The sequence below is a fragment of the Nicotiana sylvestris genome, chromosome 9 (assembly GCF_000393655.2).
Source record: "Nicotiana sylvestris chromosome 9, ASM39365v2, whole genome shotgun sequence".
Lineage (NCBI taxonomy): Eukaryota > Viridiplantae > Streptophyta > Magnoliopsida > Solanales > Solanaceae > Nicotiana > Nicotiana sylvestris.
The window spans coordinates 158,999,394-159,071,482 of NC_091065.1; the positions used below are offsets into that span (position 1 = coordinate 158,999,394).

The 72,089-nt window shown below is 39.6% G+C and overlaps 2 protein-coding genes across 2 annotated transcripts; both read right to left on the reverse strand.

Moving 5' to 3' along the window:
• Window positions 1-3,210: 3,210 nt before the first annotated feature.
• LOC138878489 (uncharacterized) lies at window positions 3,211-46,370 on the reverse strand. The gene is made up of 5 exons (XM_070158172.1): window positions 46,169-46,370; window positions 44,756-45,400; window positions 42,478-44,323; window positions 41,894-42,251; window positions 3,211-3,426 (listed from the first exon to the last, which is right to left on the reverse strand). The coding sequence occupies exons 1-5, from the start codon at window positions 46,368-46,370 to the stop codon at window positions 3,211-3,213; spliced, it is 3,267 nt and encodes a 1,088-aa protein (XP_070014273.1).
• A 23,413-nt stretch (window positions 46,371-69,783) lies between these two features.
• Window positions 69,784-70,479, reverse strand: LOC138878490 (secreted RxLR effector protein 161-like). Its single transcript, XM_070158173.1, has one exon. The coding sequence runs from the start codon at window positions 70,477-70,479 to the stop codon at window positions 69,784-69,786; it is 696 nt and encodes a 231-aa protein (XP_070014274.1).
• Window positions 70,480-72,089: the final 1,610 nt, after the last annotated feature.

The window sequence follows — 72,089 nt, forward strand, 5'->3', positions numbered from 1 at the left end:
ATATTTCGTTGCTTCAGTTTCCACTGCCATCATGGAACTATTTTCTGCATCTAATTCCCTTTCGGATTCATTTGAGTAGTCTCCCCAAGTAGCAAGATCCTTCTTAACGATATTTTCTGCATCACTTTTTCGATTGAATCTTTTCTCTGGAAGCACGTTCCTTTTTCCTACTTTGTTAGGATTTTGCTTGTACTACTGCTTTTTCGCGAGTGGGCAGTCTTTGATGAAATGCCCTGACTTTCCACATCTGTGATAGAGATCGTTGTTCCTTGTTTTACTTGAACTGCTCCACTTTGGTATTCCACCATTTCTTCGAACCATTTTTTGAAATCTCTTAGTAAGATAGGCCATATCACTATCTTCATCACTTGAATCACTGCTTTCAGCCTTAAGCACCAGGTCCTTTTCCTTCTTAGGATCTCTTCTTTTACTGTCTTTCTTTCTTTTCATCTCGTATGTTTTTAGATTACCAATCAACTCATCCATGGTTAGAGTCTGTAGATCTTTAGCTTCAGTGATGACATTTACCTTACTTTCCCAAGACCCAGGTAGAACACTGAATATTTTCCTTATAAGATTGTTTCTGGGAATGACATACCCAAGTAAGTGAAGCTCATTTATGATGGAGGTGAATCTGGTGTGCATATCTTGTATGGACTCATCATCCTTCATCCTGAAGAGCTCATATTCAGTGGTGAGCATGTCGATCTTGGATTGTTTGACCTGAATGGTTCCTTCATGTGCGGTTGTAAAGCTTCCCCTATTTCTTTGGTAGTATCAGAAGCTGATACTCTATTTTAGTCATTAGTTCCTATGCCACACATCATGATTTTCTAGCACGATAGTTCTTTTCTATAGCTTTTCTATCAATGTCGCTGTACTCTCTTCTCCCTTTGGGCACCAATGGTCCTGTTTCTTCAAGTTTCTTCATGGGAACATGTGGACCATCACAAATGATGTCCCACAACTCTAAATCTTCGTCCATCATGAAATCATGCATCCAGGTTTTCCACCATCCGTAGTATTGACCATTGAATCTGGGAGGTCTATAGGTTGATTGTCCTTCGTCAAAGTTTGGTGGAGCAGCCATTGAGGATCCTTCCTAGGTGTTAGACTGATAGGAGGAACCTGCTCTGATACCAATTGTTAGCTTATATGAGTCCACCAAACTATAAAGTACTAGGTCCTCTATGATACTGATACATAGAATGTAGTAAAGACTAAATGTAAAGAAGGCAAGAGATTTTCTACGTGGAAAAATCCCACACAATGGGATGAAAAAACCACGACCTACTCTTGTAGGCTTTTAACTCTACTAACTTATAATCTACCTATTACAAGTCAATTTGCAAACACCCTATTGCAAAGACATCAAACTAACTTATGATGCAACCACCACAAGCCACTCTCTAACTCTCCTAGTTACAAAGGATTTAACTTATGACTATTCATAGTCACAACATAAACTCTAAAGTTTACGAATTTGGTTTGTTCCTAAGACAATGCTTCTAAGAAAGAAAACTAGGAATTACAATGTTGAACAATTAACAAGATTACAACTCAAATATGAATGTACATAAAGCTCGTTTAGAATCTGATCCTTAGTGGATTTGTCTTCTTGTTCTTGAAACACCAGTGACTTCAATGCCGGATGAATGCTTTTTCTTCTTGAAAGAATATCATTGAATGCACAAGTGATGGTGTGTCTTGCACTAGGTTGTTTTATAACAAAAGATATCACAATGGATAGTGATGTCAACTATTGGTGTACTTCTTCCCAGTGAGAAGTGACTGCTGCACTGACTGCACAGCCACTTCTGTGCAGTTGCATTCCGGCAAGATAGTGGACTTTATACTTCTGTCAGGACACACCAACGGACCAGGTCCTGGTTGTGTTCCTCTTCTGTAATAGTTTCCAGATAGTTAATTTCTTCTGCTACGTTCCAGCGGTGCACTTGACCTGTATTTCTATCATAGAACCCCAAGAAGCAAGTCCCTGTTGTGTGTCTCTTTATATTGATTGCGTACAGTCACTGACTTGTGCATTTGTTGGAGAACCCTAAGGGACCAGGGCATCGGGTCCCTGTTGTGTTCCTTCCTATGGTCGTTTATCCATTCGCTGATTTTAAGACATTGAACAATTCACATGAGATGTGTATCCTGTGGGACAAGGTTCTCTATCTGGTTCTTCACAACAAGTTTGTTATATCATCAAAACATAAGAAGCATAAAGCTAAGACATTTAAAACCCATCAATTTTCCTCTTTTTGATGATGACAAACATAGGCATGGAAAGTATTTGTTTAGATCAGAATTAACCAGATGAGATGCCAGTTCCCCCTTAATCTTAGATCTCTCTCCTTGTGATTTTTAGTTCCCCCTTTTTTTGATCACATGCATATTACCCCCTCAACCTCCCGCTTCTTTTCCCCCTTTTGGCATCATTAAAAAGAACAAGTATGTCGAAGAGCATAAACAGGTAATAAGATATGTGCACACAACATAACAGAAAAGAGAAGTCGGAGGAGCACATTATTATACATGCAAAGAAAGGGGAGCTGTTTTATCAATGTTTACATTGGACTGAGCAAGACATGAGTAGTAATGGTTAAGTTCAACATGACATCACAAAAACTAGTATACAAAAGTAAAACAGCAGCCATAAGATGTTGGAGCAAAAATAGCTTGACACTAGGGAGGATCCTAGGGAACACTAAGTGAAGGAGACTTGGAGGAAGAGACAACAATGGTTTTGAGAACCAGGTCCAATCTAGCATTTTGCATCCAGTTGTTCTTCAAGTAGTTGAGCCCAAAGTCTCTCGTTTTGCTTTCTCAGTCGGGCAACCCCCTCATCTACAGAATCAGGTACCTTAGCTGTTTGGCTAAGCTGAGTTTCCAGTATGGCATTTCTAGCCCTCAGCATTCTTATTTCCTTAGAGGCTACATTTTGAGCATTTATCAACTGAGAAATGGTCGAGATGCTTCCACCAACTTTTTCTCAACAGTTTGATTCCGTTTAGACTTGTTGTTGTACTTCATGGATGACCCGTTCTGTTTCTCAATAGTTTCCTTAATTGTTATATACTGTTGCATTAAGGAACCAGGTTCCCTAGAAACATCTTTGTCTATCTTATTTACTGGCACACTCTTGATAAAATCCTTTGGATCCATTTTCCTCTTTTTCCTTGTCTTGACACTCCTCTTACTTTTCTATAATGAGGATTCAAAATTCTCTTGCTGTAGTGACCTGGTGATGGGTGATTTGGAGGAAGACACTAAGAGCTTGGAATGAACAGGAGGTGCATGAGTGAGTTTGCATGGAAGTGAATCAGGTTCATTAGAAGGTTTTTCTGAGAATATCTCATGAGCCAAGGACTCGAGGAGTGCTGTGGTTCTTCCATCTCCTAGAAATGTAATGTCTTCCCCCTAATACTCAGAAGAGAGATATGCTCCTTCATTCATTAGGCTCTTAGCAGATATAGCCATGATGTTATGAGATGCTTCCTGTGAGCACGTGATTTTTGCCTTACGAAAACTACTCCAAAATAAATCAAAAAATAAAATAAATTTCTTTTACTGTGTAATTTTCGAATTTGCGTGGTGTTAAATATTTGTGTTATGTCCGTAAATGTTAACTTTGTCATAATAAAATGAAAATTAAAATAAAATACATGTTGCATGCATATAGGATTTAATTATGTATTTGAAAGATAATTTAAATAAAATCACCAAAATATGCATTTCGTTCTATTTTTATATTCCACTGTGTGATTAATGTTTTATCTACGCGTTAATGGTTATTAAAAGATAATTAATATTATTGTAATGATAATTTTGTTTTTATAATTTTTGATTAGGATTTTATTAATTAATAATAAAATTAGAAAATAAAAAATATACAAGTTGTAAAATAAAAATTGGACCTGGATTAAAATCCAGGCCCAAATCAAATTACCCCCCCAGCTTAAACCAAACGACATCGTTTGGTTAAGTGAATAAATCCTGACCTTTCATCCTACTAGATCTAACGGTCAGCATCAACCCACCCCGTCCCTATATAAGCCCATAATCCTTACCCCGCCCCCCTAACTAAACCCCCCTCTCCACTGTTCATCATCATCTTCCTCAGACCCACCCCTAACCCTAGCCGCCCTAGAATCCCACCGCCTGAAACCCGGCGGCATCAACGCCGCCGGTCACCAAAATAACACCCTAGAACCCCCTGAACATCCTCTACACAAATCTGACCTTAGTTTCCTTCGAATCAGACCCCAACTCTTCGAATACTAAATCGAAGGTGGGTCTGAAAACTCAAACCTTTCCAATGGCTTCCAAAATAACACCATAGTACCCCCTAGCATGCCTCGTTATGGATCTGAAGTTTGTTTGGCTCGAATCAGTTCCGAGCTTCTCGAATCTTCTTTTGAAGATTCGGACCAAACAAGAACAAACTCAGATCTGTTCTAAACTGACACCAAATGACCCCTAGGCTACCCTCACCCGTGTTTTGTATTTGGTCCCCCCCGAATCTGACCAAAAATGGTTAAGTCCCAAATCGAACCTTCAAAAACCCTAGAAATACCAGACTTTTGGATTTTTGCCCAAATTAGATAAAGATTGAGGTTTAATCGACCTTAGTCGAAGTATTTTCAGTGGAAAATACTTCGACTAAGGTCTGTTTGATTTCAAACAAAGTCCGAATCCAAGTTGAGTCCGAGTCGGAATAAAATTGAAGGATTCAAAGGTATTTTTTCTGTTTCTTATGTGTATTCTACATGTATTCTATGTTTGTTTCATTAGTCTGTTTAATTTTTCATGATTTTCTAGTCAATTCTGTTATACTGTCTCATACTCGTCTATTTGATCAGAATTATACTATTGTTTCTGTTGTTTATGAATGTTCATAATATGTGTAATCGACTCGATTAAGTTCGTCGATTAGTTGTTTTGTAAATTCTTATTGCCATTAATGCTGTTTGTAATACCCTGTTTATCTGTTTGGAATTGTTTATTGTCATTGAACTCAGTCAATTAGTTCTTCCCAATTAATTGATTCTCGTTTAATAATTCAGAAAGTTTGTCAATAGTGTGTATATATTGTTTTCTGAACAGGGCATTGTCAGTATATTGACAATGCTCCTGTGTATGTTTGATCTTGATTCAATGTTTAAGTCCAGTCTGAATTGTTATAATGATTTCATTGATATGTTGTTATGATGTTAGTTCTGAATTCAGTGTAATTTTACAAATGTTGATTAGATGTAATTGTGTTAGAAGGTTACATTCTTAGTTAGGATTCAGTCCAAAACTTTAGGATTGGTTATAGCTGCTTAAACAGATTTTAAAATCTGTATTGTTAGATTCTGAATTTAAGGCAGTAATAACAGTAATTACAGTAGGAAATCTGGGACATTTTCTGGGATAAAACAGTAAGGGTAATGTGACATAATAGTGGGCTGAAAGTGGTTTGTTAATGGTTTTAATTTAATAGGATAGTGGGAAACAAAGGGTAATGGGCTGCTGAAAAACAAGATAATAGCACTCAATAGGATTTAAAGTATTCAAAAGTAGTTTTAATGGAAACTTTTTGATTTTAAAAGGACAAAAGGGTCCAAGAAGCACTAAAAGAGTATAGGACCAGCCCTGTATAAATACAGGGAGCTGGACTGATTTAAGGGACAGACTTGAGTAGATTTTAAAGAGAGAAAAAGAGAGTGTGAAATTGGGGAAACAAACAGATTTTTAAGATCAGATTTTAGAGAGAGAGTTTGAAAAGAAAGACAAGTTGAGATCTAATTTTTGAAGGCATTAGAGAGAAATCTGAAAATAGAGAGAGATACATTGAGAAAAATCAGAAATAGAAATCTGAAAAAAGAGGATGAGAACATAAAAGAAACAAAAAAAATGAGAATACACACCTATACGCACAATCTGAAACAGATATAGAAACAGGAAAGAAAATCAGAAACATACTTTTCTTTGGATCTGTCCGGGTCTGTTTGTTTGATATTACTTGGATTAAATCTGAAAGTTTTCCCAAAAATCCTGTTACTGTGCATCTGGGCTCCTCGGATCCTATTATTGTTCAAATCTGCTGAACGCTGATATATTCTGCTGACTTTGTTGTTGCTATTACTGCTGAAATTTACTCCTTCTACCTCCATTTCCAGGTACATACCTTTTAAACTCATGTTGTGAAAAGCTTCAACACGGCAAATAAATGAAGTTTTGGAGTTATAATTCTGCTTTCTATTCATCTAAGTCCTGTAGTTTAAATTTCAGTTTTATTTCGTGTTGGTTAACTAGTAGTGAATTCAATACGATGGCTATAAGTTAATTGTCTTGTTTTGAAATTCGTATAAAAGTTTGTAATAATGTTGTCCATTTCGAAATCTCATTAGTATAGTTATATTTGAATTGTCAAAATAGAGAACATGGCAGAAAGTTAGCCATTATTTAAACTTTATGGTATTGTTAGTTAGGTATAGCATAATATGGAAATATCAAGGAAAAATACGTTATCAGTTTATTTTATTAGTTAAGTTAGTTGTTGTCTAAAGCTAGATGATATTGGTTGCAATTTACTCTATATTTTGGCATAACAATGGTTATGTTTATAATCAATAGTTGAAAGATGCATTAGTAAAATCCGCTATGTTCACAATGTCAAAATATGGCAAATAATGTTGTATGCAATATCATTTTATTAAGTTAACAGGTAGATTTGTTCTCTTTATTAATAACAAATGGCTTAGGAATTTATACAATGCGAAAGTTGGTGTTTAGCAATAATTCACATAGATTGAGAACAAAAAATTAGTTTGATTAAGTATATCTTGAATTCAATCAATAGCAATCAATCAAAATAATTAGGCCTATTAGATTAGGAACAAGCAATGTGGAAAGAGATTAGATTTATAATGTGTAACAAGTTTAAGACTGTAAAAATAACATTTGTTGCAAATAAAATAACGAGAATTCTTCGAAAATATCATTTCCTTTCAAGAATTGATTTTTTTAAAGATTCATGAGCTATTCACCTTTTGAGTATACATATGTTGTATTTTTTTTAAAAAAAGTGTTAATCATATGTTTATTCCTTTCTTTGGATTTGAATAGCTTGGAGGAATATAATTCATACGCGAAAAAAATATAATTCGCAATAAACATTTAATAAATTGTGAATTCTTTTCAAGAATTTAAGGGTACCTTAAATGGAGATTTATCATGATAAAATGTATAGATATAATAAACAATTTGTGGAAAATCCATAATACCATTACAAATATTTTGCGCGATTAGGGATGCGTTCGCGTAACCTGATTATATTTTTAAAAGCAAATTCGGATTATGCGTTCGCGCAACTTCGAGCGAATATTTAATAAAAGGGATTTCTCCAAGGATGTTAAAATAATTTCATATAACCCGAGATGTGCAGTTCACTGTTTAATCATACAAGGGCGACGGTGTTTTTAATGTTATTTCTAACTTCGAACACATGATTTTTTTTAATAAAAATATAAAAAATATTATCAACTTTTTGTGTACACGTATGCGTGACACGATTCTCTACAATTATAAAAGGTATATAATACGAATATACGTACGCGTAATTCGTTTATATAATTGTAAACAATAAATAAAATCGGTAACAAAATCATGCAATAAAAATGTATTTAGTAAAAATCAAGATAATTAAGCCAAGAATAAAAACAGTTGAGCGACCGTGCTAGAACCACAGAATTCGGAAATGCCTAACACCTTCTTCCGGATTATCAGAATTCCTTACTCAGGATTTCTGGTTCGTAGAATAATAAACAGAGTCATATTCTCCTCGATTCAGGGATTAAAACTGGTGACTTGGGACGCCTTAAAATTCCCAGGTGGCGACTCTGAAACAAATAAACAAATTCCGTTTCGACTGTCCTTCAATTGGAGAAAACTCCCCACGCGCCCCGCGGGCGCGGTAAAATGGAGGTGCGATAGCTCTGGCGACTCTGCTGGGGACTTCAAGATGTAAACTGTAACCCAGAACCATTGGTTCAGGGTTTAAAGAATTCGAGCTTAAAATATCTGTGTTAACTGGCTTTATTACTATATGATTTTCAACTGTTTATATGATTAACATGCTAAATGTTTTTTTTACCGCTTTAATATTATTTGAATTGTGAATATATACAACTGCTACGAAACCCCCTCTTTCTGAGTCTTCTAAATTTATGGTGCACACGTGCGCGTGGCCCACCTTTCTGTTAAAGTCATACCAAATAAGACGAAGTTGGGACAAGTAATTAGGCCGGGTAGACTTTCGTGCTCCCGGTACGTTGCCCCCGCGTTGGCTTAAACTGTCCGTTTGGGTAAGCCAGGTTTAGAACAATCAACCTTAGGTTTTACACTTAGAATAACTCAACCATGTACCGGATCCCTAGTAGGAACGTCTATTTGCATCATATACATTTGGCCTTGGAGACTCAACACAGGGGTTGGGTCTGTCTAGGACAGGTGAACCCGAAACAAAAAGACCATCCTGATGCATCCTACTTGCTACTTGTGCATTCATTTGCCTCGAACATTCTTGTTGACCAGCTTAAACGAAATCATGGTGAGAAGAGAGGAATAAAATGGGTTGTTTTTTTTAAATCTTGAAATAAAGATATTTAATAAATAAAATAATTTTTTTTAGTGTAAATTTTCAAAAATATAAAATTTTGAAAATAGTTTTTTTGTTTTATTTTTCAAAATGAGTCTTAACTCTATTAAATTAAACTTCAGATACAAAATGAGCACCACACAAAGCCCCTCCTCCACGAGTACAGAAGAATTTCTCTTTCAGCTTCAAATATGGTGGTATGATTTAGGCAAAGACGGTCAAAAATGGGTCGTCAAGCATTTGGGAAACCTCACGGATATTATGAAGGTTAAACCCCGTGATGATCTGATTACGACATTAGTAACTTTTTGGGACCCTGCTCACAATGTCTTTCGTTTCTCTGACTTCGAGCTTACTCCTACATTGGAGGAAATAGCTGGATATGCTGGTTTTGACGGAAGTCTAAAAAATCAAAGCCTGATATTCACAAAGGCTCCTTCGGTACTTCGATTCTTCGGTCTTCTGAACATCAGCAGTCAAATCAGGAAAAGCAATGTCATCAATGGATGTTGTTCCTTCAACTTTTTGTATTCAAGGTTCGGAAAGTCAGATGGGTTCGAAATTCATGAGAAAGGCCTTACTAACAAGCAAAACAAAGACACTTGGCAGATTCACCGTCGCTTTGCCTTCATGGTGGCTTTTCTAGGAGTCATGGTCTTCCCAAACAAAGAGCGAACAATTGATATTCGCACCGCGAAAGTTGTGCAAATCCTCACCACCAAAGAAAATCACACCCTTATCCCCATCATTCTATCAGATATTTATCGGGCTTTGACTTTATGTAAATCAGGAGCAAAAGTCTTCGAAGGATGCAAAATTTTGTTGCAAATGTGGGTGATGGAACATCTCCAACAACAGCCCAAGATCATACAGTATGGGTCAAACAATGATAATTGCATCGAGAGCTATGAGGAAAGAACAAAAAATTATCAGGCTCCAGAAGGGATAGAAGCATGGGTATCTCATCTAAAGGCTTTAACGGCAAATCAGATTGAATGGACTTTGGGATGGCTCCCGATGAGGGAAGTAATACACATGTCAACCTCAAATAGTTATCTACTACTATTGGGATTGAGAAGCATTCAGCCGTATGCGCCACTAAGAGTCCTAAGGCAACTAGGGAGATATCAAGTAGTTCCTGATGATGAAGATTTGAGTATGCAAGTAATCGAATTACACCCAGAAGCCACTATTCCCGAGGCTCTACTTCAGCAGATGTGGAATGGATGTCGATACTTGAAAAGTGATACTCAAGTCCCAGACACTACAAAGGGTGAGATAAATCCTGGATATGCAAGGTGGTTTGAAAAACGGTCTCGCGTGGATGATGTACCAGAGCCTGAGCTAAGAAGGCCAACAAAAAGACCCCATGTTCAAAACTTCAATGATAAAATCCAAGAGCGGTTGATCTGGGGAGAAAAGGAAAAAGGGTACAAAGCAACTATCCATGCCCTAAAAGAAAATCTGAGAAGCCTCAGTTTGGAGAAAGATTTGCAAGCACAAGAAGCCGAAGGCGAGAAGAAGAGTCTAGCTTGTGAGAATGAAAATCTTCATGCTCGATTCCAAAAAATGAAAAGAGTTTCTGAAACGCCAAAGAGGAGCTGGAAGGATCAAAAAACCATCGCCAATCTCTTTGAAAGAATGCAAGATTATGATTCCATTCTTGCGGAAAACGAAAGGGCATTGAGCAAAGCAAAAGAAAGGATCCAACAATTAAACGAAGAAGCCAGATCTAACAAGGAACGCCAAGATAGGCAATCCGAAAAAGACAAGGCACAATTCAAGAAGGAAAAAGACTATTGGATGCGATCAGAAGACCAGCTTCGTGCACAACTAGAAGAGGCAAGAAGATGCAACAGAGAACATCAACAAGCAGACCTCGACAGGGAAAGATCGCAAGCAAGATTAGAGCAGGCCAGACTCCGAGCTCTGTTAGAATCAGCTCTAGATCGTGAAAACCGTGTCAGAGATATAGCCACCACTCGTCAGCAGCAATTGCAAGACCAAGACCAACGTCTCCAAGGTTTCAGGGCACAAATCCACGACCTGGCAGTCTTCACATCTCAAAGTTATGTAAACTGCCAAGGAATGGATTATGAAAGGTTTACAGAGCATGCGCCCACTTTTGCTCGTCATCTAGCAATGGAGTTGGAAAGGATGTATCGTACGCTGGGAGGTCATCCAGGTCAAGCCCCACATTGAGCAGATAATCCAATATTTGACAACAAAAGTGGAAAGTGGGGCATGTTGTGAGATGTTAAGAATTGTATCTTTTATTTTGATTTAAGTGTGTGTGTGTTTCAAACCATTTTCTTAAAAGTTTTCAAATGTAATTCCATCTTTGTATAATGAATAAAAGTGATTGCCTTTAGCCCGAACTACGCAAGGTCTGATTCATGTAAGGGCATGATACGTAGGCAATCTCTATAAGATTCGACCACCACGATAAAAGACATATATAATAAATAAAAGTGAATAACAATAAAAATTTCAAGAAAGCTGGGATGACACAAGCAGCCGAGCAAATGCATAATAGAAAGGGATTATTTGTCTAGGAGCATTGCATCTCAACGTGTGATTATATATGTGTTAAACTCTCAAAACTAACAAGTTTGTTCATTTCCAGAATTCAAGCAGTTAGTTTCTCTAAAGAGTATACTGGCATATTATCACTATCACACAAGATCAAAAGGACCAATACCCGAAAGTATGTCTATCCCAGATGTTGACACAGGTATGGAGCTAGAGGAGATGGATGTCGGGAAAATGAAAGAAGAGATGTTTAAACTCAAGCAGCAAATGGCTGAGATGTACCAAGCCTGGTCTACAGGACAGTTACCCCCATCTTACCCAAATAACCCTGCTCCATCAATGACCCAAACTCAGGATAATATTACCACTGAATTATCCCCAAACTTCCCCATTTACCAGCATTACCGAGGCACCACCTCTCAGACACCACAGTCTCCACCTCCGAAACCAGTTCCATACTTTCCTCCACCTATGACTCCTGTTTTCGTAGCACCTCCCCCTGCTACATTTCACAAATCTCCTAGTGAGCCTACATTCCAGGCCCAGGACAACCAATATTACCCCCGGAGCCTACCCTCAAAGCCTCCGAAATTAATTCAACTGCTCCTCATTTTGATCTCCCAACCGAAATTGACAAGCCAGCCAAAAATGCTGAGCAAGAAGAGATGTTCAGGAAGGTCAAGAGTCTAGAACAATCGTTCAGAGACATGCGACGATTAGGTGGGCAAGTCAGTGTAGCATACAAAGATTTGTGCTTATTCCCCAATGTACAATTACCAGTTGGCTTCAAGATGCCAAAATTTGACCTATACAATGGGCACGACGACCCAGTAGCCCACTTAAGGGGTTTCTGTAGCAAGATGCGAGGAGCTGGGGGAAATGATGAATTATTGATGGCTTACTTCAGTCAAAGTTTAAGCGGATCAGCTTTGGAGTGGTATACACGCCAGGACCATGGGAGATGGTACACCTGGGATGACCTGGCACAGGCATTTGCATACCATTTCCAATACAATCTGGAAATCATCCCAGATCGATTATCTTTGACAAAATTTGAGAAGAAACACAATGAAAGTTTCAGAGAGTATGGTTTTCGGTGGAGAGAACAGGCAGCAAGAGTGGATCCTCCTATGAAGGAGAGCGAAATGGTAGACTACTTCCTCCAAGCCTTGGAGCCAACTTACTATGCCCATCTGGTTTCAGCGGTTGGAAAATCATTCAACGAAGTGGTGAAGATGGGAGGTATGGTGGAAGAAGGTCTCAAAACAAATAAAATTATGAGCTATTCAGCAATTAAGGCAACTACTCAAGCTATTCAAGGCGGGGTAGGAGGAATCGGAAGAAAGAAGAGGGAGGAAGCAGCGGTAGTTGATTCAGGAATTTGGTCGGGACCCAGAGGTTCACCGCTTTACTATAATCAACAACGACCTCGCCAATCAGCTTACCACCATGATTCATCCCAACACTACTATCACCCTTCGGAGCCTCATTTCTCCATTAACCATGCTCAAGCATACAATCATCCACCTGTTCACGCCAATTGGCGTGCTCCTGTCATACCAAGTACTTACCCACGAGCCTATCCCGGACCAGGTTTCAGGCCGAGGCCAGCGTTCAGGGGGAAAGAGAACAGAAAAAGAAAACTTACACTCCATTGGGAGAGTCTTACACTAGTCTGTTCCACAGGCTGAGACAACTAGACATGCTGAGACCAATACAATCCAAGCTACCCAATCCTCCTCCAAAGAATCTGGATTACACCATTAGCTGTGAATATTGCTCTGGTGCACCAGGCCATGATACGGAGAAATGCTGGCATTTAAAAAATGCAATACAAGAGCTGATTGATACTAATAAAATCGAGGTTCAAACCCCCGAAGCCCCAAATATCAATAGAAATCCAATGCCAGCCCATCAAGAGGCTAATATGATAGAAATCATACAAGCTGATGGGGAGACAAAGAAGCCGTCACAAACTGTCATGATGATCAAGTCTCATGAAGCCAAATCAGATAAGCAGTTAACAGAGGAGAAGCCGGTACCTAAGCAGAACAGAAATGGTGATGGACCATCTATGATAATCGAGGAGGGATCATCGAGCAAAGTTGCCGCAAAACAAGAAAGGCCGAAAGTGATAGTACCAGGGGTTGCTAACAAACCCATTGTATTCGTGGAAGGAGCCCGTACAGATCGGGTTATTATCGCACCTGTAATCCAGCTGCCGGTCATCAACAACAAAGCCATCCCATGGAACTACGAACGGGTGACTGTAATGTACAAAGGAAAAGAAGTCAAGGAAGAAGTGTGTGAGGTGCAAGGCTTGACTCGTTCGGGAAGATGTTTTACGCCCGAAGAGTTAAGAAAAACTAAAAACAATCCAACACCAATAAAGAGAGTTGTGACGGAAGAAGAGGCGGAAGAGTTTTTAAGAAAAATGAAACTCCATGATTATTCTGTTGTGGATCAATTAAAGAAGACGCCCGCTCAAATTTCATTGTTGTCATTACTGATTCATTCAGAGGAGCACCATCTGGCTTTGATGAAAATCCTGAATGAGGCTCATGTTCCTGAAAAGATCTCCGTAAATCATTTAGGAAGAATAGCCAACAGAATCTTTGAGACAAACAGAATTACATTTGCTGATGATGAATTACCTGTGGAAGGTACTGAGCACAACAGAGCTCTTTACCTCACCGTGAAATGTGAAAACTCCGTAGTAACCCGGGTATTGGTTGACAATGGGTCAAGTGCAAATATCTGCCCTCTCTCCACTTTAAGCAAATTAAAAATTAAAGAGGAGAGGATCCAGAAGAATAGTATCTGCGTACGGGGATTTGACGGTGGAAGCAGAGATTCATTTGGCGACATAGTGTTGGAACTAACAATAGGGCCAGTTGAATTCACAATGGAATTTCAAGTGTTGGACATAACTGTCTCTTACAACTTGTTGTTGGGCCGACCATGGATCCATGCTGCTAAAGCAGTCCCGTCAACACTACATCAGGTTGTCAAGTTTGAATGGGATCATCAAGAAATAGTTGTGCATGGGGAAGAAAGTTTAAATGCTCGCAGCAGTACCATTGTACCAGTCGAGGGAACAGAAAATGACCAGGGACCATGGGTATACCAAGTGTCCGACACAGTGTCGGTGGAGAAAATTCCAGAGGGGAAATACCTTCCGAATCCAAAGATATCCTCTGCATCAGTCATGGTAGCTTATGAAATGTTAAAGAATGGTTTTATACCCGGCAAAGGTCTGGGCTTATCTTTGCAAGGAATTATACAACCAGTATCTCTCCCCGAGAACTGGGGAACATTCGGTTTGGGGTTCATACCCACCGTAAATGACGTGATAAAAGCCAGGAAGTTGAAACACCAAGCATGGGTTCTTCCAAAACCAGTCCCACGTCTGTCAAAATCTTTTGTCAAGATCGGCGTTAAAAACCGCCCGATAACAACAATTCCTAAATCCCGGGTCAATCCTGAGGAGGAATTAATTGAAAGATTCGAGAAATTGTTTAATGATGTGAATATGTTGGAAAGCGGAGAAGGGTGTAGCAACGCAGAAGTTCAATTCGTTGGGCCAGAAACAAAGCTTAATAATTGGAAAGCCACTCCTCTCCCCATTCGAAAGGAGTCTTGGTAGTTTATTTTGATTTTCTTTCAAGTTTGTTTGGGTTACTTCAGGGTTGTAATCCCAAAGCTTATCTTACAGTTTGTTTGAAGTGTGCAAACCTTGTTATCTTTCATCATCCAATAAAAAGCAGTTTCCTTTTTATTATCATTCCTGATAGTTTTCTTTTCTTTTCTTTTTCTTCTTTCCTGTACAGTTCTTTTTACGCTGGCTCTAGTGATATGGCATGCATGAGGAATCCTCAGCCCAGTCTTAAAAATCAATCTGGTTCCGAAATATTAATTCAAGAAATATATTGTGATTATGAATCAGAATATGATGAAGATGAGGTTTTTGAAGAGATTAGTAAAGAGTTAATTCACTTTGAGGAAAAAATCAAACCTAACTTGAGTGATACCGAGGACATCAATATAGGGGACACGAGTAATATCCGAGAAACTAAAATAAGTGTCCATCTGGAACCAAAGATCCGAGAGGAGTTAATTAAAGCACTCATAGAATTCAAAGATGTTTTTGCATGGTCGTATGACGACATGCCGGGCCTGAGCACTGATTTAGTGGTTCACAAATTGCCCACCGATCCAACGGTGCCTCCTGTCAAGCAAAGGCTGAGAAAATTCAAGCCTGATATAAGTGTGAGAATTAAGGAAGAAATCACCAAACAATTGGAAGCAAAGGTCATTCGAGTCACTCGATATCCTGTTTGGTTGGCTAATGTCGTTCCTGTGCCAAAGAAAGACGGCAAAATTAGAGTATGCGTCGACTATCGCAATCTCAACAAAGCAAGTCCAAAGGATAATTTCCCATTACCCAATATCCATATTTTGATCGACAATTGTGCCAAGCATGATATAGGGTCTTTCGTGGATTGTTATGCCGGGTATCATCAAATTCTAATGGATGAAGAAGATGCAGAAAAGACGGCATTCATCACACCATGGGGAACTTATTGCTACCGGGTAATGCCATTCGGTTTAAAGAACGCCGGAGCAACCTATATGAGAGCAATGACCACAGTGTTTCATGATATGATACACAAGGAGATTGAGGTATACGTGGACGATGTGATCATAAAATCAAAGCATCAGGCCGACCACGTTGGGGATTTGAGGAAGTTCTTCTTAAGACTTCGCAGGTACAACCTCAAGCTTAACCCTGCCAAATGCGCATTTGGAGTTCCATCTGGAAAGTTGCTAGGATTCATAGTCAGTCGACGAGGCATCGAGCTAGACCCATCAAAAATCAAAGCCATCCAAGAATTGCCACCTCCCAGGAACAAAACTGAAGTAATGAGTTTGTTGGGAAGGTTAAATTATATCAGCAGGTTTATTGCTCAGCTCACAACAACTTGTGAGCCAATTTTCAAATTGTTGAAAAAGGATGCTGCGGTCAAATGGACCGATGAGTGTCAAGAAGCGTTCGATAAAATAAAAGGGTACTTGTCGAACCCACCCGTGTTGGTCCCGCCAGAGCCAGGAAGACCTTTGATTCTTTACTTAACGGTTTTGGAAAATTCATTTGGTTGCGTATTGGGGCAACATGACCTCACTGGCAGAAAAGAACAGGCCATCTACTACCTTAGCAAGAAGTTCACAGCTTATGAGGTTAAGTATACTCATCTGGAAAAGACATGTTGCGCCCTAACATGGGTAGCTCAAAAATTGAAACACTATTTGTCATCCTACACTACTTACCTCATTTCTCGGTTGGATCCATTGAAATACATTTTTCAAAAGCCTATGCCAACGGGAAGACTTGCAAAGTGGCAGATATTGCTCACAGAATTTGACATCATCTATGTGACTCGAACTGCAATGAAGGCTCAAGCACTGGCCGATCATTTAGCCGAAAACCCAGTCGATGAAGAATATGAGCCGTTGAAAACCTATTTTCCTGATGAAGAAACAATGCATATCGATGAGGTGGAGCGAATTGAAAAACCTGGCTGGAAACTTTTCTTTGATGGAGCCGCTAACATGAAAGGAGTCGGGATAGGAGCTGTAATCATTTCTGAAACAGGGCATCACTATCCTGTTACGGCTCAATTGCGATTTTATTGCACCAATAATATGGCTGAATATGAAGCTTGCATTTTGGGGTTAAGGCTAGCCGCAGACATGGGTATCCGAGAAATCTTAGTCATGGGAGATTCGGATCTTTTGGTACATCAAATTCAAGGAGAATGGGAAACCCGAGACTTGAAGCTCATACCATACCGACAATGTCTACATGATCTTTGTCAGCGGTTTCAATCAGTGGAATTCCGGCATATTCCGAGGATCCGTAATGAGGTTGCCGATGCATTGGCTACTTTGGCATCAATGTTGCACCATCCAGACAAAGCTTATGTGGATCCACTACATATTCGAGTCCACGACCAGCACGCTTATTGCAATATGGTCGAAGAAGAATTTGATGGTGAACCATGGTTCCACGACATCAAGGAGTATATCAGGATGGGGATATATCCCGCACAAGCCACAGGAGATCAAAAGAGGACCATTAGGCGATTGGCAAATGGATTCTTCTTAAGCGGAGGAGTTTTGTATAAAAGAACACCAGATCTTGGATTATTAAGATGCATAGATGCCAGACAAGCTACAACTGTCATGTCTGAAGTACATTCAGGAGTTTGCGGACCCCACATGAGTGGATATGTGTTGGCAAAGAAAATCCTCCGAGCTGGTTACTATTGGCTTACCATGGAGCGAGATTGTATCAGTTTTGTGCGCAAGTGTCATCAATGCCAAATACACGGAGATTTGATTCATTCTCCACCATCCGAATTGCACACAATGTCGGCACCATGGCCCTTCGTTGCTTGGGGCATGGATGTGATTGGACCAATTGAGCCGGCAGCATCCAATGGGCACAGGTTCATTCTGGTAGCTATTGATTATTTTACCAAATGGGTTGAGGCCAAGACATTCAAATCAGTGACCAAGAAAGCTGTGGTCGATTTTGTCCACTCAAATATCATATGTCGATTCGGAATCCCAAAGGTGATCATCACAGATAACGGTGCTAATCTTAACAGCAACTTAATGAAGGAAGTATGTCAACAGTTTAAGGATTACACATCGCAACTCTACCCCATATCGGCCCAAGGCGAATGGAGCAGTAGAGGCAGCCAACAAAAACATAAAGAAGATACTTCGGAAAATGGTAGAAGGTTCAAAACAATGGCATGAAAAATTACCATTTGCATTATTGGGATATCGCACTACTGTGCGCACTTCAGTAGGAGCAACTCCTTATTTGTTGGTATATGGCACTGAAGCAGTAATTCCTGCAGAAGTTGAGATTCCTTCCCTTCGGATCATCGCTGAAGCAAAGATTGATGATGATGAATGGGTCAAAACCCGTCTGGAACAGTTAAACTTGATTGATGAAAAACGATTGGCCGCAGTATGTCATGGTCAATTATATCAAAGAAGAATAGCAAGAGCATACAATAAAAAAGTGCGTCCACGGAAGTTCGAAGTGGGTCAACATGTGCTGAAACGTATTCTTCCACATCAGGTTGAGGCAAAAGGCAAATTTGCCCCGAATTGGCAAGGACCATTCATTGTGACCAGAGTATTATCAAATGGTGCACTATGCTTAACAGATATTGAAGGCAAATGCATAGACATGGCGATCAATTCTGACGCGGTAAAGAGATATTACGCATAACTTTTTGAATGTTTGTATTTAGCATTATTTCAAAGATTGGAATGACAAAGGCAATTTATTCTGCTATCCAAACACTATACCCTTTGTTTCCCCTTTGAGCCATACTTGTTTCTTTCCTACCCTCTCTTGGAATCAAAAAAAAAAAATCACTATTATTTAGTGAACTACGTTTGACCTGATTCCTCAAAGAAGGATATGTAGGCGCCTCACGGCTCGGTCATAGGGTTCACAATATACATAATGTGCACAAAAAGAAACATCAAGCGACCTCAATCACGAAAACTGGGGCAAGAATTGTATTGGAAATAAGAAAAGATTCCAAGAGTTGTAATTTTAAACCCATACCAAAACTGTTTAGCTTTTGATACCTTTCCATTTCCAACCACATACCAAAAAGACCTTTCGATCAATATTAGAAAAATACTGAGTCAAACAACTGAAGATGGTTCATAACACTCTGGTACAAACAAGAAAAGAAAGTAAAAATGAGAGAGTCTTATAAGTGAAAACCCACACGGGCACCATAAGGTGATGGAAGTTGAGAGAAAGTAAAATGAGAGAGTCTTATTGATGAAAACCTTCGCAGGCACCATAAGGCGAAAAAGAAGTAAGAAATGAACAAATGAGGAGGGTTTATCGGTGAAAACTCTTTGAGATACTGCAAGTCCAACCGGTCTGCAAAATGAAAAATAAAGGACTCAGAATTACGGAAATTTTGGGGAAAACCAAAAAATGAGGTAATTGAAAGGAGATTGATAAAAAGACTGGGTTGATTAATCCAAAATGCATACCCTGATCATTGGCGCCAGTGACTCCAATCAGATAAGTTTATTCCTTTTCCAAACAGTCATCCAAATTCGGATTTTTCTTTTCATTCTATAATTGTCGAAATCAGCATGTTTCGTCACTAATAATCTTACTTTTCTAAAGCTTTGAGATAAGTTTTATTCCAAACAAATAAGAAGGAATGTCAAGGTATACTACCAAGATTCAAGGTTACATGATACATAATACGGCCATGAAAGGCGGGAGATAAAATAATAGGATATAGGTGTAAGAAAAGTGAAATCAAAAGTAGATCAGCAATGTCAGGAGGGACATATGATTACAGCTAAAAGGGTTTGAAGGAAAACATACAGAGGGGAATCCGATAGTCAAGGATCAATCACAAAGACAAAACAGTCTTTTTCAACCATTCCAAGGCAATAAAACAAGACGAAGAAGAAGCCCCACCATCGACAGGAATACCCCAGTTAACCACCCTGCTTTAAACTAACGAAGTTTTCTTTGATTTAAAACAGGGGCAAAAACAACATTGGTGTCAGGAAACACTTGGTAGAGGATAGGAGAATTAAAGAAGTCAGGCGTCCACCTGGAGAATGAGGATGAATAATTAAAGAAGTCAGGCGTCCACCTGGAGAATGAGGATAAGAATTAAAGAAGTCAGGCGTCCACCTGGAGAATGAGGATGAGAAAAGAAGAAGTCAGGCGTCCACCTGGAGAATGAGGATGAAGAATTAAAGAAGTCAGGCGTCCACCTGGAGAATGAGGATAAGAATTAAAGAAGTCAGGCGTCCACCTGGAGAATGAGGATGAAGAATTGAAGAAGTCAGGCGTCCACCTGGAGAATGAGGATGAGAAAAGAAGAAGTCAGGCGTCCACCTGGAGAATGAGGATGAAGAGTTAAAGAAATCAGGCGTCCACCTGGAGAATGAGGATGAGAATTAAAGAAGTCAGGCGTCCACCTGGAGAATGAGGATGAGAAAAGAAGAAGTCAGGCGTCCACCTGGAGAATGAGGATGAAGAAAAGAAGAAGTCAGACGTCCACCTAGAGAATGAGGATGAAGAATTAAAGAAGTCAGGCGTCCACCTGGAGAATGAGGATAAGAATTAAAGAAGTCAGGCGTCCACCTGGAGAATGAGGATGAAGAATTAAAGAAGTCAGGCGTCCACCTGGAGAATGAGGATGAAGAATTGAAGAAATCAGGCGTCCACCTGGAGAATGAGGATGAGAATTAAAGAAGTCAGGCGTCTGTGAGCACGTGCTTTTTGCCTTACGAAAACTACTCCAAAATAAATCAAAAATAAAATAAATTTCTTTTACTGTGTAATTTTTGAATTTGCGTGGTTTTAAATACTTGTGTTATGTCCGTAAGTGTTTACTTTGTCATAATAAAATGAAAAAATAAAATAAAATACATGTTGCATGCATATAGGATTTAATTATGCATTTAAAAGATAATTTAAATAAAATCACAAAAAATATGCAATAGTTCTATTTTAAATATTCCACTGTGTGATTGATGTCTTGTCTATGTGTTAAATAATTGTTATTGATTAATTAATATATTTTTGTGAAGTTAAAATTGTTGTATAATTAAAACTAGAAATTTAAATTAGAAAAATGAAATAGTTGAAAAAGAAATAAAAAAAATAATAATCGGACCTGGATTTAAATCCAGGCCCAAACAAAATTACCCCCTTTAGCCCAAGTCCGGTCCAGTCCAAAGCCAAGACCAAACGACGACGTTTGGTCGCATTTATCAGCGACCGTTGGATTAAGTCCATCCAACGGCCAAGATTTCATCACCCTAACCCGAGACCCTTACCCGATCTAATACCCGGTTCAACCCGTCCCCTAACTTAAACCAAACGAAATCGTTTGGTTAAGTGAATAGATCTCAGCCGTCCATCCTGCCTAATCCAACGGACAATATCAATCCACCCCACCCCTATATAAGTCCCAAGCCCCTACCCCGGCACCAAACTAAACACCCCCCCTCCTCTCAATGTTCATCATCGTCCCCAAACCCCCAATCCTAACCCTAGCCGCCCTAGAATCCCACCGCCTGAAACCCGGCGGCAACAACGCCGCCGGTCACCACCTTAACACCCCAAACTCCTCACAACTTCCTCTTCACGGATCTGGCATTGGTTTCCTTTGAATCAGGCCCCAACTATTCGAATCTTAAATCGAAGGTTGGCCTGAAAACCTTATCTTCTCCGATGGCCTCCAAAATAACACCACAACTTCCCCTAGATACCCTCATCACGGATCTGTTAGTTGCATGGCTCGAATCCTACTGGAACCGCTCGAATCTTCTTTTGAAGATTCGGACCAAACAAGAACAAACTCAGATCTGTTCTAAATTCACACCAAATGACCCCTAGGCTACCCCCACCCGTGTGTCATTGTTGGTTCCCCTCGAACCTACCCAAAAGTGTTCGAATTTAAAATCCAAGATCTGAAACCCTAAATTTCTAATCCTGGCAAAGATTGAGGTTTAATCGACCTTAGTCAAAGTATTTTCAGTAGAAAATACTTCGACTAAGGTCTGTTTGATTTCAAACAAAGTTCAAATCCAAGTTGAGTTGAGTCCGGTTGAATTTGAAGGCTCAGAGGTAATTTTCTGTTGCTTATGTATGTTCTACGTGTATTCTATATTCGTTTCATTAGTTTGTTTAATTTTTCATAATTTTCTAGTCAATTTTGTTAAACTGTCCCCTACCCGTCTACTTGATTCCAAATGTGAATTGTTTCTGTTAATTGTGATTATGTACAATGTGTGTAATCGACTCGATTAAGTTCGTCGATTAGTTGTATTGTGAATCTTGCTTCTGAAATGATGTTTGTAATACCCTGTTTATCTGTTTAGAATTGATTATCATCATTGAAATCAGTTAATTAGTTCTTCCCAATTTATTGATTCTTGTTTAATAAATCAGAAAGTTTGTTAATGGTGTGTATATGTTGCTTTCTGAATCCGTGAGTTTTAGGGCATTGTCAGTATATTGACAATGCTCCTGTGTTTGTTTGATTTTTGTTCAAAGTTAAAGCTCAGTTTACTAAACTCAGTGTAATATGTTGTTATGATGATTGGTTCTGAATTCAGTATGTTTCTACAAATGTTGATTGGATGTAATTGTGTTAGGAGGTTATATTCTTAGTCAGGATTCAGTCCAAACTTTAGGATTGGTTGTAGCTGTCGTAAATTAGATTAATAATCAGGCTTATACAGATTTTAAAATCTGTATTGTTAAGATGCTAAATTTAAAGCAGTAATACCAGTAGAAAACAGTAAATCTGGACATTTCTAGGATAAAACAGTAAGGGTAATGTGATAAAATAGTGGACTGAAAGTGGGATGTTAATGGTTATAATTTAAGATACTAATGGGCAACATAGGATAATGGGCTGCTGAAAAACAGGATAATAGCACTCAATAGGATTTAAAGTATTCAAAAGTAGTTTTAATGGAAACTTTCTGATTTTTTAAAGGAGAAAAGGGTCCATCCAGCACTAAACTGTATAGAACCAGCCCTGTATAAATACAGGGAGCTGGACAGATAGATAGAGGGCAGATTTTAGGAGATTGGAAGAGGAAATTGAGAGAGAAAAAATCTGATTTTAAGGCATTAGGGAATACACTCAGAGATAAACACAGAGAGATATACAGAAGGAAAAAATAAAATTTGAGAGAGGAAAATCAAGCAGAAACAGAAATCTGACAAGGAAGATAGAAAGAAAGGAAAACAGAAACATTAAAACAGAATTCTACATCGGAAGTTAGTATTGAAGCTGATTCTGTGTTTTGAAATTGAAAGCTTTTTCAGTCTGCTTTGTTCTAAGTCTCAAAATCAGAAATATTATTCTTTGTATTAAATCTGTCCGGATTTGTTCGATCTCATTCTTCAGTTAAAAATCTGAAATTTCTTAAAAGTACTGTCACTGTGCATCTGGGTTCCTCGGATCTTATTATTGCTCAAATCTGTGGGAATACTGGTATTCTGCTGATTTTGTTACTGCTGCAACTGTTGAAATTTACTTCTCCTACCTTCATTTCCAGGTACATATCTCTTAAATTCTATGTTGGAAAGAGATTCAACATGACAAATGAATGAATTTCAAATTGAAATGCTGCCTTCTATCATTTAAGTTTAAACATTTAAATTTCAGCTTTGGTTTTATGTTGGATAACCAGTAGTGAGTTCGACTTGACGGCTACAAGTTAATTGTCTTTTTTTTAAATTCATATAAAAACTTTGTAATAATGTTATCCATGTTGAAATTTCATTAGTTTAGTTATCTTTGAGTTGTGTAAATACGAAGCATGGCAGAAAGTTGGCTTTTATTTACACTTTATGGTATTGTTAGATAGGTATAGCATAATATGGAATTATCAAAGAAAATATGCTATTAGTTTATTTTGTTAGTTAATTAGTTGTTGTTTAAAGCTAGATGATGATTGGTTGCAATTTGCTATCTTTTGGCATAACATTGGTTGTGTTCATAATTTATAGTTGAAAGACGCGTTAGTATAATCCGTTATGTTCACGATGTCAAATATGGTAAGTAATATGGTATGCAATATCATTTCATTAAGTCAACTAGACTTGTTCTCTTTCTTAATAATAAAGGGCTTAGGAACTTATACAATGTGAAAGTTAATAGTTAGTAATAATTCACATAGATTGAGAATTAAATTGGTTTGATTATATCTATATCTATCCTAACTCAATCATAGGAATAATTAATTAAATTAATTTCGTCTATTAAGATTAAAACAAGTATATGAGAATAAGATGAGATGTACGAACACCAATTGCAAAATTTTATATCAATGGTAATTATGAATAGAACTTGCACTAAATAAAAAAAAAGTTCTTGAAAAATATTCTTTCTTTTATAATTCATTTTCAGTTTCATATGCAATTTATTCTTTGGCATATGCAATTTATTCTTTGGCATATATATATATGTCATATTTGTTAAAAATAGTATTAATCATATTTTTATTCTGTTCTTTGAATTTGAATAGTTGGAATGAATATAATTTATACTCGGAAATTATAATCGACAGGCAACCTTTAATAGATTGTGAATTCTTTTCAAAGAATTTATAGGCCTCTAAAATGGGAGTTCTTATGATTTCCACATAAAAAAAATATATGAATATAATAAATAATTTGTGGAAAATCCCTAATACCATTACAAGTATTTTGCGCAATTAGGGATGCGTTCGCGTACCCTGATTATATTTTTTAAAAGCAAATTCGGATTATGCGTACGCGCAATTTCGAGCAAATATTTAGGAAAAGGATTTTTCCAAATGCGTTAAATCAATTTCATAAAAAACCCGAGATGCGCGGTTCACTATTTAAGAAAAACAAATTTTCCTGATTCGACACAATATTCGAAAAAAATAAATAATTGTTTAATAAATATATTATCAAAAGTTATCGTGTACACGTACGCGTGACACAAATCCGCAGTTTTAAATCTATAACATGAATATACGGACGCGTAATTCGATTCAAAGAAGGGTCCTTAATCACAATAAGTATAAGCGGTAGTAAAATCACATAACAAAATATATTTAATAAAATCAAGATAATTAAGCCAATAATAAAAACAGTTAAGCGACCGTGCTAGAACCACGGAATTCGGAAATGCCTAACACCTTCTTCCGGATTAACAGAATTCCTTACTCAGGATTTCTGGTTCGCAGAATAATAAACAGAGTCATATTCTCCTCGATTCAGGGATTAAAATTGGTGACTTGGGATGCCTTAAAATTCCCAGGTGGCGACTCTTAAATAATTAAATAAATCCCGTTTCGACTGTCCTTCAATTGGAGAAAACTCCCCACGCGCCCCGCGAGCGCGGTAAAAAGGAGGTGCGACAGCGTCCACCTGGAGAATTAGGATGAGAAAAGAAGAAGTCAGGCGTCCACCTGGAGAATGAGGATGAAGAATTAAAGAAGTCAGGCGTCCACCTGGAGAATGAGGATGAAGAATTAAAGAAGTCAGGCGTCCACCTGGAGAATGAGGATAAGAATTAAAGAAGTCAGGCGTCCACCTGGAGAATGAGGATGAAGAATTGAAGAAGTCAGGCGTCCACCTGGAGAATGAGGATGAGAAAAGAAGAAGTCAGGCGTCCACCTGGAGAATGAGGATGAAGAATTAAAGAAATCAGGCGTCCACCTGGAGAATGAGGATAAGAATTAAAGAAGTCAGGCGTCCACCTGGAGAATGAGGATAAGAATTAAAGAAGTCAGGCGTCCACTTGGAGAATGAGGATGAAGAATTTAAAAAGAAGTCAGGCGTCCACCTGGAGAACGAGGATGAAGAAAGAAAAGAAGCAGTCAAGGCACCCACCTGGAGAACGAGGGAATGCAATTGAAGTTTTGAAATCAAAAGCCCGCTCATATGATAAAGGAGCACATTTAGAATCAATAAAGCAGAGAAGTCCAACAAAATCCCCAGCAAGAAACAACAAGAGTCCCAAAAGAAAATACGGGACACAATGAAAAGGAATACAGAATAAGCCAAATGCCCAAGAGTCACCAAGATATCAAGACAACAAGAAACGCAAGGGCATGATCTAGATAAGATTTTTATAATTCATGTACCATAGTCTAGTTTAGCTTTTTTGTATTTCCTTTGAAGTAAGGTGTAATAAGGAGGTCAGCAAGCAGTAAAAACAGCACGAAGCAGCAGTAACATCACAGTCCCACGGTAGTCCCAGCTACCCAAAACTTCCCGAACTACATTGACCTGATTCCTTTATAGCCAAGGATATGTAGGAAACCTTTGAAGCAGAGGTTCGGTCAAATCTTTCAAAAAATGCTTCCCACGGAGTATTTGAACGGGCAAAAATCGCTCGTATCCGCTCACTTTATCTTTGCACGAAAACTCTTCGAGTTTCCGCACAAAGAGGGGCAGCTGTGAGCACGTGATTTTTGCCTTACGAAAACTACTCCAAAATAAATCAAAAAATAAAATAAATTTCTTTTACTGTGTAATTTTCGAATTTGCGTGGTGTTAAATATTTGTGTTATGTCCGTAAATGTTTACTTTGTCATAATAAAATGAAAATTAAAATAAAATACATGTTGCATGCATATAGGATTTAATTATGTATTTGAAAGATAATTTAAATAAAATCACCAAAATATGCATTTCGTTCTATTTTTATATTCCACTGTGTGATTAATGTTTTATCTACGCGTTAATGGTTATTAAAAGATAATTAATATTATTGTAATGATAATTTTGTTTTTATAATTTTTGATTAGGATTTTATTAATTAATAATAAAATTAGAAAATAAAAAATATATAAGTTGTAAAATAAAAATTGGACCTGGATTAAAATCCAGGCCCAAATCAAATTACCCCCCCAGCTTAAACCAAACGACATCGTTTGGTTAAGTGAATATATCCTGACCTTTCATCCTACTAGATCTAACGGTCAGCATCAACCCACCCCGTCCCTATATAAGCCCATAATCCTTACCCCGGCCCCCTAACTAAACCCCCCTCTCCACTGTTCATCATCATCTTCCTCAGACCCACCCCTAACCCTAGCCGCCCTAGAATCCCACCGCCTAAAACCCGGCGGCATCAACGCCGCCGGTCACCAAAATAACACCCTAGAACCCCCTGAACATCCTCTACACAAATCTGACCTTAGTTTCCTTCGAATCAGACCCCAACTCTTCGAATACTAAATCGAAGGTGGGTCTGAAAACTCAAACCTTTCCAATGGCTTCCAAAATAACACCATAGTACCCCCTAGCATGCCTCGTTATGGATCTGAAGTTTGTTTGGCTCGAATCAGTTCCGAGCTTCTCGAATCTTCTTTTGAAGATTCGGACCAAACAAGAACAAACTCAGATCTGTTCTAAACTGACACCAAATGACCCCTAGGCTACCCTCACCCGTGTTTTGTATTTGGTCCCCCCCCCCCCGAATCTGACCAAAAATGGTTAAGTCCCAAATCGAACCTTCAAAAACCCTAGAAATACCAGACTTTTGGATTTTTGCCCAAATTAGATAAAGATTGAGGTTTAATCGACCTTAGTCGAAGTATTTTCAGTGGAAAATACTTCGACTAAGGTCTGTTTGATTTCAAACAAAGTCCGAATCCAAGTTGAGTCCGAGTCGGAATAAAATTGAAGGATTCAAAGGTATTTTTTCTGTTTCTTATGTGTATTCTACATGTATTCTATGTTTGTTTCATTAGTCTGTTTAATTTTTCATGATTTTCTAGTCAATTCTGTTATACTGTCTCATACTCGTCTATTTGATCAGAATTATACTATTGTTTCTGTTGTTTATGAATGTTCATAATATGTGTAATCGACTCGATTAAGTTCTTCGATTAGTTGTTTTGTAAATTCTTATTGCCATTAATGCTGTTTGTAATACCCTGTTTATACGTTTGGAATTGTTTATTGTCATTGAACTCAGTCAATTAGTTCTTCCCAATTAATTGATTCTCGTTTAATAATTCAGAAAGTTTGTCAATGGTGTGTATATATTGTTTTCTGAACAGGGCATTGTCAGTATATTGACAATGCTCCTGTGTATGTTTGATCTTGATTCAATGTTTAAGTCCAGTCTGAATTGTTATAATGATTTCATTGATATGTTGTTATGATGTTAGTTCTGAATTCAGTGTAATTTTACAAATGTTGATTAGATGTAATTGTGTTAGAAGGTTACATTCTTAGTTAGGATTCAGTCCAAAACTTTAGGATTGGTTATAGCTGCTTAAACAGATTTTAAAATCTGTATTGTTAGATTCTGAATTTAAGGCAGTAATAACAGTAATTACAGTAGGAAATCTGGGACATTTTCTGGGATAAAACAGTAAGGGTAATGTGACATAATAGTGGGCTGAAAGTAGTTTGTTAATGGTTTTAATTTAATAGGATAGTGGGAAACAAAGGGTAATGGGCTGCTGAAAAACAGGATAATATCACTCAATAGGATTTAAAGTATTCAAAAGTAGTTTTAATGGAAACTTTTTGATTTTAAAAGGAGAAAAGGGTCCAAGAAGCACTAAAAGAGTATAGGACCAACCCTGTATAAATACAGGGAGCTGGACTGATTTAAGGGACAGACTTGAGTAGATTTTAAAGAGAGAAAAAGAGAGTGTGAAATTGGGGAAGCAAACAGATTTTTAAGATCAGATTTTAGAGAGAGAGTTTGAAAAGAAAGACAAGTTGAGATCTATTTTTTGAAGCAATTAGAGAGAAATCTGAAAATAGAGAGAGATACATTGAGAAAAATTAGAAATAGAAATCTGAAAAAAGAGGAAGAGAACAGAAAAGAAACAAAAAAAATGAGAATACACACCTATACGCACAATCTGAAACAGATATAGAAACAGGAAAGAAAATCAGAAACATACTTTTCTTTGGATCTGTCCGGGTCTGTTTGTTTGATATTACTTGGATTAAATCTGAAAGTTTTCCCAAAAATCCTGTTACTGTGCATCTGGGCTCCTCGGATCCTATTATTGTGTAAATCTGCTGAACGCTGATATATTCTGCTGACTTTGTTGTTGCTATTACTGCTGAAATTTACTCCTTCTACCTCCATTTTCAGGTACATACCTTTTAAACTCATATTGTGAAAAGCTTCAACATGGCAAATAAATGAAGTTTTGGAGTTATAATTCTGCTTTCTATTCATCTAAGTCATGTAGTTTAAATTTCAGTTTTATTTCGTGTTGGTTAACTAGTAGTGAATTCAATACGATGGCTATAAGTTAATTGTCTTGTTTTGAAATTCGTATAAAAGTTTGTAATAATGTTGTCCATTTCGAAATCTCATTAGTATAGTTATATTTGAATTGTCAAAATAGAGAACATGGCAGAAAGTTAGCCATTATTTAAACTTTATGGTATTGTTAGTTAGGTATAGCATAATATGGAAATATCAAGGAAAAATACGTTATCAGTTTATTTTATTAGTTAAGTTAGTTGTTGTCTAAAGCTAGATGATATTGGTTGCAATTTACTCTATATTTTGGCATAACAATGGTTATGTTTATAATCAATAGTTGAAAGATGCATTAGTAAAATCCGCTATGTTCACAATGTCAAAATATGGCAAATAATGTTGTATGCAATATCATTTTATTAAGTTAACAGGTAGATTTGTTCTCTTTATTAATAACAAATGGCTTAGGAATTTATACAATGCGAAAGTTGGTGTTTAGCAATAATTCACATAGATTGAGAACAAAAAATTAGTTTGATTAAGTATATCTTGAATTCAATCAATAGCAATCAATCAAAATAATTAGGCCTATTAGATTAGGAACAAGCAATGTGGAAAGAGATTAGATTTATAATGTGTAACAAGTTTAAGACTGTAAAAATAACATTTGTTGCAAATAAAATAACGAGAATTCTTCGAAAATATCATTTCCTTTCAAGAATTGATTTTTTTAAAGATTCATGAGCTATTCACCTTTTGAGTATACATATGTTGTATTTTTTTTAAAAAAAGTGTTAACCATATGTTTATTCCTTTCTTTGGATTTGAATAGCTTGGAGGAATATAATTTATACGCGAAAAAAAATATAATTCGCAATAAACATTTAATAAATTGTGAATTCTTTTCAAGAATTTAAGGGTACCTTAAATGGAGATTTATCATGATAAAATGTATAGATATAATAAACAATTTGTGGAAAATCCATAATACCATTACAAATATTTTGCGCGATTAGGGATGCGTTCGCGTAACCTGATTATATTTTTAAAAAGCAAATTCGGATTATGCGTTCGCGCAATTTCGATCAAATATTTAATAAAAGGGATTTATCCAAGGATGTTAAAATAATTTCATATGACCCGAAATGTGCAGATCACTGTTTAATCATACAAGGGCGACGGTGTTTTTAATGTTATTTCTAACTTCGAACACATGATTTTTTTAATAAAAATATAAAAAATATTATCAGCTTTTTGTGTACACGTATGCGTGACACGATTCTCTGCAATTATAAAAGGTATATAATACGAATATACGTACGCGTAATTCGTTTATATAATTGTAAACAATAAATAAAATCGGTAACAAAATCATGCAATAAAAAAGTATTTAGTAAAAATCAAGATAATTAAGCCAAGAATAAAAACAGTTGAGCGACCGTGCTAGAACCACGAAATTCGAAAATGCCTAACACCTTCTTCCGGATTAACAGAATTCCTTACTCAGGATTTCTGGTTCGTAGAATAATAAACAGAGTCATATTCTCCTCGATTCAGGGATTAAAACTGGTGACTTGGGACGCCTTAAAATTCCCAGGTGGCCACTCTGAAACAAATAAACAAATCCCGTTTCGACTGTCCTTCAATTGGAGAAAACTCCCCACGCGCCCCGCGGGCGCGGTAAAATGGAGGTGCGACACTTCCTTTTCTGGTGACTCCTTGAGAGTCACTAAGTCCAACATGGAGGAGTTCAGGTATTGGTCAAGATCATCCTCAGGGGCTTCTGATACTTGAGGAGTAAAACCTCCTGTGTTGTCTTTGATGAGATCGTAGGATTGACTAGACATAAGATTCTCAAAATAGTGGTAAATAGGGTTTATCAGAAATGGAAAAACTGTAAGGGTGGAGGAGGAACTAGAAGTGTGTAAGATATAGAAGGCATGAGATAATGATGCTCTAGGAATGATTCCACGGATAATGAAGAAGTGGGAGTAGTGTTATGGCGGGAGAATGAGAAGATTGTTCCATCTCCATTAGATGAGTATTTAGTTGACAAGTAGAGAGAAAAAGAGAGAGATGGGAAGAAGATCCTAGCTATACACGGGAGATAAAGGTTCATGACTTGCCGTGAGAGAGAAAGAAAGTTTTATTGGAAGAAGAACTAATGATGAGTGGAGAGCGAAACAGGTTCTGAATAGTTCTAAAAACGACGGTAGGTTTGTGGGGAAGTGTTGCCGTGCAGAGGGGATAAAAGGATTTGACAGACAAGACATGACACATAGACGTTGAAAAGTCAGATGATGTGGCAGCTGAATTACAAAATATTTATATGTTTTTTTTGTTTAGAAAAGGCATACAAAATTAAGCACATTACTACTAACTTGAGATAAGGAACCTGATGCCAGAGAAATCTTTTGAACAAGGTTTTAGCAGCTCCCCTCTTGCAGTTCATAACTGTACCTATAGATTCTATGATCATCATGTGTGTTTACCTACAACGGTATTGATGTGAGTTAGGCTTGGTCAGAAAATACTTTAGCTACCTTTACCTGACGGTGTCTTACACAACCAACAGATGGAGGATCAGGTTCTTCTTTAGATTCTTGAGACCCCATCTTCACCTTGATTTATCTGAATTATTCTCTACTTGAGGCTTTGATGCAGATATTTGGAGTTTGGTCTTCTGTTCTGCAATGCTTTCCACTGATCAATCCTTTTTTCATATTGACCCTTAGAAGAGGATCTCACCCTTCAATATGTTTGCAATTTCTCTCCAGTTGTTGATGAGGTCATTTCATTTTGCTTCCTTGTCTCCCAAAAGATGAGGCATGAATCATGACAAGTGCACTTTGGTTTTCCAATTTGAGATAGAAGTTGGTTGAAGGGAGAGATATAGAGGTTAATTTGATTTTCCCACACTTTGTGTTCTGCTGCTTGTGTAGTGCCATGAGCTGCATCTTTACTTCTTCCTTCAGCTTTAGTGGTAGCAAGTGACGTACCAGGTTCTTTGTGAGACGTGGAGGATGATGTTGCGTTGTCTTTTGCCACTCTCCTTCATCTTGCTCACTTTATCATCCTCCTTATTTGAAGCCTCAGATATTTCCCAGAGACAGGATTGGTTCATCATATTGTTCCTCACAGTTTCTTTTTTGGCAAGGGAGAGTGTCTTGTTAAATACCCCATGAACATATCCTGCCATTTAGTACTTCCTTTGTTGGAGACCTTGTGGCCTTATTTTCTGTGTTGTTCCCCAGAAGGATTCATTCACTTGCCTTTTCGCGTTGAGCTTCCCAAGCTGATCCTTCCTGTTGTCAGGAACAAGGCATTTTCTTCCATTTGGCAGTTCCTAGAGAGTTTTGATTGAGGAGAGACCAAGTTCGACACCTATTCTCAAAGTAGATAGCAGCATTCACTCCTTTTGTCCAGAATTTCTTGGCGATTCCATAGGCGATGAGCACTGTCCATGCAACATTTTCCAATTTCGTTCTTTTCTTTTAGCTACGCCATTTTACTGTGGAGTCCTTGGTGTTGGGAAATTGTGCGTGATCCCTTCTCCCCCCTCCTCCATCATTTTTGTGAACTTATGTCTAGGTGATGTCGATGCCCCCTTTTCCTCTAACCATGGGGTCAGAGATCGGGTATACGACATTGGGAGGACAACTCTATTCCCTTTCGAGAATTGGGTTTGGAAGTTAAAGAGTCGCCACCTAATGATTATAGTGCATTAGGACACTTTAAGAAAGGTTTGAGATGAAGAGACCGGAGATTAGGGTAAGGGCTAGAAATTATCTCGAGGGAAAGGTAATAGGCACCCCTCAAGATCCACTAGTGTGGTTCCCGGCCATGCTACAATTGTGACTTTAAGAAGACAAGTAAGAGAATAAGCAAAGGGATTCACATAGCTTAGCAAACAAGTTTAAGAGTTGAAGAAATAGAGTGTTTAGAAAATTAGTCTTAAAAGAAAACTAAAAAAATTAACAAGTAAAGGGAAAGGGGGTCCTAGGTTTATTGATAATATGGATCACATCAATGCAATAGACAACAATCACTCCTCAAAAGAGGGGTCACACGTGATATTAGCGCACCGGTCATCATATCCATATTCTACCCTTCCCACCCCGTCAAGGTATTAAACGCGATTAGTCTCGTTTACTTATTGCATGCTAATACCCGTCCCCACCTATCAGTCCTGGGGTATTAGGACTTCTAATCCTAAAAGGGGGGGAGAAAAGGGATAGAGGCATATATGGAGTTTCAAAAGGATAAAAAGACTAGGGCGTCAATCAAAACAAGTATCAAGTAATGGGGAATAAACAAACATACAAAGGCTTTACATAACCCCTTTGAATCACATAGCAACTAGTTTAGCATGACTTGCACGTACTGATTTGGTCTTTAAAGTTAAGAAGTTAAGAGGCGGGCGAATCGGTTTAACACATAAAGTTGGATAAAAAGTCTGCCTCAAGCCCCTCGGATCTGATTGTTAGTTATTGAGGTCTTAATGCAGAAGAGTTTAAAAGAAAATAAAGACTGTAGTAAGTTTATAAACGAATTTGAAATCAGCGGATTGTTTGAGTAGGAAAAGAGAATGCAGAAAAGTTGTGAAAGAGTTTCAAAGGCAAGAATATCTTTAAGAAAAGAGTGAGTTACAGGACTGTTTTAAAAGACAATTTCAGGGACTGAGTAAAACGTTTAGGCAGAATGTTTAAAAGAACTATTCAGGAAAAGATGCAGATTTGAAGAGTTTAAAAAGCATACTGATTTACAAGAGTTTTTTTGAAAGCATTACATCAAGACATTAAGGACCAGTTAACGGACTGTTACTGCTTAAATGAATCAGACAGGTTTGAGACGAAACCCTATAGGCATGGTATCTATACTTGATTTTAAGGCCTGTTAAAGAGTTGGTAAATAGATGAATGTTTAATTACCCTATAATTTTTCTAACGCATATGCATTTCCTATAGGCATGGTTTCTATATGCAATTGATTACATGAATGTTAGAATCCTAAAGGCAGGATCTCTAGTGATTTGCAATATGATTAAACATTAAACCCTATAGGCATGGTATCCAGGTGACTGAATTAGGAATATTAAACAAACCTATAGGCAGGATTTCTAGTAAAATTTAAAGCACAAAAGACCTATATGCATGATCTCTACCCTTTGATTTATGCAGGCAACATAAACCCCTCCCATACCCTTTACTAATATTTTTCCCAAGTTTCTTTTACAAAGTTATTACAGAACTGGAAGGAAAAGACTAAAAATAAATACATCAAAACTACAGACAGATCCGAGGAAGCCCAATGCAACCTTAATGCCCAACAACATGTGATTAACCAATTCCGAATTTCCAAAGCCTTCTCCTTACTCAGAATGTTTTCAAAGTTCCAAGGAGTCTTAAGAACTCCAGACAATGCTTAACACTCTGAGTAATTATAATAGCAACAGAGTAGTGTTGTGTGGAAATGCCAGCCCTCAGGCATCCAAGTTCAGAGGGAGCTCAAGGGTCCCAAAGCATGACTTACCAAAGGGGGCAGAACTTAAGGAACTAGGAGTAAGTGTAAAGTGAGGGGAGTTGAGGGAATCAGAGCAAAGGGTGGTCATACCCAACCATGAGTATATGCTGGCACATCTCTGACCCTTTACTTGATCCAAACAAATAAAGAGCAGACTTGAGCCTGGATGGTGATTAAGACACTACCAGACTCTAGTCAAGGCTCAACACATAAAGGGGGGAAGAAGGGAATGGGACTGATTTGAGTAAGGTTCACGAGAACCTGGTCCCAGGTCATGGATAGCAATGAGATGCTACCCTAACCTAGAACAGTACTCACACATAAGGGGTCAAAGGGAAAGGGTCCACATGGAAAGCATGTATAGAAAAACATCAAGGAAGGACAAGAAAGCATAACAAAACTTAAAGGTGCGGAAACATGAAGAAAGAACATAACAGACTAAAGTATAGCTACAGAATACAGGAAAGCACAATACAAATATATAGTGAGGGACATGCGAAACGGAGAAGTAAACACATAGTTTTGGAGAATGTTATTTAACTTATGGAGACATACCAGTTGCAACTTTCAAACAGTAGAACAAACAAAGCAAGAAAACAGCTAGAGAGTCCACTCAAGCCTCAACAAACACTTGAGAAAAGCAAGCAAGATTCTATAGTCTAGCCTTGGCTTTCAGCCGACTAGACACAGCAGTAGTACTAATTGTGGTAAAGAGAAGAGAGCTTTTAGTGTGTGTGTGTTTTTGAACTCTATTGTTCGTCTCTTTAAAGAAAAAAAAAGGGCAGGGTATTTATAGTTTAAAAACTAGGCAAGTAAGCAAGGCAAAGAATAATTCAGTATCAATTAGAATCAATCAGAAGAAGGGGATTCCTTTAATTAAGGAGTCCAAATTTGAACGGTAAAAGGGCAGAGTTTTATTTAAGGAAAGAAAATCAAGTAACACATTGGGCAATGAAGGGTAAATACATAAGGGAAGTTTAAAAATACACGGTTAGGTAAATAAGGTAAGAAGTAAATCAACTAGTACATAGTAAATCAAGGAATCAAGGATTCGAAATCAATAATGAACCAAGTCAGAAAAAGGTCCAAATTAGACAAAGAAAGAATCAAACAAGCTCACATAATGGTAGTCTGAAATCAATCCCCAAAATTAGGGTTATTTCGAGAGGGAAAGGTCTGACTATAAAGAGTGCATAGCTTTAAACATGCGAGGCTGGAATTAAACAAACAGAGTGGTCATGCAATCAAGAGTAGAAGAACATAGCTAGAAGAGAGTGTTAGATAGCATGAGAGAAATCAGAAGGTCTTGCAAAGCATAGCAAGAATCAGAGAACATGAGACGAACTTAGAAATTAAGGTTTTTGAAATCAAACTAGTTTAGACAGAGGAAGCAAAACAATCGCACACAAGTGTTTTGAAAACCCCCAAAATCTAGGGTTTCCTCCATAGATTAAATGTAAAGACGAAAGCGTAGAAAATCAGGCAAAGTAAACTCAGAAAATCCAAGGAACATAAACATTTCATGGAATCATAATGAAAGAAAACACAGTAAAGGAAATCACTAACAAACCTTAGGAGGAAATACAGTAAAATAAAAATACATAGAAACCATAGTGAAAACACTTAGTTACAGCAAAGCAAAATACGGTAAGAAATCACAGTAGAACAAGTAAAAATCAAGGAAACCCTAGGTTCGAGAAGACAAACAGTTTTGAAAGCAAAAACTTGAAATGATGTAAAAAATACTTTAAAAACCTCAGAAATAGCACGGATCTAAAGTAGATCTAGAGAGAAACAAGAAAACCTCGAAATGGCATAGGGTTTCAGAGAAACCCTAGAAAAATGAGAAAGGCCTGGAAAAGGGGCTGGTCCGAGTCGAGATGGACTCATAAGGCTAAGATACGCCGTAGATGGTCGTAAAACTTGAATCGACAAAGGTCCAGGTTCGATTCTTCGTGGCCAAGGCCATGGAACTTCAGTAATCAAGTGCGATGTGCCTTAGGAGACTGGTGGGTGGTGAAACCACCATGGATTTAGGTCAGAAAATGGCCGGAGAAGGTGAAGGGAGCTCATTGGAGAGGTGAGGAGGTGGAAAGTTCCAAAGAGAGTGAGAGATAGAGAGATAGAGACGAGTGAGTGAATGAGAGGGGATTGGGGGGTCGTTAGGTTAAAAAAGGAAAGGGCAAACGAGGGCCGTTGATTAAAACAATCAACGACCACGATTTTAAAATGGGATCCGGGCGGGTTCATTTAATTGGGTCTGGGTCAGGTAGAAATGAAATTGGGTTGGGAATTGGGGGGTTAGAATTAGGCTGTAATTGAAATAAAAAAGAGGCTAAAATTGAAATAGCCATTTTTCCCTTTTGAATTTATAAAAATAGTAAAAGATGTTAAAAATCAAATTGAAAATACTAGGTTGATAAAAAATATATAGGTATTAATTTAAAAATATTAGGATTGATTTTGTAATAAAAATTGCTATTAAATCTAGAAGTAGGCTAAAATTGCAATTTCGTGCAATTTTAGTTTAAAAATACCAAATGGACTTGTAAAATTATGCGAAAATCACGTAAATTATATTCTGACATAAATGTGAGAGTGAAATAAATTATTCACCAAAATGGCAAGTTTTAGGAATAATTAATGGATTTTATGGTGTAAAAATAGGCCATAAATTGGTTTAAAATCGTTAAAAATGGCAAAACCCTTTGGGGTGCTTATATATGCACATATATGTCATTTTGAAAATATGTCGGGAAAAATTGGGTATCAAAAGCTGCCCCTCTTTACCCGAGGAAGATGAAAGAGTTGTCGGGTAAAGATAAGATGGCCAATTTTGACCGGATCAGTGATTGAAAAGAGTTTTGACCGACCCCTGGCTTTTGAGCTGCCTACATATCCCTGGTTTTATAGGAATTAGGCCATATGTAGTTCAGGAACCATTGACGGAGTATGTCGATGGAGATTCGAAAAGACGGACGCGATGGTCAGATTTGAGAGGCATTTGGAATCAGATAGGTTGAGGAAAACCGGAGCGGGATCGCTTCTGCTGAGACGGCCGTTTGTTAGTCAGTGTACCTGCAAGTGAGCAGATGCACATATTGTGCATAATTTAAACATGATGCAAATTCCCGTTGGACCATGAATGCTGTCTTTGGACGGTTAGGATGACGTCCTCAGACTATGATGTCCTGGGTCATGAAGAGCATAAAATAAAGATTTGCAGGCCATGAAATGGTGTTCTCGGGTTATGCAGATGGTGCCTCCGAACTATGACTCCTTAGAATAAGTTGGTGATTTTTCAGCCCATGAGAAGGTGGCAATCTTTCAGCCGAATGAATGCAAAGAGTGGCAATTTTTCAGCCAAGGCGTGAATTTGAATGCAGGTGGCGATATTTCAGCCGAAGCGAGAATTTAAATAAAGTGGTGATATTTCAGCCATGCAGGATGGAGACAGAGCTTAGTCTTGAAAGGCAGATAGATAGCCTTATGCAATATGGAGGTAGAGCTTAATCTCTAAAGGCAGAGAATAGCCTTATGCAAAATATAGATGGAGACAGAGCTTAGTCTCGGAAGGCAGATAGATAGCCTTATGCAATATGGAGGTAGAGCTTAACATCGAAAGGCAGAGAATAGCCTTATGCAAAATATAGATGGAGACAGAGCTTAGTCTCGAAAGGAAGATAGATAGCCTTATGCAATATGGAGGTAGAGCTTAACCTTGGAAGGCAGAGAGTAGCCTTATGCAATATGGATGGAGACAGAGCTTAGTCTCGGAAGGCAGATAGATAGCCTTATGTAAAAATGCATATGGAGACAGAGCTTAGTCTCGAAAGGTAGATAAGTAGCCTTATGCAGGATGAAGGTAGAGCTTAACCTCGAAAGGCAGAGAGTAGCCTTATGCAAGATGCAGATGGAGACAGAGCTTAGTCTCGAAAGGCAGAAAGTAGCCTTACGTAGTGCAGGAATGTAAAGGAGCAAATAGTAGTAATTTTCTTAGCTGATAGGCGGTTGCGATATCATGACTGCTGGGGAATGTTGGGTGTAGATAGTAGACCTTTGTGAGTTGAGTGATTGTTTCGAGGGTTTCGACTTTGAAGAGTGAATGCGTTTTGCATTGCGATCTGAGTTCCTGCATCCAAAGAAAAATCGTGAGTTCTGTAGAGGGGGAAGGTTAGTTCGTATCCCTTGGCTCCTGACATTATGTATCATTGGGGTAGCATTGCTAAACGACGGTGATGCAAATGATGTTTATGCATGATTCAGTAAATGTAATGTAAGTATATATATTTTGAAAAAAATGATTTTATTTTGGATGAACCAACAACTGCAACGTGGTTCAAGACACGGCAAACTTGCTTGCTCCGAAATTTTGAGGGTCCTCCTCAAAATTCTGCCCCAATTCACTGGGCTTGCGCTGCTGACGGCTGTGCTGAATAACTGAAAGCGGATCGATTCCAGAATTTTGAGGGTCCTCCTCAAAATTCTGCCCTAGTTTACTGTGTTGATGTTGATGCGAAAGCCGAAAAACTGACTTCGGAATTTTGAGGATCCTCCTCAAAATTCTGCCCCAGTTCCACTAGCGGGGAAAATGGAATTTTTATTAAAATGTGACCGAATCCATAGGGCTGCCTACGTATCCCCTCTTAAATGAGAATCAGGTCAGGCGTAGTTCAAATTACATCATAAAGAAAAGCATACGATCAAATGTAGTATCTCTTTACTAAGTCTGAGTTGATCGGCTTCGGCCAGTCTTCTGCGTCCATTTCTGCAAGAATAAGGGCTCCTCCGGTTAGGACTCGGTGAACCATGTATGGACCCTGCCAATTGGGAGAGAATTTCCCTTTGGCTCTGTCTTGATGTGGAAATATCTTCTTCAACACCAGCTGTCCTGGTGTAAACTTCCTTGGTTTAACTCTCTTGTTGAAGGCTCTGAACATTCTGTTCTGGTATAACTGACCATGACAGACTGCATTCATCCTCTTTCCATCTATGAGGGCTAACTGCTCGTAGCGACCTTTTACCCATTCTGTGTCATCTAACTCGGCTTCTTGTATGATCTTTAATGATGGAATTTCTACCTCACCGGGAATGACCGCCTCTGTACCATAAACCAGCATGTAGGGATTTGCCCCGGTTGATGTGCGGACTGTGGTATGATAACCCAATAAGGCGAATGATAAATTCTCATGCCATTGTTTGTGCCTCTCGATCATCTTCCTTAGTATCTTCTTGATGTTTTTGTTGGCCGCTTCTATGGCTCCATTCATCTGCGGTCTATAAGCCGTAGAGTTCTTGTGTCTGATCTTGAAAGTCTCACACATTATTTTCATCATGTCGCTGTTAAGATTGGAACCGTTGTCGGTGATGATTGACTCTGGAGTTCCGAACCGACAAACAATACGGTCACAAACGAAATCTGCTACCACTTTCTTGGTAACTGCTTTGTATGATGCTGCTTCAACCCATTTAGTAAAATAATCAATTGCTACCAAGATGAACCTATGCCTGTTTGACGCGGTAGGCTCGATTGGACCGATAACATCCATTCCTCAAGCAGCGAACGACCATGGTGAGATTGTTGCATTAAGCTCATTTGGAGGCACTTTTATCATATCTGCATGTATCTGACAGCGATGGCACTTTCGGACATACTGGATGCAGTCTGTTTCCATAGTCATCCAGAAATATCCTGCTCGGAGTATCTTCTTTGCTAAAACAAAACCATTCATGTGCGGTCCGCAGGTCCCTGAATGTACTTCCTCCAATAACTTGGTTGCTTCCCTTGCATCGACACACCTTAGTAAACCCAAATCAGGAGTCCTCCTGTACAGGATTCCTCCGCTGTGAAAGAAATTATTGGATAGTCTCCGAAGCGTGCGTTTCTGGGTAGCATTGGCAAGCTCTGGATATTCTCCTGTGGTCAAATACTCTTTGATGTCGTGGAACCATGGTTTCCCGTCGGCTTCTTCCTCAACATGAGCACAATAAGCTGGTTGGTCATGAATATTGACCTGGATGGGGTCAATGAAATTTGTATCTGGATGCTGAATCATAGATGACAAAGTGGCAAGTGCATCGGCGAACTCATTGTGTACCATGGGAATATGCTGGAATTCCGTCTTTCTGAACCTCTTTCTCAATTTCTGTATGTGATGCAGATAAGGGTGTATTTTGGGATTCTTGGTTGCCCATTCTTCTTGAACCTGATGTATGAGTAGGTCCGAGTCTCCGATTACTAGTAACTCCTGAATGTTCATATCAATGGCCAGTTTAATCCCTAGAATGCAGGCTTCATATTCGGCCATGTTGTTGGTGCATGGGAACCTGAGCTTGGCGGATACCGGGTAAGGCTGACCGGTTTCTGATACTAGGACTGCTCCTATGCCAACTCCTTTGAAACTTGCAGCTCCATCGAAAAACAACCTCCAACCATCATAGGATTCTGCAATATCTTCTCCTATGAAAGATACCTCTTTATCGGGAAAATACGTTTTTAGGGGCTCGTATTCTCCGTCTATGGGATTCTCGGCGAGATGGTCCGCCAAGGCTTGCCCTTTGATTGCTTTCTGGGTTACGTAAACAATGTCGAATTCACTTAGCAGGATCTGCCACTTGGCGAGCTTGCCAGTGGGCATGGGCTTCTGAAAGATATACTTTAGAGGGTCCATTCTGGATATGAGATAAGTAGTGTAAGCACATAAGTAATGCCTCAACTTCTGCGCGACCCAAGTCAGAGCACAGCAAGTGCATTCTAAAAGAGAATACCGGGCCTCGTACGGTGTGAACTTCTTACTGAGATAGTAGATGACTTGCTCCTTTCTCCCTGTTTCATCATGTTGCCCCAAAACACAACCAAATGCTCCATCCAACACTGCGAGATAGAGCAAGAGGGGTCTCCCTGGTTCAGGCGGAACCAAGACTGGCGGCGTAGACAAGTATTCCTTGATTCTGTCAAAAGCCTTTTGACATTCATCGGTCTATTTGGTGGCGGCATCCTTCTTCAGCATTTTGAAGATGGGTTCGCAAATGACAGTAGAATGAGCTATGAATCGACTGATATAGTTGAGTCTTCCAAGAAACTCATCATGTCCTTCTTGTTCTTTGGCAGCGACAATTCTTGGATAGCTTTGACCTTTGATGGATCCAATTCTATTCCTCGACGACTCACGATGAAACCCAATAATTTTTCAGCAGGAACCCCGAATGCACACTTGGCAGGATTCAGTTTCAGATTGTACCTCCTCAGTCTGTTGAAGAACTTTCTTAGATCTGCCATGTGATCCCTGGCTTTGACTTGCTTAGTAACCTCTTCTTTAATCTTCAAACTCATGTCTGGCTTGAACTTCCTGAGCTTCTGCTTTACCGGCGGACATGTAGGATCTGTTGGCAACTTGTGAGCTACAATGGATGTGCTGAGGCCAGTCATATCGTCATAAGACCATGCAAAGATATCGTCATACTCTTTTAGGAACTCTGTGTACTCTTTCTTTTCCGATGGCGACAAATGTGCGCTGATATGTGTTTCCTTGACATTTTCAGTATCACCCAAATTAACGACTTCGGTCTCATCTAGATTAGACTTAGGCCTATTCTCAAAGTTTTCGACCTCTCTGACAACTTCTTCTAGTATATCATCCTCTTCTGAAGCTATATCCATTTGTTGCATTGCCTCGTTGCAAGTCACAGTTGTTGGTTCATCATCAAGATATGTAAGAGTAACGCTATGTAAAACAAAGTAAATGATTGAGAAAAGTAATAAGAGTTCAATATATAATGAATTTGAAATGCTTTGATTGAAATTCATAATCGTTCGAGACATCAGAGCTCTTTTGGAAAGTAAAGACAATGCAGAAATGAAAAGCAACTAAGAAAATAAAGATGCGATGCATGATGCTCGTTCAGCCTTACTACCCCGAAGATGTCCGGGCACTGGTGGTCCTGACCGACCAATTGGTGAGGCATTCCCCTCGGTTCACGGCTTGAATGGAAGGGCCTTCCTCCTCTTCCTCCTCGAAGATAACACAACAATCCATATCATCTTCCAGAAATAGGTTCTTTATTGCTGCTAGTGCCTCGTCTTCCTCTAATCCATACAAAGTGTCGGATGGCTGAAAAGTATGCTCCAACTGAGGTATAGGGTGCTCCAGCGGATAGTATGGTCCGCGCCATAGAGGTGACCAATGGTTGAACTCCTCCCAAGTGTACTCATACCCTAGGCCAAAAGTGGTACCATGCTTCTTCAGCTTGATAGGTTTGGTGATACCTTGCAGGTTCTTGCCAAGTCTTTTTCTGGGTACATACCCGCTCCAATTCAGGATGCTTTCGATCTTGCTATCCCACCACTTGTCTTTGTCTACAACATTGACCCGCTCGATGTGGTGGTACGTTTCTCCTTCTATCCTTCTTCTGCCTCCGATCATCAGAATGGTTTGGCGATTGTATATAGGGTTGCTACCGTCGCCATGAATGATTACTTCCTGATGATTCCATTCAAATTTTACAGCTTGATGCAAAGTTGATGCTACAGCCCCAGCGGCGTGGATCCAGGGTCGTCCCAGCAACAAATTATAGGATGCTGGTACGTCAATGACTTGGAACTCAACATCAAACCAGATGGGTCCCATCTGTAGGCATAGGCTAATTTCTCCAATGGTGGACCTCTGAGATCTAACAAAAGCTTTGACACTGATAGCCCCGTCTTTGATCTCGTGCAATCCCTTACCCAATGTCCTGAGAGTTATCAATGGACAAATGTTGAGGCTGGATCCCCCGTCGACTAAAATCCTGGTGATAAAGTTATCCTCGCATTGCGCAGTGATGTGCAATGCTTTGTTGTGACCAAGCCCTTCTGGTGGTAATTCGTCCTCGTGGAAGGTGATCTTGTGGCTTTCCAGTACCTGCCCCACCATGGTTGCCATTTCGCTTCCTGTTATGTTGCTGGGAACATAAGTTTCACTCAATATTTTCATTAAGGCGTTTTTATGTGCCTCTGAGCTTTGCAGAAGAGCCAGAATAGAAATCTGTGCTGGCGTTTTGTTCAGTTGCTCGACGACTGAGTACTCTTTGGCCTGTACCTTCCTCCAAAGGTCATCGGGTCCGGTTTCAACAACCCGCCCGGAGGCTTGCTTGCTGGACTCAGCCAAGTGCTCCGGGGTGTATACCCTGCCAGTCTTAGTCATGCCCTGTGCGGCAATTGCTTCCCCGGTATATGTATTTCCTTTCCTTCTAGCCTCAGCGGTGTAATCCCAAGGTATAGCATTTGTCTTGAACGGGGTCACGTCTGCCATGGAGGCCAGAATAGGCACCTTGGGAGGTAACATAGTAACTTCGACAGGTGTAGGCACCTTTGGAATTCCGAACTCAACCTCAATTAGTTTTGGCGCCTTTGCAGAAGGTGCTTCAAACTCGAGCGGTACGGACACATTTACCACATCACCCTTAGAGGGCTGAATCTGAACAACAATGGGATTGAGAGTAACTACTGGCTTCTTAGGTTCATCTCCTTCAACTATCAAACCGATTGACACCTCGAGGTCCCAATCATCTTCAATCTCGATCATATGGATGCCTCCACCCTTGTGGTCAGGCAGGGGGTTGTTGCAGACATTAGGAGCAGGCTCCTTTGCTATAATGATATTGTTGTCAATCAGGTTCTGAATCTTGTCTTTCAATGAGCGACACTCGTCGATGGTATGGCCCTTTATCCCGGAATGGTATGCGCAAGTCTTGTTTGGGTTGATCCATTGGGAAGGATTTTCTGGAGATACGGCTGGAATAGGGGTAACGTAACTGGCTGCTTTGAGTTTTCCATAGAGTTAGTCAATTGGCTCAGCGATGGCTGTATATTGTCTGGGAGGTCTGCGGTCAAAATTTGGTCTGGGTCTAGGGAAATTTTGGCTAGTGGGAGGTGATTGGTAGTGAGAGGGTTGGGCATTATAGGTTTGGTAAACAGGTGCAGGTTGAGAGTATCTTGGTAAAGTGGATTGATATGCGGGAGGTGGAGATGATTGGTAAATGGGTGGTGGAATTTGGTAGGTGGGTGATGGTGCTTGGTAGTTTAGGGAAGGTTGGTATGTGAGTGGTGTTGAGGTGTATGATTGGTATTTCATAGGGGAATTGTTTCTTTGCGCAACCATCACGGAATTCACGTCCTTTTTCTTTGACGTGCCACCAGACTGTAAAGCCTTGTTGGTGGCCTGCAATGCTTCGAGATTAGTGACCATACCGTTCTTGATACTTTCTTCAATCCTTTCTCCCAACTTGATGATGTCAGAGAACTTTTGACCCTCTATCAACATCAGCCTCTCGTAGTATTGCGGGTCCTGAGCCAGGACAAAGAACCTATTCATCTGCTCTTCTTCCAAGGCCGGCCTGACCTTAGCGGCTTCTGTCCTCCATCGAGTAGCATACTCGCAAAAGGTCTCTGTGGGTTTCTTCTTCAAATTTTGGATATAGAACACATCTGGTGCATTCTTAGTATTGAACCTGAACCGGTCCATGAAATTGGATGCCATATTCACCCAACTTGTCCATTTCTTCGCATACTGGCTAATATACCAAGATAATGCATCACCCTTCAGACTTCTCATGAACAGCTTCATGCGGATCTTTTCGTCCCTTCCGACTCCTACCAGCTTATCACAATACATTCTGAGATGGACCCTGGGATCACCTGTACCGTTGAACATTTCGAACTGGGGAGGTTTGTACCCCTCCGGGAGTTCGACATCTGGCTGAACACAAAGATCTTCATAGTTCAAACCTTCCACACCTTTGCTATCTTCAACACCCTGGACCCGGCTGGTTAACCTCTTGAGCTCAACAGCTAAATTCTGAATGAGGGAGTCTTTGCTGTCTGATTCAGGTGTATCTGAGATAGGCTGGGCATAGTGGGGTACAGTGCCCACAAAGATGGGAGCGTTCTGGTCGTTTGTGGTGTTTTGGGGTTCGGGAATGAGTAGTGGAGTATTGTTGCAGGTGTTGCAGGCTTGGGTATGAGCGGGTTGTGCTGGTGGTGGTGTAGTATGGTTCTGGTTGTTGGCATCAGCAGCGGCAAGAATGATTGACAGACTTGCTAGGTTTCAAACTTGTTCCAATTCTTCTCGAAATCTCAGCAAAGTTTTCTCAAGATGAGCAGCAGTTTCCTTAGTGATTGAAGCATTCTGAGAGGTTTCCTCGATTTCCTTTCTAGCACTGGTATCTCCCATTTTGCCTTTGTTCCTATTTATGGTAGGACGCGAAGGAGGAGGAGGTGGAGGGCCCTTGGATCTTGTTGAGTATGCTGATGGGGCCAGAATGCACGAACTAACATTTGGGGAGGGGAATAAAAATAAAGAAAAACAAAAAAGGTAACAAGTTAGTGCGGGTTTTGAGAAGAAAGTGTTGCAATATTTAAACACATTGTGCAAGAATATAAATCGCGTCCTAATTTGGGTGCCTTGTTGTGCCTGAGGTAGGCCTAGCGACAAATTAACTTGAAGAACTTATAATGCTAAATGCCTCATTTTATTGATAAAAAATAAGATGACTCCAAAGCGACGCTAAATAACGGAAAATAAAATGTCACGAGTGGTCATCGGCCTTATTACATCATTATAAGTAAAATAAAAGACTCCCAACTACTTGGTCCCAGACTGACCTTCCCTAGATCCGGTATTCTTGCCTCCCTCGTACAGCTGCACCAGCTCGTGCAGTCCCAGCAGCAAGTAAGCTTGGGCCAGGTGCCCACCTTCATTACCCTCAGCATTCTGACAATCGTCGATCCTCTTCAGAAATTCACCTTCCAATTCCACTATGCCTCGTTCCAGATACCCCAGCCGGTTGTTGGCGTTGACAGCCATATCCTTCCACTCGTTGATCAGCTACTCGTGGGTTTCCTGTATTTCCCGGTGCTCGTTCTCGTATTCTCGCATACTTTTGCACAGTTTATTGTATTTAACCTTTGCTGCAGTCTTTTCATCAATAAGGCTATGACCATGGACAAACCCTGGGTGACCCAAACCAATGTGATCATCCTCCAACCAACCCAAATAGTGCGGCACACATCCGGCATGATACCTGTCTGGTTCGAGGGATTCCATTCCCAAAACAAGCTTGCAGTGCCACATGTGCTGAGCTTGACACCTGTGTGGGCTATCATCATCCTGGAAGTCGGCTCTGAAGAGGCTCATCTGGTCGACCCTTGGTATGATTTGTTCCCTCCCTGCTTGTCTCATAGCTCGGGGAGGGACATAAGGGTAAGTTCCTCTCAAGCCAATGAGTATATGGAATGGTGCATCCCGAGATCGAACAATAAATTCCCTGGTTGGGAACCACTCATACATCCATTGTACATGCTCTTCTTTCAGATTCTCAAACAACTCTACCCATCCACTGGCGTCTTCTGGATGAGCAAACATATTGGGCATAATTCATTCGCTTTGGGTAATGAAAAGCTATATGGTCATCCCAATCCCTGCGTATGATTTCCTGTCTGTAGTCGCATTTCTGAAGCTGTTCTATGAGCCAAAGTTGAAGTAACAAGTTGCACCCTTCAAAGTACGGGGCTCCTTGTTGACACTTTCCCAAGGCTCGATAGATTTCAGCGATGATCATAGGCACTATGCTGAAAGACTGCCCGTCGATTCCTTCCATTAAGGTCTTGGTCACCATGGCTAGTCTGGTGTGGATCCTAGCCTTCTTCATAGGTAAATTATCATGCCCAAGAAGCAAAACATGAACACAAAGACCCTTCTATGTATGTGTCCCAAAGAAGTGAGGGAAAACTCGTCCATGTAGGTGCGATAGGACTTGCTGTGGCCATATCTCTCGTACAAGAAGTCAAATGGTATGTAGGAGTCCTTCAAGCAAGAGAGGTCGGGATTTTTCTTGAGTCCCATCATCTTAAGAAATCCTCTACTTTTGCGATTTTCCGGCATAAGCAAACCCGGAGTCTCCCAGGGGATTCCAGCTAGGCCCCCTATCTCTTCTAGCAAAGGGGTCATTTCCAAGTCTCCGAAGCGGAACACTGATCGATCACTATCCCAAAACAAAGTGTCAGCCTCAATGATCTTATTGTTGGGCTGGATTTCCAGAAGTGAGGGAAAATTCCCTAAGTACTTGCGGACGAGGGTTTGATCACTGGAGTGAAGATCTTCCCACCAACTCAGCAGCCTTGGATGAATGTTGGATACCATACCGAATCTGGGGACCTCGTGCCTCATTTTCTGCAAAACAAAGTGTTAGGCCCTTAACCCCACCAGACTCGACTATTTGAATCAATAATTAGCAAAAGGCATTTAGTTCTCCAAATAAATGCACTTAACGTGGAGGTGTCCGTTTGGGTTTCAGGAAACTCGATGGACTTTGGTTTAGGCTATCTTAAGGAGTCATTACGTGGACAACATAACTAACTCGGCTAGGGTTGACCATGATGCATAAACAGTTTCAAGGGAATATGGTTTCTACTTTTTGAAGTTCTAGACAAGGTACCCTTGAGCGGACAACTCAAGAGGGAAAGGCGCGGAACCGTCGACTACACCGTTGATCGACTGGTTTTACCGCAAATATGCCTTTTCCACATTTAGGGGGTTTATAATATCGGAAGGGCGCAACCACACTTTATAAGCGTTGCTATGGTGTTTGTTTGGCACGAGTGGAATATGATGTTGAAGATGTAGTTTACAAGAATGAAACAAATTGACATGTATTTCCATGTTCATAAATGATTACAATAATTGCAGTAATTACAACAGTATTGAAATAAAGCAGTAAAGGAAAGCAGTTAAAGGAAATAAAAGACATGAAGAGCCAAGACAGTTTCGTAGTGAAAGAATAAAAGATAGTAACTAAAGCAATTAATGAGATAGTAAAGTCACAAGCAACATGCAATGGTAAAAGCCTAAAGAAAATCCCCAGCAGAGTCGCCATGCTGTCGACGCCCCCTTTTCCTCTAACCGTGGGGTCAGAGATCGGGTATACGACATTGGAAGGACAACTCTATTCCCTTTCGAGAATTTGGTTTGGAAGTTGAAGAGTCGCGACCTAATGATTACAGTGCATTAGGACACTTTAAGAAAGGTTTGATATGAAGAGACCGGAGATTAGGGTAAGGGCTAGAAATTATCTCGAGTGAAAGGTGTTAGGCACCTCTCAAGATCCACTAGTGTGGTTCCCAACCATGCTACAATTGTGACTTTAAGAAGACAAGTAATAGAACAAGCAAAGGGATTCACATAGCTTAGCAAACAAGGTTAAGAGTTGAAGAAATAGAGTGTTTAAAAAATTAGTCTTAAAAGAAAACTAAAAAAATTAACAAGTAAAGGGAAAGGGGGTCCTAGGATTATTGATAATATGTATCACATCAATGCAATATCCAGCAATCACTCCTCAAAAGAGGGGTCACACGTGATATTAGCGCACCAGTCATCATATCCATATTCTACCCTTCCCACCCCGTCAAGGTATTAAACACGATTAGTCTCGTTTACTTATTGCATGCTAATACCCGTTCCCACCTATCAGTCCTGGGGTATTAGGACTTCTAATCCTAAAAGGGGAGGGGGGGAGAAAAGGGATAGAGTCATATATGGATTTTCAAAAGGATAAAAAGACTAGGGCGTCGATCAAAACAAGTATCAAGTAATGGGGAATAAACAAACATACAAAGGCTTCACATAACCCCTTTGAATCACATAGCAACTAGTTTAGTATGACTTGCACGTACTGATTTGGTCTTTAAAGTTAAGAAGTTAAGAGGCGGACGAATCGGTTTAACACATAAAGTTGGATAAAAAGTCTGCATCAAGCCCCTCGGATCTGATTGTTAGTTATTGAGGTCTTAATACAGAAGAGTTTAAAAGAAAATAAAGACTGCATTAAGTTTATGAACAAATTTGAAATCAGCGGATTGTTTGAGTAGGAAAAGGGAATGCAGAAGAGTTGTGAAAGAGTTTCAAAGGCAAGAATATCTTTAAGAAAAGAGTGAGTTACAGGAATGTTTTAAAAGACAATTTCAGGGACTGAGTAAAACGTTTAGGCAGAATGTTTAAAAGAACTGTTTAGGAAAAGATGCAAATTTGAAGAGTTTAAAAAGCATACTGATTTACAAGAGTTTTATTGAAAGCATTACATCAAGACATTAAGGACCAGTTAACGGACTGTTACTGCTTAAACGAATCAGACAGGTTTGAGACGAAACCCTATAGGCATGGTATCTATACTTGATTTTAAGGCCTGTTAAAGAGTTGGTAAATTAATATATGTTTAATTACCCTATAATTTTCCTAACGCATATGCATTTCCTATAGGCATGGTTTCTATATGCAATTGATTACATGAATGTTAGAATCCTATAGGCAGGATCTCTAGTGATTTGCAATATGATTAAACGTTAAACCCTATAGGCATGGTATCTAGGTGACTGAATTAGGAATATTAAACAAACCTATAGGCAGGATTTCTAGTAAAATTTAAAGCACAAAAGACCTATAGGCATGATCTCTACCCTTTGATTTATGCAGGCAACATAAACCCCTCCCATACCCTTTACTAATATTTTCCCCGAGTTTCTTTTACAAAGTTATTACAGAACTGGAAGGAAAAGACTAAAAATAAATACATCAAAATTACAGACAGATCCGAGGAAGCCCAATGCAACCTTAATGCCCAACAACATGTGATTAACCAATTCTGAATTTCCAAAGCCTTCTCCTTACTCAGAATGTTTTCAAAGTTCCAAGGAGTCTTAAGAACTCCAGGCAATGCTTAACACTCTGAGTAATTATAATAGCAATAGAGTAGTGCAGTGTGGAAATGCCAGTCCTCAGACATCCAAGTTCAGAGGGAGCTCAAGGGTCCCAAAGCATGGCTTACAAAAGGGGGGCAGAACTTAAGGAACTAGGAGTAAGTGTAAAGTAAGGGGAGTTGAGGGAATCAGAGCAAAGGGTGGTCATACCCAGCCATGAGTATAGGCTGGCACATCCCTGACCCTTTACTTGATCCAAACAAATAAAGAGCAGACTTTTTAAAGTCAGACTTGAGCCTGGATGGTGATTAGGACACTACCAGACTCTAGTCAAGGCTCAGCACATAAAGGGGGAAGAAGGGAATGTGACTGATTTGAGTAAGGTTCACGAGAACCTGGTCCCAGGTCATGGATAGCAATGTGATGCTATCCTAACCTAGAACAGTACTCACACATAAGGGGTCAAAGGGAAAGGGTTCACATGGAAAGCATGTATAAAAAAACATCAAGGAAGGACAAGAAAGCATAACAAAACTTAAAGGTGCAGAAACATGAAGAAAGAACATAACAGACTAAAGTATAGCTACAGAATGCAGGAAAGTACAATACAAATATATAGTGAGGGACATGCGAAAGGGAGAAGTAAACACATAGTTTTGGAGAATGTTATTTAACTTATAGAGACATACCAGTTGCAACATTCAAACAGCAGAACAAACAAAGCAAGAAAACAGCCAGAGAGTCCACTCAAGCCTCAACAAACACTTGAGAAAATCAAGCAAGATTGTATAGTCTAGCCTTGGCTTTCAGCCGACTAGACACAGCAGTAGTGCTAATAGTGGTAAAGAGAAGAGAGCTTTTAGTGTGTGTGTGTTTTTGAACTCTATTGTTCGTCTCTTTAAAGAAAAAAAGAGCAGGGTATTTATAGTTTAAAAACCAGGCAAGTAAGCAAGGCAAAGAATAATTCAGTATCAATTAGAATCAATCAGGAGAAGGGGATTCCTTTAATTAAGGAGTCCAAATTTGAACGGTAAAAGGGCAGAGTTTTATTTAAGGAAAGAAAATCAAGTAACACATTGGGCAATGAAGGGTAAATACATAAGGGAAGTTTAAAAATACACGGTTAGGTAAATAAGGTAAGAAGTAAATCAACTAGTACATAGTAAATCAAGGAATCAAGGATTCGAAATCAATAATGAACCAAGTCAGAAAAAGGTCCAAATTAGACAAAGAAAGAATCAAACAAGCTCACATAATGGTAGTCTGAAATCAATCCCCAAAATTAGGGTTATTTCGAGAGGGAAAGGTCTGACTATAAAGAGTGCATAGCTTTAAACATGCGAGGCTTGAATTAAACAAACAGAGTGGTCATGCAATTAAGAGTAGAAGAACATAGCTAGAAGAGAGTGTCAGATAGCATGAGAGAAATCAGAAGGTCTTGCAAAGCTTAGCAAGAATCAGAGAACATGAGACGAACTTAGAAATTAAGGTTTTTGAAATCAAACTAGTTTAGATACAGGAAGCAAAACAATCGCACACAAGTGTTTTGAAAACCCCCAAAATCTAGGGTTTCCTCCATAGATTAAATGTAAAGACGAAAGCGTAGAAAATCAGGCAAAGTAAACTCAGAAAATCCAAGGAACATAAACATTTCATGGAATCATAATGAAAGAAAACACAGTAAAGGAAATCACTAGCAAACCTTAGGAGGAAATACAGTAAAAGAAAAATACATAGAAACCATAGTGAAAACACTTAGGAGTTACAACAAAGCAAAATACGGTAAGAAATCACAGTAGAACAAGTAAAAATCAAGGAAACCCTAGGTTCGAGAAGACGAACAGTTTTGAAAGCAAAAACTTGAAATGATGTAAGAAATACTTTAAAAGCCTCAAAAATAGCACGGATCTAAAGTAGATCTAGAGAGAAACAAGAAAACCTCGAAATGGCATAGGGTTTCAGAGAAACCCTAGAAAAATGAGAAAGGCCTGGAAAAAGGGCTGGTCCAAGTCGAGATGGACTCATAAGGCTAAGACACGCCGGAGATGAGCCAGAGATGGCCGGGGATGGACGTAGAACTTGAATCAACAAAGGTCCGGGTTCGATTCTTCGTGGCCAAGGCCATGGAACTTCAGTAATCAAGTGCGAGGAGCCTTAGGAGACTGGTGGGTGGTGAAACCACCATGGATTTAGGTCAGAAAATGGCCGGAGAAGGTGAAGGGAGCTCATCGGAGAGGCGAGGAGATGGAAGGTTCCAGATAGAGTGAGAGATAGAGAGATAGAGACGAGTGAGTGAATGAGAGGGGATTGGGGGGTCGTTAGGTTAAAAAAGGAAAGGGCAAACGGGGGCCGTTGATTAAAACAATCAACGACCACGATTTTAAAATGGGATCCAGGCGGGTTCGTTTAATTGGGTCTGGGTCGGGTAGAAATGAAATTGGGTTGGGAATTGGGGGGTTAGAATTAGGCTGTAATTGAAATCAAAAAGAGGCTAAAATTGAAATAGCCATTTTTCCCTTTTGAATTTATACAAATAGTAAAAGATGTTAAAAATCAAATTAAAAATACTGGGTTGATAAACAATATGTATGTATTAATATAAAAATATTAGGATTGATTTTGTAATAAAAATTGCTATTAAATCTAGAAGTATGCTAAAATTGCAATTTCGTGCAATTTTAGTTTAAAAATACCAAATGGACTTGTACAATTATGCGAAAATCATGTAAATTATATTTTAACGTAAATGTGAGAGTGAAATAAATTATTCACCAAAATGGCAAGTTTTGGGAATAATTAATGGATTTTATGGTGTAAAAATAGGCCATAAATTGGTTTAAAATCGTTAAAAATGCCAAAACCCTTTGGGGTGCTTATATATGCACATATATGTCATTTTGAAATTATGTAGGGAAAAATTGGGTATCAACAGGTGACAATTAAGTTTGGCAGACCGCTGACCAGGTCCGGCTGAGTTAATTTATTCAGAGGTGAGAAGTTTGCATATACCAATCCTTCATGCCATGGTTGCGACTTCACTCATCTCATGCTGCCAGCTTGTGGAGATTAATGACTAGCAGGAGTGACTGTTCTTGTTTCCTTTATCCATTGAGACTACTTGGCGAGTTATTAGATTGGTGACTACACCATTTTAGGCCATTCACATAGTGCTCGTTCCCAATCGATTGCCAAAAAAACCTTTCTTCCTTTTAATTCACTGAGAATGTACCCTTTACTTTCTTATCAAGGATACATTCCCTTCCTGCAGGGCTTTCAATGAGAAGCAATTCATGAAGTTTTTAGCTGCATTCTTTAGGCATCCACTGTCCATAGTCCATCGCCGTCTTTTTCCTCTCACTGCTCCCTGAACATGCACATCAAGGGTTAAATTTAAGAACCCAAACTAGTTTGGGTCTTTTGTTACAATAAAAAGGATGAATGAGGGATTTCCTAGTCCACGCAGGCAATATCCGCTTTTTGCGAGTGGTACCTGGTCCTTTGCTAGTTGTCACTCTATCAGTAAACGCTTTATTCTTTTGAGCAGACCGAACCCTGTTATGGAAATTTTCTTTAAAATGCCCATTGTTTCCACATTGGGTACATAGCCAGTTATCAGGTACAGTGACATATTTGCTGTGTGGGTTGTAGGGAGTTTTCTCCCTTTGGAACCCGATGCCCTGCTTGTTCCCACTATTGTTGAGATAAATGACAGTGACAACATCTGAGGACCAGGTCCACTTCAGAGATTTCTCAAGATCATTTTTTACTTTCTCCAACTCAGTTTCGAGTTGCTATTTCCTCTCGAGTTCACTGCAGAGACTGGTTTTTACAATAAGTAACTCCTTTTCGAGCATGATGTGTGACTCACTGACTACTTCCTTCCCTTTCCCAAGATTTACATTCCTATGTTCTCTATTGAGTCCATCAATGGTTTCCTTTAGATCAGTACATATCACTAGTAGGTCATCCCTTTCCTCTTCAGTATATGCACCTTTTTCTTCTAAAGTGTGCTTCTTATTGCTAAGACCTTGTATTGTTTGTTTTAGATTATAAACTACTACCATCAGATCATCTCTCTTATTTTCCACACTAGTTCTTCTTTTATTCAGGGTCTCCTTCTCTTGTTCAAGATTAGCTATGGTCTCATTTAAGTCCACTACACAGACCAGTAGATCATCTCTAGATTGTTCGGCCTCTCCTAGTTCTATGGTCAGGATCTCCTTATCATCTACAAGACTATAATAAGCATCAATTAGGACATTTGATAAAGACCTTAGCTTCTTAGAAGAATAGGATTTCAGATTTCTCTGAACATCCCTGATGTTTACCTCAACGTCTTTATCTTCTTCATCATCATCATCTCACTGAGCTATCAACGCGAACAGTGAATTGTACTTTGTTGCTTCAGTTTTCACTACCATCATGGAACTGTTTTCTGCATCTGATTCCCTTTTGGATTCACTTGAGGAGTCTGCCCAAGCAGCAAGAGCCTACTTAACGATATTGTCTGCCGCACTTTTTCGATTGAATCTTTTCTCTGGAACTATGTTACTTTTTCCTGCTTTGTCAAGATTTTGCTTGTACTGCTCTTGTTTCACGAGTGGGCAGTCTTTGATGTAATGCCCTGACTTTCCACATCTGTGACAGAGATCGTTGTTCCTTTTTTTACTTGAACTGCCCCACTTTGGTATGCCACCATTTCTTAGGCTCTCTTCTTTCATTGTCTTTCTTTCTTTTCATCTCGTATGTTTTTAGATTACCAATCAACTCATCCATGGTCAGAGTCTGTAGATCTTTAGCTTCATTGATGACATTTACCTTACTTTCCCAAGACCCAATTAGAACACTGAGATTTTTCCTTACAAGCTTGTTTCTAGGAATAATATATCCAAGTGAGTGAAGCTCATTTATAATGGAGGTGAATCTGGTGTGCATATCTTGTATGGACTTATCGTCATTCATCCTGAAGTGCTCATATTTAGTGGTGAGCATGTCGATCTTGGATTGTTTGACATGAGTGGTTCCTTCGTGTGCAGTTTGTAAAGCTTCCCATATTTCTTTGGCAGTATCACAAGCTGATACTCTGTTGGACTCATCAGGTCCTATGCCACACATCAAGATTTTCTTGGCACGATAGTTCTTTTCTATAGTTGTTCTGTCAGTATCGTTGTACTCTCTTCTCCCTTAGTGCACCAATGGTCCTGTTTCTTCAAGTTTTTTCATGGGAACATGTGGACCATCACAAATGATGCCCCACAACTCTAAATCTTCGGCCATCATGAAATCATGCATCCGGGTCTTCCACCATCCGTAGTATTGACCATTGAATCTAGGAGGTCTATAGGTTTATTGTCCTTCTTCAAAGTTTGGTGGAGCAGCCATTGAGGATCCTTCCTAGGTGTTAAACTAATAGGAGGAACCTGCTCTGATACCAATTGTTAGCTTATATGAGTCCACCAAACTATAGAGTACCTGGTCCTCTATGAGACTGATACGTAGAATGCAGTAAAGACTGAACGTAAAGAAGGTAAGAGATTTTCTACGTGGTAAAATCCCACACAAGGGGATGAAAAAACCACGACCTACCCTTGTAGACTTTTAACTTTACTAACTTGTAATCTACCTATTACAAGCCACTTTGCAAACACCCTATTGCAAAGACTTCAAACTAACTTGTGATGCAACCACCACAAGCCACTCTCTAACTCTCCTAGTTACAGAGGATTTAACTTATGACTATTCCTAGTCATAACATAAACTCTAAAGTTTATGAATTTGGTTTGTTCCTAAGACAACGCTTCTAAGAAAGCAAACTAGGAATTACAATATTGAACAATTAACAAGATTACAACTCAACTATAGATGTATATAAAGCTTGTTTAGAAACTGATACTTAGTGGAGTTGTCTCTTGTTCTTGACACACCAATGACTTCAATGCCGGATGAATGCTTTTTCTTCTTAAGAGAATATATCTGAATGCACAAGTGATGGTGTGTCTTGCACTAGGTTGTTTTATCACAAAAGATATCACAATGGATAGTGATGTCAACTCTTGGTGTACTTCTTCCTAGTGAGAAGTGACTATTGCACTATGTGCACATGCACTTCTGGGCAGTTGCGTTCGAGATGGATAGTGGACTTTGTACTTCTTTTAGGACACACCAACGAACCAGGTCCTGGTTGTGTTCATCTTCTGTAACAGTTACTTGATGTCACTTTCTTCTGCTACATTCCATATGTGCACTTGACCTGTATTTCTGTCAGAGAACCCCAAGGAGCAAGTCCTTATTGTGTTTCTCTTTATATTGATTGCGTATAGTCACTGACTTGTACTTTTGTCGGAGAACTCTAAGGGACCAGGGCATCGGGTCCCTGTTGTGTTCCTTCCTATGGTCGTTCATCCATTCGCTAATTTTTAGACTTCGAACAGTTCACATGAGATGTGTATCCTATGGGACAAGGTTCTCTATCTGGTTCTTGACAACAAGTATGTTAGATCATCAAAACATAAGAAGCATAAAGCTAAGACATTGAAAACCCATCAATTTCCCCCTTTTTGATGATGACAAACTTAGGCATGGAAAGCATTTGTTTAGATCAGAATTAACCAGATGAGATTCCAGTTCCCCCTTAATCCTAGATCTCACTCCTTGTGATTTTTAGTTCCCCATTTTTTTGATCACACGCATATGATCCCAATATTAACCCTTAACCTCCCGCTATATTACCCCCTCCACCTCCCGTTTCTTTTCCCCCTTTTTGGCATCATTAAAAAGAACAAGTATGTCGAAGAGCAAAAATAGGTAATAAGCATAAAGAAGTCTAACACAGCTAGCTCATGCCACATATGTGCACACAACATGACAGAAAAGAGAAGCTGGAGGATCACATTATTGTACACGCAAAGAAAGGGGAGCTACTTTATTAATGTTTACATTGGACGGAGCAAGACAAGAGCAGTAATTGTTAAGTTCAACATGCCATCACAAAAACAAGTAAACAAAAGTAAAACAACAGCCACAGGATGTTGGAGCAAAAATAGCTTGACACTAGGGAGGATCCTAGGGAACACTAAAGGAAGGAGGCTTGGAGGAAGAGACAACAATAGTTTTGAGAACCGGGTCCAGTCTAGCATTTGCAGCTAGTTGTTCTTCAAGTAGTTGAGCCCGAAGTCTCTCATTTTCCTTTCTTAATTGGGCAACCTCCTCATGTACAGAATGAGGTCCCTTAGCTGCTTGGCTAAGCTGAGTTTCCAGTATGGCATTTCTAGCCCTCAGCCTTCTTATTTCCTCAGAGGCTACATTTTGAGCATTTATCAGCTGAGAAATTATCGAGATGCTTCCACCAACTTTTTCTATACATTCACATTCTTCTAGAGTGGTCTTAGAGAAGGTCTACTTGCGTGTGCCTCCACTCTGGGATTTTCCAAGGGAACCTTATAGAATCTGAACACTTGAGTGAGGAGAAAGCCATAAGGTAACCCATGCTTGCCACCCTTAAAATTTGCGACCTTCTGCATATGATCTATCATGATTGCTGGCAAATTGATTAGTAAAAACTCATCAAGTACTTGCATCAGGACCAAATCCGATTTTGTAGCAATGGAACGTCTCTCAGAGCGGGGTAAGAGTACTTTATTAACCAGTTCAAAGAGAAGCTGGTACTCAGGAAGCAATACCTTCTTATGGACCTATTCCCCCTATTGAATAGCTTGCTCTTTCATGATAGCTCTTTAAAAGTTTAATCGACATACATCCTTAAATGAGGACACACCATCACACAGAATTCCAAGAATTTTTCCCAATGTTGAAGCGTCAAGTACAATATCTACTCCATTTACAAGCGCACAGATGTGATCCCCCTCAACAGTGAAGAGAGATGAGTAGAAGGTTTGCACTACATCTTCGTACACCAGAGGCATGCTCCCTTCAAACAGGTGTTCCCATTGTTGAAATTCCACAATCTCCAGAATTTGTCTCATGCCTGCCATCTCCAAAATTGCTGGATCAAATGTTCGGCCCCGCAACACTTTTTAAGTTCTTAATCTCTGCTGCCACTGAACACCATCACAGGTCAAGGACCTTGTTGAACCAGGTTCCTTAACAGTTTCCCTTTTTTGTTTGCTAGTCCCTTTGGCGGACTTTCCTTTCCAGCTTGTTGCTCCCATAGTATTGTCCTCAGACACGGCTAACTTAGTTTGACTCCGTTTAGACTTGTTGTTGTACTTCACAAATGACCCTTTCTGTTTCTCAATAGTTTTCTTAATTGTTATAGACTGTTCCACTAAGGAATCAGGTTCCCTAGAAGCATCTTTGTCTATCTGATTTACTGACACACTCTTGATGAAATACTTTGGATTCATTTTCCACTTTTTCCTTGTCTTGACACTCCTCTTAATTTTATGCAATAAGGATTCAAAATTCTCTTGCTGTAGTGACCTGGTGATGGGTGATTAGGAGGAAGAGTCCAAGAGCTTGGAATGAACAGGAGGTGCAGGAGTGAGTTTGCATGGAAGTGAATCAGGTTCATCAGAAGGTTTTTCTGAGAATATCTCATGAGCCAAGGACTCAAAGAGTGTTGTGGTTCTCACATCTCCTAGGAATGGAATGTCTTCCCCATGATACTCACAAGAGAGATATGATCCTTCATTCATTAGACTCTTAGTAGATATAGACATGATGTTATGAGCTGCTTCCTTTTTTGGTGACACCTTGAGAGTCACTGAGTCTGACATAGAGGAGTTCAAGTACTAGTCAGGATCATCCTCAAGGGCTTCTGATACTTGAGGAGTAAAACCTCATGTGTGGTCTTTGATAAGATCGTAGGATTGACTAGACATATGATTCTCAAAATAGTGGTAAACAGGGTTTATCAGAAATGGAAAAACTGTAGGGGTGGATGAGGAACCAAAAGTGTGTAAGGTGGTAGAAGGCGTGAGATAATAATGCTCTTGGAATGATTTCAATGATAATCAAGAAGTGGGAGTAGTGTTAATAGCGGGGGAATGAGAAGATGTTCGATCGCCATTAGAAGAGTACTTAGTAGACAAGTAGCGAGAGAATGAGAGAGATGGGAAGAAGATCCTAGCTATACATGGGAGATGAAGGTTCATGACTTTCTGTGAGAGAGAAAGAAAGTTTTATTGGAAGAAGAACTAATGATGAGTGGAGAGTGAAACAGGTTCTGAATAGTTCTGAAAATGGTAGTAGGTTTGTGGGTAAGTGTTGCCGTGCAGAGGGGATGAAAGGATTTGGCGGACAAGACATGACACACAGACGTTGAAAAGTCGGATGATATGGCAGCTAAATTACAAAATATTTATATGTTTTTTTTGTTTAGAAAGGGCATGCAGAATTAAGCACATTACTACTAACCTGACATACAGGAACATGATGCCAGAGCAATCTTTTGAACAAGGTTTTAACAGCTCCCCTCTTGAAGTTCATAACTGTACCTTTAGCTTCTATGATCGTCATGCGTATTTACCTACAATGGTATTGATGTGAGTTAGGCTTGGTCAGAAAACACTTTAGCTACCTTTACTTGACTGTGTCTTACACAACCAACAGATGGAGGATCAGGTTCTTCATAAGATTCTTGTGACCCCGTCTTCACCTTGATTTATCCAAAATATTCTCTACTTGAGGCTTTAATGCAGATATCTGGAGTTTGGTCTTCTGTTTTGCAATGCTTTCCACCGATCAATCCCTTCTTCATATTGACCATCAGAAGAGGATCTCACCCTTCAATGTGTTTGCGATTTCTCTCCAGTTATGTGAGGTCATTTCGTTTTGCTTCCTTGTCTCCCAGAAGATGAGGCATGAATCATGACAGGTGCACTTTGGTTTTCCAATTTGAGATAGAAGTTGGTTGAAGAAAGAGATATGGAGGTTAATTTTATTTCCCCACACTTTGTGTTCTGCTGCTTGTGTAGTGCCATTAGCTGCATCTTTACTTCTTCCTTCAGCTTCAGTGGTGGAAAGTGACGTACCGGGTTCTATGTGAGATGTGGAGGATGATGTTGCGTTGTCTTTTGCCAATCTCCTTCATCTTTCTTACTTTATCATCCTCCTTATTTGAAGCCTCAGATATTTCCCAGAGACAGGATTGGTTAATCATATTGATCCTCACGGTTTCTTTATTCGCAAGGGAGAGTGTCTTGTTGAATACCTATGAGCGTCTCCTTCCATTTAGTGCTTCATTTGTTGGAGACCTTGTGGCCTTTTTTAGTGGGTTGTTCCCAGAAGGATTCCTTCACTCGTCTTTTCGCATTTAGCTTCCCAAGCTGATCCTTACTGTTATCAGGAACAAGGCATTTTCTTCCAATTGGTAGTTCCTGGAGAATTCTGATTTAGGAGGGACCTGGTTTGACACATGTTCTCAAAGTAGAAAGCAATATTCATTCCGTTTGCCCAGAATTTCTTGGCGATTCCATAGGCGATGAGCACTGTCCATGCAGTATTTTCCAGTTCCGTTCTTTTCTTTCAGCTACGCCATTTTGCTGTGGAGTCCTCGGTGTTTAAAAATTATGTGTGATCCATTATCTCCTTCCTCCATCATTTTTATGAAATCATGTCCAGGTGATACTTGAGTTTGGCAGATCACTGACCAGGTCCGGCTGAGTTAATTTATTCGGAGGTGAGAAGTTTGCATATAACAATCTTTCATGCCATGGTTGCGACTTCACTCATCTCATGCCGCTAGCTTATGGAGATTAATGACTAGCAGGAGTGATTGTTCTTGTTCCCTTTGTCCATTGAGACTACTTGGCGAGTTATCAGATTGGTGACTACACCTTTTTAGGCCATTCACATAGTGCTTATTCCCACTCGAGTGCCAAAGGAACCTTTCTGCCTTTTAATTCACTGAGAATGTACCCTTTACTTTCTTCTCAAGGATACATTCCCTTCCTACAGGGCTTTCAGTGAGAAGCAATTCATGATGTTTTCAGATGCATGCTTTAGGCATCCACAGTCCATAGTCCATCGCAGTCTGCTTCCTCTCACTGCTCCATGCATATGCACATCAAGGGTTAGATTTAGGAACCCAAACTAGTTTGGGTCCCTTGTTACTATAAAAAGGATGAATGAGGGATTTCTTAGTCTACACATGCAACATCCACTTTTTACGAGTGGTACCTGGTCCTTTGCTAGTAGTCACTCTATTAGTAAACGCTTTGTTCTTTTAAGCAGATTGATCCTTGGCATGGAAATTTTCTTTAAAATGACCATTGTTTCCACAGTGGGTACATAGCCAGTTATCAGGTATAGTGACATACTTGATGTGCGGGTTGTAGGGAGTTTTCTCCCTTTGGAACCCGATGCCCTGCTTGTTCCCACTATTGTTGAGATACATGGCAGTGACAGCATCTGAGGACCAGGTCCACTTCAGGGATTTCTCAAGATCATTTCTTACTTTCTCCAACTCAGTTTGGAGTTGCTAATTCCTCTTGAGTTCACTGCAGAGACTGGTTTTTACAACAGTTAACTCCTTTTCGAGCATGATGTGTGACTTACTGGCTACTTCCTTCCCTTTCCTAATATTTACATTCATATGTTCTCTATTGAGTCCCTCAATGGTTTCCTCTAGATCAGTGCATATCACTAGTAGGTCGTCCCTTTCCTCTTCAGTATATGCAACTTTTTCTTCTAAAGTGTATTTCCTATTGCTAAGACCTTGTATTGTTTCTTTTAGATCAACAACTACTACCATCAGATCGTCTCTCTCATTTTACACACTAGTTATTATTTCATTCAGGGCCTTCTTCTCTTGTTCAAGATTAGCTATGGTCTCATTTAAGTCCACTACACAGACCACTAGATCATATATAGATTGTTCGGCCTCTCCTAGTTCTATGGTCAGGATCTCCTTATCATTTACAAGACTATAATAAGCATCAATTAGGACATTTGATAAAGACCTTAGCTTCTTAGAAGAATAGGATTTCAAATTTCTCTAATCATCCCTGAAGTTTACCTCAATGTGAAGATCTTCTTCATTATCATCATCTCACCGAGCCATCAGCGCGAACAATGAATCGTACTTCGTTGCTTCAGTTTCTACTGGCATCATGGAACTATTTTCTGCATCTGATTCCCTTTCGGATTCACTTGAGGAGTCTCCCCAAGCAGCAAGAGCCTGCTTAACTATATTGTCTGCAGCACTTTTTCGATTGAATCTTTTTCTCTGTAACCAGGTTCCTTTTTCCTGCTTTGTCAGGATTTTGCTTAAACTGCTCCTGTTTTGTGAATGGGCAGTCTTTGATGAAATGCCCTAACTTTCCACATCTGTGATAGAGATCGTTGTACCTTGTTTTACTTGAACTGCCCCACTTTGTTATGCCACCATTTCTTTGAACCATTTTTTGAAATCTCTTAGTAAGATAGGCCATGTCACTATCTTCATCACTTGAATCACAACTTTCAGCCTTAAGCACCAGGTTCTTTTCCTTCTTAGTCTCTCTTCTTTAATTGTCTTTCTTTCTTTTCATCTCGTATGTTTCAGATTACCAATCAACTCATCCATGGTCAGAGTCTGTAGATCTTTACCTTCAGTGATGGCATTTACCTTACTTTCCCAAGACCAGGTAGAACACTGAGTATTTTCCTTACAAGCTTGTTTTTGGGAATGACATCTCCAAGTGAGTGAAGCTCATTTATGATGGAGGTGAATCTGGTGTGCATATCTTGTATGGACTCATCATCCTTCATCCTGAAGAGCTCATATTCAGTGGTGAGCATGTCGATCTTGGATTGTTTGACCTGAGTGTTTCCTTCGTGTGCGGTTTGTAAATATTCCCATATTTATTTGGCAATGTCACAAGCTGATACTCTGTTGTACTCATCAGGTCCTATGCCATACATCAAGATTTTCTTGGCACGATAGTTCTTTATTATAGCTTTTCTATCAATGTCGCTTTACTCTTTTCTTCTTTTGGGCACCAATGGTCCTGTTTCTTCAAGTTTCTTCATGGGAACATGTGGACCATCACAAATGATGTCCCATAGCTCTGAATCTTCGGCCATCATGAAATCATGCATCCGTGTCTTCCACCATCTTTAGTATTGACCATTGAATCTGGGAGGTCTATAGGTTGATTGTCCTTCTTCAATGTTTGGTGGATCAGCCATTGAGGATCCTTCCTAGGTGTTAAACTAATAGGAGGAACCTTCTCTGATACCAATTGTTAGCTTATATGAGTCCACCAAACTATAGAGTACCTGGTCCTCTATGAGACTGATACGAAGAATGCAGTAAAGACTGAATGTAAAGAAGGTAAGAGATTTTCTACGTGGTAAAATACCACACAAGGGGATGAAAAAACCACGACCTACCCTTGTAGGCTTTTAACTTTACTAACTTGTAATCCACCTATTACAAGCCACTTTGCAAACACCCTATTGCAAAGACTTCAAACTAACTTGTGATGCAACCACCACAAGCCACTCTCACTCTCCTAGTTACAGAGGATTTAACTTATGACTATTCCTAGTCATAACATAAACTCTAAAGTTTATGAATTTGGTTTGTTCCTAAGACAATGCTTCTAGGAAAGCAAACTAGGAATTACAATATTGAACAATTAACAAGATTACAACTCAACTATGGATGTACATAAAGCTTGTTTAGAAACTGATCCTTAGTGGAGATGTCTTCTTATTCTTCACACACCAGTGACTTCAATGCCGGATGAATGCTTTTTCTTCTTGTGAGAATATCACTGAATGCACAAGTTATGGTGTGTCTTGCGCCAGGTTGTTTTATCACAAAATATATCACAATGGATAGTGATGTCAACTCTTAGTGTACTTCTTCCCAGTGAGAAGTGACTGCTGCACTGTCTGCACAACTACTTCTGGTCAGTTGCGTTCCAGCTGAATAGTGGACTTTGTACTTCTTCCAGGACACACCAACGGACCAGGTCTTGGTTGTGTTCCACTTCTGTAATAGTTTCCAGATGGTCACTTTTTTTTGCTACGTTCGAGATGTGCACTTGACCTGTATTTCTGTCAGAGAACCCCAAGGAAGAAAGTCCCTGTTGTGTTTCTCTTTAGATTGATTGTGTACAGTCACTGACTTGTGCTTTTGTCGGAGAACCTTAAGGGACCAGGGCATCGGTCCCTATTGTGTTCCTACCTTTGGTCGTTCATCCATTCGCTAATTTTTAGACTTCGAATAGTTCACATGAGATGTGTATCCTGTGGGACAAGGTTCTCTATCTGGTTCTTCACAACAAGTTTGTTAGATCATCAAAACATAAGAAGCATAAAGCTAAGACGTTGAAAACCTATCCCCTTCACACTTCTTCTGTTAGCAGAAGAATTCTTTCGGTTTTATCGAGTATGCCCAATGCAGCTCTCTCCGTACACGTATAAAATATTTTTTGGTGTTGACAAAATATGCGGAGTTGGCAGGGTGCGAAGTCGATATTCACCATCTCTTGCACTTGTTCACCCTTAGTTTTCATCGGGGTACTATGATACACTTGATGCACCGTGGAACCAAAGGGCTGGTGGTCAGAACTGACGACCGGGCGAGCCGTAAGTTTTGGCATATGAACATATTGTGTCGGACTCCGCTGGATTCCTGGAGCGGTGGAATAATAATTGTATTTGTCGTAACTTGTTCACTATCTCTTTTTTTGTTTTCTGTTTGACTTAGTACTTATCCGCGGCTTTCTTTTGCAGTCGTGGGGCACACACCCCATCCCATTGCTTGTATAAGGGACTGGGTATCCTGTTTACTGGCTCACATAGTGGAGACTTGGGACTGACCCTCTTTTATGAAACATTTTGGGTCGAAGGTCTCGTTTGGTAAGTGTTTTTCCTCTACACCGCTTTTCGGTTGTTTGCCATTATCTATTAATGTGACTTTTTGTGATGACAGGTCATGGAGCTTCTAGGCAAAGGCCCCAGTTCCTGAATTTTGCCAAGCCGTCACCTCGGCAGGGATGCAATTTGCTTTGGATGAGTTCGTCTGAGAGGGTCATGCTCCACTAGTATAGGTGAGAGATTCCTCTCGGGATATGGCCGTGAGGGAGGAGATTTCTTCTTTACTGGCCTATCACCTCTTGGACCAGTCCTCTAACGGTGATGAACCTTCGCTGAGAAAAAAGAGGAGGGTAGAGCTCGGGAAAGACGTGGCCGTTGAGACCGATAAGAGTAGGACGAGTGCGTCGGGGACGGCACCTGTACCAGCTTTTATGGAGGACGCTATCTTGGCAGATAGGTCTCCCCAGACGAAAGGAGTTTACCAAGGAGGGGGATTTGTACGCTCCGCTGAGGGTGGTGCGTCATATACTATTGGAGAAGGCTTACGTGTTAAGGACGACGAACTGGGTTTTGACGTTGACCAGGGGACATTCGGGAGTTTTTGGAGCGCCATACTCATGCAGAGGTTAGAATGGAGGGCTCTGATCAACACATAGTCATCCCCGGGGACTATGACTTGCTGTCCAACTGTGATTAGGAGGCGTCCATTTTTGCCCCTTTGTGTGCTGCCCCTGAGAGTGAGGCACTTAGAGCGATGAGTGATGCAGAGTTGTCATGGAGTGTTTCTAGCATGGCTCTACGGGTAAATGTCTTTTAGTTAGTTTGTGTGAGTCCACCAAATAGAAGAGTACCTGCTCCTCTACAGGATTCTGCTGAGAATGCTAATAAGACAGTATGTAAATCATGGAGAGGATTTTTTTTTTGTGGAAAAATCCCACACAAGGGGATCAAAAAGCCACGACCTGTAAAGAACCTATTAAAAGCCACTTTGCAATGACTCCATTACAAAAGATTTACTCAACTAACTTGTGGTACTCTTACCACAAGCCACTTTGTGACTTCCTAGTTACAAAGGCTTTTACTAACTTGTGATGCTATTACCACAAGCCACTTTGAAACTCTACAATTACAAAGACTTTTGCTTATGACTAAATCTAGTCACAACATAATTTACAAGAGGTTTCCTAATCAAACGCTTCTAGCTAAGCAGTTTAGGAGATACAATAAGTACAATAACATAGTTACAACTCAACTAGGACAACAACAAGCTATCTTGTAGGAATTGGTCCGTAGTTGCGTTCAACTTTGCTCTTCAAGCTTGTGAGGATTGATTTCTCTGTTTTGGCAAGAAGCTTGAATGAGAAACTGAAACCTTCAAGTGATGTTTTGTATAAACTCATTGTAGGTACATCTTGATCACATCACTTGAAATGATGTGAGCACTTTATTTGGTTAGAGAATGAATGGGCGCTAGAGACAGTGCAGTGCGGCAGAAACAGTGCCGTCACTCACTTCATTTCCAATTGTGACCAATTGACTTGTACTGTGATGAGGGAACCACATAGGTATAAGATCCTTGTTTGGGTTCCTAGCTCCTGAAGCTGTAGCAGTTAACCTTTAGCTTGGAAATCGTTAAGCTTGCAGTATAGTCCAAGTAGGTTAGGTTCCCTATCTGGTTCTTAATAGTAAGTTTGTTAGATCATCAAAATATAAGGCAAGAGAATTTAAAACCTATATATTTCCCCCTTTTTGATGATGACAAACTTAACATTTATAGAGTGGATTTAGAGTAGTAAGAACCTGTTAAATAACAGAGGAACACAGGGTTCCCCCTGAGACTATACCTTATCGTAACAATTGGTTTATGTGTTATCCCTATTGCCCCTGAGACCATTTTCCCCCTTTTGGAATCATTAAAAAGATTCATAATAGCACAAAGAAGTCTAGTTAAGCTAACTCATGCCACATATGTGCACATAACCATGATAGAGAATAGAATACAGAAGGAGAGTACTGACATGATAAAACGAGGATTGATATTAATAGAGCTTTAATATGACTTTGCTTTGAAAAAGCGAAAGGCAACATTGGACTTGATAACATGAGCAGTAGTGTTTCATCCCAACCACATAAAAAAAAGAAAACAAAACATCCGCCAACGCATAAAAAAATCTTAACAAACATTTGCAGAAACTGGTCACTGAAGGGGTACTTAGGGGGCACTAGGAGTAAAAGGCTTGGTAGCTGCAACAAGTATTTGGAGAACAATATCTATTCGGGCATTTCCTGACTTTTGCTCATTGAGCTGTTTTGCTTTTAGATTCTCTACTTGGGCCCTAAGATCAACATTCTCCTTTGTCAAATGAGCCACTTCATCATTTGACACTGGAACCCCTTGGGCTTGCTGACCTTCCAGGATAGCATTCCTGGCCTTCAACCAATTAATATCCTCAGTTGCACCATTCTGAGCATTAATAAGCTGTGAGACAATTGATGTACTTCCTACCCCCCCCCCCCATTTTTTTCACGCACTCACACTCTTCCAAAGTTGTCTGTGAGAAAGTCTGCTTCCGAGTTCCCACCTTGCCTGTCCCCAGTGGGATTTCAAAGAATTTGAACACTTGTGTAAGCAGGAACCCATAGGGAAGGCCATGATTACCATTTTTGAAGGTAGAAACCTTTTACGTGTGCTCAATCATAATAGCAGGCAGACTCACAGGAGTAAAACTGTCTAGTTGTACCATTAAGAATAGGTCAGACTTACAAGTAACTGACCTCCTCTCAGCTCAAGGCAATAGACCTTTGTTAGCTAATTCGAATAGCAGCTGATACACAAGGAGTAGCGCTTTCTTATGGATCTGGTCCCCCTTCTGGTTTGCATTGGATTTTACCACGGTATTTCTGAAGTTAAACTGACACACATCGTTTACACTAGACACACTAGCTGTAGGAACTTTTAGGATCTCTCCAAGCAACTTTACATCAAAGACGATGTCCTCCACATTGACCAAAACACAAATGTGGTCAGTATCAATTGGAAAGAGGCTAGCAAATAAACTTTGTACCTTATCCTCATATACCTTCGGTGCATCAATTTGAAATAGATGCACCCAACGTTGAAACTCAACCATTTCCAGAATTTGGCCCATTCTAATCATCTTAGAGATTGCTTGGTCAAACGTACGACCCAGCAGAACCTTTTGATGCCTCAGGCGCTCAGAGCCATGGCTGACTTCACTTCTCATTTTCTTCACAGAACCAGGTTCTTCAAAAGATTCAGACTTCCGTTTCCTGGACTTCTCTCAACTGACTTTGCCTTTTCCCTTGGATTTGACTAGGACATCCTCATCAGACATAGAAAACTCACTCACCACCTCTTTCATCTTAGTCCAAGATATTGATCCTTTCTCTATTGAAGTAGGCTTCGTCTTTTTCGAAGACCGTCTAACAAGTGAACCAAGTTCATCTGGGGTTTTCTCTTCAACCTCGACTACAGGGATCGCCTCATCACTTACAAATACACCGTCTTTCACCAACTTTCTTCTTTTCTTCATACTACTCTTCTTGCTCTTTTGAAGGGCAGAATCGTAGGCCACTTTAACTTAAAGCCTGGTAGTATGTCATTTGATTTCAGACTCAGGGGTGGACACAACCCTCTGCTTACTTATGAATGCATCAAGAGCCACATTATCTAGGTCTTCTTCATCACTGGAACTCATTTCCGGTGCTTGAATTTCCAGGGGCACAACATCAAATACAGAAACAACATTGTCCTAGGAATGAGAGCCCTGACCTGGGTCATCCGGAGAGGGATCAGATTCCTCATGTGATGTCCCAGTAGTATCTACTATTGCATCCCCTTCAACAACTACAATGTCCCCTTTTTCCTCCATACTTTGTGCCTCATTTTTCTAAGATGTAATCTCATGCAGTGCACCATCAGCGGACACCACAAACACGGTTACAACATTTTTATCTTCCTCAACCTGTGCTTCCACCACAATGGAATCAGTAGCAACGATGGCAGAACTCTTTGTGACCTCCGGATTTTCACCTTGTTCTCCACTTAGTTTTTAACTGGTGGGAGCCTCAAACAATGGGGAGAACAGAGCAATAGTTTTAAGGGTTTTTGAATTAGGAAGAGACTGGGAAACTAGGTGAGGTGTGACTGTAGTGGCAGAAATAATAAAGGGTGAGGAAGGCTTAGTGGGAGCAGAAGGCTCCACAGATTGATCAGTGATAGTTACAACTGAGGCAGGGAGATTGGAAGTTGTCTCAACCATTGAAACAAGTGGTGTGATGAGACTTTTGGCGAATTCTAGTATATGACTTATAGTTTGGAAAAGCAGAAAATAGGGGTTTTAAAAGAAGAGGATAATTATGAAGAGAGAGGAACATGCACCGGTTCTGAAACGACGATTGGGCGTGGAGAATTACAATGTTTCAGAGGGAGATGAAATGATTTGAAATGAAGAGACATGACAGCAAGATCTGAAAGCAATTGTTTTTTGTACCCTTTTTAAGACGTGTATTAAAGGATGCACAAAACTACTAACCTTTGGTACAAGAAGTAGGTTCTTGACCTTTTTTTTGAAAGAATCAATCTCCTTTTATCATTCATGTACTGCATCTACCGCTTCTATGCTCATCATGCGTGTTTACCTGCAACGGTATTGAAATGAGTTAGACATGGCCAAAAAACACTTTGAGCCAGTTATTTCTTGAAGGTAAAAGCCAACTAAAGAGGAATTAGGTTCTCAATTGAGCTTTAAAAGCCCCAGCTTCACTCTGTTTCTTTCAAGCTGTTCCCTACTTAGAGCCTTGGTAAAAATGTCTGCAATTTGATCTTCTGTGCTGCAGAACTTCATACATATCAGTCCTTTCTCTACATTGTCTCTCAAAAAATAATACCTCACATCGATATGTTTTGTCCTTTTGTGTTGAACTAGATTCTTGGGCATATTGAGTGCACAAGTGTTGTCACATAGAAGGGCCACACTCTCACTGAGTACCACAAAGTCCTCCAATTTCTGCTTGATCCATAAAAGCTGAGCACAACAAGATGTTGCAGCTACATATTCAGCTTTAGCTGTTGAAAGAGCCACTAAATTTTGATTCCTTGTACCCCAAGAGATAAGACATGAACCTAAGAAGTGAGCCATTCCAGAAGTGCTTTTCTTGTCCACAAGATAACCTACATAATCTGCATCAGCATACCCAATCAGATTAAAACTATCACCTGATGAATAATACAACACCAGGTCCTGTGTTCCTTTGAGATATCTTAGTATTCTTTTGGCAGCCTTCAAGTGATATTCCTTGGGATTTGATTCAAATCTTGCACATAGCCCCACACTAAAAACAACATCAGGTCTACTGGCAGTGAGATAGAGGAGAGACCCAATAATGCCTTTATACATGGTTTGATTCATAGGAGATCCAGTTTCATCCATGTCCAGTCGAGTGGCAGTAGCAATGGGAGTGTCTATCACCTTTGATGCTTCCATGTCAAACCTCTTCAAGAGCTCCCTGATGTATTTTTGCTGACGAATGGATATACCCTTTGGGGACTGTTTTACTTGAAGAACCAAGAAGAAGTTCAGTTCCTCCATCATGCTCATTTCAAATTCACTTCCCATGAGTTTTACAAATTCTTCACATAGAGAATCAGTTGTTGTTCCAAAAATAATATCATCAACATAGACCTGAACAATGAGCAGGTTCCTTCCTTATTTCTTTAAGAAAAGAGTGTTGTCAATTTCCCTCTTTTAAAACCATTTTCGAAGAGAAATTTTGACAACCTTTCATACCAAGATCGAGGAGCCTGCTTTAGCCCGTACAAATCTTTGTCCAGTTTAAACATATATTCAGGGTGCTCATGACATTCAAACCCTGAGGGTTGCTTCACATGGACTTTTTCCTTCAGGATTCCATTCAAAAATACACTCTTGACATCCATTTGGAATAAGGTGAATTCCATGTGAGATGCAAAGGCTATTAGATTTCTAATGGCTTCCATGCGAGCAACTGGAGCAAACGTTTCATCATAGTCAATCCCTTCCTCTTGATTATAGCCTTGGACCACTAGCCTTGCCTTATTCCTTGTTGTAATTCCATGTTCATCGAGCTTGTTTCTGAATACCCACCTGGTTCCTATAATGGTTTGATCTGGGGGTCTATGTGATGACCCAAAAGGTCATCACTTGATTTAAATTAAATTCTGTATTTTCGAGGCCTTGAAAACCTCATTTATCATCACCTCAATTTGCAAGCACAGTCCAGGCGCGTAGCTGGAAAGCTTAAATAGGAAAACAAAATCCGTGAAAAATGATAAATTTTGAATATAAAATGAGCTAATTTGACTTCAGTCAACCTTTTGGGTAAATGGACCTGGAACCATGATTCGATGGCCCCAGAGGGTCCGTGGGAAAATATGGGACTTGGACGTATGCCCGAAATCGAATTTCGAGGTCCCAAGTCCGAGAAATGAATTTTTAAAGGAAATTGTTTTCTGAAATTGTTTAAGAAAATTGGAAATGAAATTAGATTAGAACATGATGGTATCGGGCCCGTATTTTGGTTCCGACGCCCAGTACAGGTCTTATATATGGTTTAAGACGATCCTGTGAAATTTGGTGGAAAACAGATGTCATCTGACATGATTCGGACCTAATTTGCAAAAGTTGATGTTTTATGATGTTTGAGAAAAAAATTCGTTGTTATTGAGGTTATTTTGACGATTTGATCGCATGAATAAATTTGTATGATATCATTGAGTTAGTACGTATGTTCGGTTAGGAGCCCCAAGGGCTCGGGTGAGTTTCGGGTAGGTTCCGTGGTGTCTTAGGCTTAAGACCAGATGTTGCAGATTCAGAGAAGTTGCAGGTCTCTGAATCCGCCAGTGCGGTCCACAAGGAAATGTGTGCGACTGCGGAAGGGGCCAGTGCGGTGTGCGGTCAACTTTGTGCGGTGCACAGTGGAGGGATATGCGGCCGTAGTCAACTTTGTGCGGTCCGCACAGGGGCACTAGAATGTAGTATCCCCAGGAAGTACTGTACGGCCG

Bases quoted from the DNA above. Each gene is read 5' to 3' on its own strand.
- LOC138878489 (XM_070158172.1), bottom strand. From the start codon at position 46,370: ATGGCTGTCAACGCCAACAACCGGCTGGGGTATCTGGAACGAGGCATA. The intron at 42,252-42,477 runs GTCGGTCAGGAC...TGTTTTACATAG, and splicing joins GGGGAATGCCTCACCAATTG to CGTTACTCTTACATATCTTG. The intron at 3,427-41,893 runs GTAAAGCAGAAG...TCTGAGTATTAG, and splicing joins CAGATCCTACATGTCCGCCG to GGGGAAGACATTACATTTCT.
- LOC138878490 (XM_070158173.1), bottom strand. From the start codon at position 70,479: ATGGATGAAACTGGATCTCCTATGAATCAAACCATGTATAAAGGCATT.